Below are 71,922 nucleotides of genomic sequence, written 5' to 3'. Positions count from 1 at the left end.
TTTGGAGGCAAAGCGACCAGACATCCAGTCCCGATCCGGCCGCACCCTACTCCGATCACTGCAAACACGGACAGAAGCTGGCAGAGAGAGTGCCGGCGCAGCGACATCCAGCAGTGCCGCCACCGCGCCATAATCGCTTCATCACCCGATCCGCCGTCGAGGCAGCCAGGCAGGACGTGTGCGATCCGACGGCTGTCGGGGACCCAAGGGGTGGACGGTAAATGAAATACCGTCTACCCCATCCCAGGTGCGCGCTGCCGCTTCTCCTTCACGGCCGGCCGGCCCGCTCGCAGCTCACTCACCCACCTCCTGCCTCCACGCACGATGTGAACTCCCTCCCGCGCGCCTTAGAACAGCAACCATGCTGCTGACGCCTTCGTCACCGATCGCCGGCGAGGCTTCGAGATGAGCATCGCCGACGCCCTCAGCGGACAAGATCGTGCTCGAGGCGCCGGCTCGCGGATGGACGAAGACCAAAAACTCTGAAGGCAGCAACCGAAGACCAGCAGGACAATGGGTGAAGGGTGATTAATTTGATCCAGATCCAGATCGAGATGCAGCCAGGGTTTTTAATTCCGGTAGGGGAAAAAAATCGGAACCCACCGATAAAACCGATATATCGGGAATATCGGGATTTTTTATTTTTATTTTTTATTTTTTTATTTTTTATTTATTTTTTAATTTACTTTTTAGTATAAAAAATATTCATTAAATCAATTTCGGCCGATAAAAAAAATATCGGACCCCACCGATAAACCCGATATATCGGGTATATCGCGAAATTGCGGCCGATATTTCTAACCCTGGATGCAGCTGATGAGGTCATCATTAGTCATTGTTCGTTACATCAGCTCGCTGCGGTAATAAATTATGTATTGCAATTTGCAATCGTATGACCGGACGAAACCCACGCACAGCAGCAGGTTCCTTTGCTGCAAACCATATTGGGTTTTCAGACTTGGGATCATCAACTAGCAGTACATGTACATCCAATCCACCATGTGCACTCTATGGTCACTCCTGCTCCAAGTCAGAGATTCCGCAAAGCTAATTAAGCTAAAATGCAGACCTTACATGTGGTTTGATCCAGATCGTACCAAGAAACGAAGACTTAATAAGATAGGCCAGTCAGTATATACGGAAAGACTTGCCCAAAGTCCGAATATAAGAAATGAGAGTTGGCAACACGACTCAAGTTATCTATCAGTTGAGAAAACTGCTGATGCATGCAGATCCAATATTCCAATGTCACAATAGAAATAAAAAAATAACACGTTTGTGCTCGTTCATCGGATCCCTGCGACGCAGAGGGTGTGGAAACTTCTATTTAAGACGGAGACGATCAGTTGCGAGAAACCCCAACTCAGCTTTTCAGAGCAGCATCCAGCAGCAGCGCTAGCTTTCTCAGGTCAGGTCTGGCTCCTCTAGGTGTACCTTTTTCCTAGTAGTAACTGATCGAAATGGTTTCCATTTGTGAATGTAAGCTAAGCTGGTTACTTGGTATTTGTTAGTGGTTGTGAGTGCAGCAGGGGGGAGGGGCCTGAGCTGGACCATCGTCGTCATCCCTGGAGTTGAAAACTGTTTTCCATGGCCCCACCACAGTATGCTCGAGACTTCAATTACCTTATTAATTAGTATACACTTTTTAGAGTATAAATTCCATTTTGTTATTACCTTATTAATTAGTATACACTTTTAGAGTATAAATTCCATTTTGGACAATCTATTTCTAATTTGTTAGTTTGAACCACATTTTGAACTGAATATTTGACTTTGAACTGTAGCAGCAAATAGTTGGTCAAAAATCAAAATGGAATTTAATCGATATTTTGCGCGTTGCCTATGTTACTCAACATGTATACATGCAGATTACTGCTTGCTAACAAGGTGGCCGTCATCACGGGAGCCGCAAGCACAGTCGGCAAGGCGATTGCCCAAAAATTCTTCAACAACGGCGCCTCGGTCTTCCTCGCAGACAAGGAGCTGGACAAGTGCAGAAGCTTCGCAGAGCAACTGATCATCGAAAAGAACAAGGACCGGCCTAATGATAAAACCACGCAAGTGGCTGAAGCAATGCCCTGCGACACAAGCGATTGGCTGAGAAAACCTCAAGGATAAACACAGGCATCTCGACATCTTCTACAACAACACCGAGTTCAACCACGTGTCTGCTCTGTTGAGCGACAGCAAAGCCTTCGAGAACACCATGGCGGCCAACTTCCAGTCCGTCCTGGACAGCATCAATCTCGCCAGTGCTGTGATGAAGAGCCAGAACCCGAAGGGAGGCTGCATCCTCCTGAGGAGCAGCACCATGGGCTTGCTCGGCGACCTGGTGCCGTCGGCGTACAGCATCTCCCAGGCCGCAGCCATCGGCGTGATCCGGGCCAAGGCGGCGGAGCTGGCGGTGCACGGTGTGCGGGTGAATGCTATCTCGCAGCACGCCAACGTTCACAAGCGCGTGCTCAAGTCAATCTTCCCCCACGCCGAGGATGACCACCTTGAACATATGATCAACAAGTACATTATGACCAAGATGGCGACCGAAGAGGACGCGGCCGACGCGGCGGTGTACCTCGTGTCGGAGTACTGTAAGAGCGTGACAGGGAACAACCTCATCCTGAACGGTGAGTTCACTCTTCCTTAGTGTGGCAGGCCGGGGAAGCTAATTCCTACCACAGCTGCGTGCAACTTTTCAGACCAACTAGTTGGGCAACGTTTATGTAAATACAGAAAAAATAAATCAAAACTTTTTCTTGAAAAAATACCATAAATGGCCATAAATGTATATGCGTAGATATTGAAAAAAGTTAATTCAACTTGTACTAAATTATTCAAAAATCAAAACCCAAGCTATTATTGTACCACTAAATCTATCATGCATGTGTGTAAAGATAGAAAAAAGGAAATCAAATCTTTTTCTCAAAAGAAATAAAGCCCCAAATCAACATAAATATATACTTCTATATATACGTAGATATTGAAAAAGTCAAGTTAACACATACTAAATAAAAAGAATTAAAACTACGTTCCACTAAATGGGGGGGGGGGGGGAGGGATCTATCAGGCATGTGTGTAAAGATAGGAAAAAAACAAATCTTCTCTCACCTCCATAGATCTTGGAAATTATTTACTTAGGGATGAGGCTAAAACTAATGGATTGAGTCCAAATGGTTATATAATCTTGTTCTCCTACTAAAATAGCACAATTTCATCCAAAAATTTGAGGCAAATGGTGCCTCAAATGGCAAATCCATACCATGGAGATCTAGGGTTAGTTAGAGGCAAAGAGAGCTACATTTGATCCATAAAACTAACAAAAGAGCTTAGAAATGACAAGAAATTAGCATCAACTTACCTCCTACACCCCATCTCGAAAGAAATCGAGTTGAAAACCCCCCCTCTTTTTCCTTTTTTCGGATTTTTGGGGAGCGCCTCTCCCCGAGCACAATGTGCTGGCCTAGGGCTTTTAGCGGCCGTTTTTAGGGACGGGTTGGGGGGGGGGACCGCTCATAGAAATGCCACTTGTAGGGGCGGTTCACCCCCTCGGCCACTACTACAAATCGGTGCAATTTTTAGGGGTGGGTTCGGAGGTGAACCTCACCTACAAATTTTATTTTTAGGGGCGGCTCACGCCTCCACCGCCCCAAAAAATGGAGCCTATTCGTAGGGACGGCTGAGGGGGTGACCCGCTCCTAAAAATTGATTTCCATGGGCGGCTCATTTGCTACAGTACTTTTGCTCCCTTTGTAGGAATGCGTAAAATTTTGATCTGCCCCTAAAAAATGGGGTGGTCCTACAAATAATTTTTATAGTAGTTGTCGTTTCGCTCCTTATTCTGTTCTCTCAATAAACAGTGTGGACCTTGTGAAAGGAATCGGGTGCTCGTAAACTAAGAGGGGGAGGGGGTGAATTAGGCAATCTAAAAACTTAATATATGGCTCCAACTAGTCTGCACATAAATTTAAACTAAGACATGGTATTTTGATATGCAACTAAGATTTATCTAGTGTGAAACCCTCATCCCAAAAGATTTTTGCAACCTATAGCCAATTTAGCTTGATCTATACTAAGAAAGCAAAGGCAGACAAGTTGCAAGTATCAAATGCGGAAACGTACAGATTAGGGGATGAGGGGAAGCAAACTCTTGACACGAAGATTCATCCCGTGGTATTGCTTGGCCCAAAAGCGCCCCCCCCAGTTCACGTTGTTAAAACACTCAATCAAGAGTATTGCTTCCCGGCAATCAAGTCTCTTCCGAGAAAAACATGACTTGCCACCAAGGCTTGCGCCAAGTTCCCTGTTGCCTTGACTCCGCTTTTCACTAAGGAGCTTCTCTACGTAGGATGGGGGTCTCCATGTTCCCTGCACAAAGCTCCACACCAAGCCGGAGGGTTGATGACTTGCCGGCGAGCCTCCAAAGCTCCAAGGGGCCAGCGCACCAAGGTACAAGCTTGAGCTTCACTCAAGCACAACACATAAGACTCACCACCTTGCTCTCTTACACTCTCTTAGGAGCTAACTTAGGACCCACACCTACAAGAATGTGCTAAAGACTATGTTCACTAAGAACTTTGCTGGCTTGGAGATGTTCTTCAATGTGTATGAGACTTCTCCCAACTCCAACAAGCCTAAAATGCCCAGGCGGAGGCGTATATATAGCCCTACAACTCAATAGAGTTGTTGATCCAATGGCTACTAAAATCTAGCCTAGTGACGGTTTAACCGGTCACAAGGGTCAGTTCAACCGGTCTGACCAGTCTGGAAACTAGCCATTGCACCTTTCACAATTGCTGCTACGGCCGTTGTCTAACTGACGGATGCACCGATGGTATGGCGGTTTAACCTGTCATTGAAGAACTTCTTCTACAACCAAAACACGCTCTCTGGACAATAGCAACACTTATGTACCGGCTCTCCTCTTTTTGCTACGACGGTTAAACCGGCGGCACATCATTTCATGTGACATCTTAGCATTATAATGGTGAATGCACTTACACTCTGAAAATTAAGCCCATTAGTTTAACTGGTTGACTCCTTCCTTCTGCACCTGAGCATCATCTTCAACAGACTTCATACACCATTTTGTAGTAACGACGAGAGGAATAGACTTAGTTACCCCATATGAAAGACCAAGAATCTGTTAAGCCTGAGTCATAATTAACCGATTATAGGAAAGTGTCACACTCGATTTTAAGGATAAAACCGAATGCATAACCATATGTATGCCAGAATCAAGTTTCATACATATAGTGACATTATAAGTGAATAATCAGTAACAGTATCACGAAAAAAAGAATTGAAACAACTAAAAGACTATCAGAGTTATACAGCTTATCCTAGAAACGAAAGCTTCAAACTTCATAGGCAATCGACTGGGGGCTGCGTACACCTAGAACTCAGCAACATCTTCAACAGACTTCATACACCTTTCCTTCTGAGCACCAGTAAGTAAGGCTGAGTACACTTATGGTTGGTACTCAGCAAGGCCACAAGAAATAACCAGAATATGATTTAAATCCATCTTCAATTAAATTAATCATGTGAGGGTCCAAGCCGCTCTTGACCGTGAGCACGGCTGATATATCAGTTTTACACTCTGCAGAGGTTGTACACTTTCATCACAATTCGTGTTTCCCATGTTGCCAGAGGTAGCTAGCCTCTTAAACACTTCCCTTTGGTGAGTGGCTAGGGATTCACTACGAGGTCTTTACAAATATTCTCTAACATGTGACAACCCGCTAAGGTTTCAAGCCAAAGCGGTCATAACCCTCCATAATGAGGCGGTACCTTAGCCAAGGACCATAAACAAAATCAAAGCCTCAAGAGGACCGAGCTATACCCCATCGATGCATCCCCTCTTGCCCTTTCAGTAAGATTGTCACAAGCTAGAGTTTCTGATTAATTAGCCAAGACCAGAGCCATGTAGTATTGTGGTTGTACTGTTTTCTTAGGTGGTTCTCCATGTTCCAATTAAATCATAGTATTCTCATAAATAAGCATAGATAGAAGTATGGTTAGGGTCACTTGCCTTTCTCCAACGAAAAGCTACTCTTACTGCTCTTCAACTTTTTGCTCACTTGGAAAACTTGATCTTCAAACTTCGAACAGCGATCCTTCTACTCGAAGCAATCAAGGAGCAAACATACAAAGCAAACAACAAGTACAACTAAGAATAATACACCAAAACAAAATAAAGGCTTTAAAAGAACATACTAAAGGATAGGGCTCGCTGCTACAGTCAAGAGAGCGCAAGAAACGCGGAAAACGGAGTTAGGGTTGAAAAGAAATGGCTATCGAAGATTATTATTATTATTATTGAACAAAAGAACTATAAGCTTCATTCATTTTATTTCTATTTAGTAAACAGATGTGAAGGACATTTAAAAGTAATACCCTAAATTATAATTAACTCATATTATATTTTTATTTTGCAAAGGCAAGTTGAACTTAGTCAAATTTTATACATAGTTGCCTATGTAGAAATTGCACTAATTAAACAATTAATTAGAAGGAAACTTGCGAGAGCATCTAAACGCACAACTTTATATGATTATTGTTGAACTAACAAATTAAATTATAAACACATTTGAGTTGACATTAATCAAGTTAACATTACTTATGAAAACCGGAGTAAACATCTAATTAGCTTTTAATTAGAAAGACTAGATGAGAGAACATTAATCAAATTAAATCTATATTTAATTTTAAAACAAGAACTACGGCACAACAACGTGGCTCGACGACAGCTTACGCTGAAAGGAAACTAACGTGACAAGAGCGAACTGAAAACGGATCTAAAACGCGAAAACTATGGATGAAACTAGATCGCAGGGACCTAGTCGCGATTAACCGTAGACGGAGAGGGTTAGCTACTAATTTTCACGAGACACAAGGAACTATGCTCGCGAATTTAGCAAAGGTTAGGGTTAGGACTAGGCTGAAAAGATCTAATCTACTAGGGTGTTTTCTGCAGATTTCCATAGACTCAAACAAATCTACAAAAATTATAGAACTTCATAGGGACCAAACAGCAAAAACTCGGAACAACCCCTATGGACCAACGGGTACTGTAGCACAAATTCCCGCTGTTTTAAGTTGCTAGAGAGTGCGGGAAGATGGGGAATAGAGAGAGGAGGTCGAGGGGAATCCGTTTTACCACTTACCCATGGCGGAGATGCGTCATGGCGGTGGGAATCAAAGCCAGAAGGGGGCGATGGTGGTCTGCTCGTGGAATAGGCGAGCAGGACTGGCGGTGGTGGTGCTGGTTCATTGAAGAGTAGACTTGGGCGGCACTGGGCATTAGCAGACAGGCACAGGGGTAGGAGACGCGGCTGCAGGGGGCGACGACATGCATGACTGGGTGCCTCCACATGCAGCAGCAAGAAGGCAGCGGGGTGCCTTGGCCTCGCGACCTGAAGAACGGCGGCGACGGCGCACAGGGCGCACGGAGGCCTGCGAGGCAGTAGGCGACGCAGGTGGAGGCCTAGGGCCGGCGCTACAAGGGAAGGTCGCAAGGGGATCGACCGCTTGCGTTTTATAGAGCTGGGGCAACTAGTTTGTGTGCTGCGCACGACAGAACCTGGCGTGCAGGGCTGAGACTCATCCTTGAGTCCATGTTGTGCACGAAAGAAAAGAGATGGGGCTGCAAGTTTCCCACGAGTTAGCAAGGAAGAAGAGATTAGGAAGGTCAGCAAAAGGATTAAGCAAATAACTTCGTGTCGGGACTAGAGTAGCCAAGCAAGTTCCGAGAAAGTGAGGTCGAAACGGTTTGTGGTGAGGGCCGAAAAGAGAAACGGGTCGCTCGAGACAGGATCGTTCACAGGGAGAAAGGTTGGAGAACGGATAACTCGATGGGGCAGATATGACAAAGTAAAAAGGGTGGATGGTGATATAACAGATTAGTCTGACTTCGATGAGAAGCTAGGAACAACGAACGAGATTAAGAAAAGGAAACATGCTTCACAGTTTCCACACTTCGCGAGGAAAACTTCTTGGTAACTCCAACTTAGTCGAGGAAAAACGATTGACGGTGATTGTCAGTCAACAAGCTTCGACGAGTTACTAAACTTCGGAAAGGAAAGGCAAAAGGCGACAACAGGGGTATTTGTTTCAGTGTCGACGGAAAAAGCCAAACTCAAGCTTGCGCGCGACACGATACTAGGATTTAGGGCGGACTAGAGCCAAAACAAATTGAATCCAGCCTGAGACGAAAAGAAAAAGAAAGGATTTCATTTATCGAGAATATATTTTCATCCTTAAAATAAATCTAGAAAAGTATAGATAAATATTTAAAACAATGAAAATATATCCTGAGGCTCCAAAAATTCCTAAAAACTTTCTTGAAGAAAGTTCGGGAGTTGAGAGTCCAAATAAAATACTTGGAACTCATGAAAAAGATTTTAGAGCTTTCCGTCAAATGAATTTAGCTCTAGAGAATTTGAGAAAAAAAATTTCCCAAAAATTCTGGTAATTTATCAGAAAACCTTAAAGATGGATAAAGACATTATAAAAGATATTCACATCCTAAAATTAAATATTTTAGGGTGTGACAGAAAGATTGCTACTCAAGAAGTTGAAGAACATAATAAATTATTACACTACATATAAGTTGTGTTGTAGAAGTTTCAATAATTTTTGAACTCATTTACTATTTTTAATAGATTAAATAAATTCTTGCATACTTATTGAAAATAATTACAATTTGAATTACATTTATCTCAAATAATATGTACAAAATTACACAAAAATATAGTTTAAGGACTTATGTCCAATTGTAGCTCATATCACAAAAATAGATGAAAAGTCTGAATGTTTGTTAGGAGTAATTCAAACTTCTATTTACAACCATTAAATAATAATACCTAAACTTCTCCAATAATTCTATAAATTTGAATAGAATAATTTTCTAGATGTATAATTAGAGTACATTGTTCACAAAATGGTTGGATCCCTCATCGTTTCGTACAACTTAAGTCAAACTTTGAAGTTATATACCATAAAGTCTTTTCTTCATCATTTACACTTGAAATTTGGATAAGCCTTAACTTCGCCCTCCTATTAACATGTGTGGATTTACATTACAGCTTGTTGCGTAAAAAAAAGTTGTTTTCTATTTTTTAAATAGCTAAATAAAGCACCATTGTGAAGTAACTTGCAAAATTAATTATCTTATATACCCCGATATATTTTTACACTTAATAGATAGCATCCAAGTTTTCATATAAGAGTTTCAAAAAAAATTTAATAGATTTGTTATTTTCTATCATATAAATGAATTTTTATGTGTTATCAAAATATTCCCAAGTTAAGCTGTGTGTACCTCAAATAAGATTGAAAAAATTGCCCAGAAATTATTATATCCAAGATCATATGTTCCGTTCCAGCCAATGCCTTGGAGATAGATGAAAAATTCAATTATCTCCTAGGGACAAATTCAAACTTCTATCTCCAAATAACCGCATAATCTTTACAATAATATTTAAATTTAGTTAGAAAATTCTACATATTGACGTGACAATATAGTTTTGGTTCATAAGCTTGCCACACTAAATAAAAATTGAATTAAAGTTTAGGAAAAAAGATAGAGTTTATTGTTAATTATCTATCCACATGAAATATATAATTTCCTTGTGAGTTCAAGTTATTTCCCTATGTGTGCCTCCAAAACAGACAAGGAAATATGAATTTTGCTGTGAGTTTGAGTTATTTTCCTGTGCATTCTTTCAAAATTGACAAGGAAAGATGAATGCTCCTGTGGCTTCGGTTATTTCCCTGTGCGTTATTTTAAAGCCGACAAGAAAATATGAATTCCCCTATGTGTAGTCGAAAAAATCCTCAATGAAATTAGACGCACATATGGAAAAGACGGTTTTCCAGTAGTGAGTACATAAACAGTTTAACTAGATTTTCCACCCCCAATCTCTGCTATTTTTAAAGCCATCAATGATTCCTAGATCCGTCACACACCCTGTTCCTCCGATCCGAGGCTCCAAGCAATTTAAACACTTCACCTCAAGTATAGCAAAAATCCCAATAACCCTCTAAACTATTTTTTGTTCAAATTACCCCCTACAACTATACCAATTAGTCCAATTCACCCCTTAACAAGATTTGTCCTTTTTATTATCCTTGTAGAAGTGGAGTCTTATTAAGTTCAAATTTTATAAGCAGATAGTAGACATCATAAGTTATTTTAAAATATATATTGTGAACTTTTTATCATGCAGATAAAAAGCTGAAAGAAACATATTAATTGCACATGATTATATTTTTGGTGAAATGAAATTATGAAAAAAGAAGCACAGATCCTAAAACAGCATAAAATAAACTACCTTCCATTGTCAGAGAAAGTTAATCTCCGTAGTTGCTACATTACCACGAGAACTGAGAGTGTCCCACGCGCATGCCTGTCTAATATTATAAGGCAACATGAAGATGATTTGATCCAGATCCAAATCGAGATGCAGCTGAGGTCATCATTAGTCACTGTTCATTACGTCAGCTGGCAGCGGTAAAATATGAAAGATTAGTTCGGTTGACTTAAACCGTGGCTTGCGAAACTTCAATGTTTATCTGTGTAACTAAACTTTGCAATCGTGTGACCCCGGACGGAACCCACCCGCAGGTTCCTTGCTGCAAATCATATTAGGGTTTCAGACTTGGGATCATCAACGAGCAGTAGCTAGAGCCAATCCACCATGAGCACTATGCATGGTCACTCTCCTGCTCCAAGTCAGAGATTCCGCAAAGCTAATTAAGCTACAATGCAGACCTTACATGTGGTTTGATCAAGATCGTACCAACCAAGAAACGAAGACTTAATAACATAGGCCAGTAAGTATATACGGAAGGACTTGCCCAAAGTCCGATTAAAAGAAATGAGAGTTGGCTCCACGACTTAGTTATCAGTTAAGAACTGCTGACGCAAGCAGATCCGATGTCACAATAGAAAGAAAAAAAAGACACGTGCAGATCCATTTGGGTTGACATTTTGTGCTTGTTCATCGGATCCCTGCGACACAGGGGGTGTGGAAATTCCTATTTAAGACGACGACGATCAGTTGCGAGAAACCCCAACTCAGCTTTCCAGAGAGCAGCAGCCAGCAGGAGCCCTAGCTAGCTTTCGGAGTGTTTGGAGCAGCGGGTGAGTACCTTTTTGTCGTAGTGCTAACTGATCGATCGACCAAAATGTTTTCCGTTGTGTGGTAGTAAGCTAATCTGGTTACTTGGTGTTTGTGACTGCAGCTGGGGGGACGGCCGGAGCTGGACCATCGTCGTCATCTCCGGAGTTGAAAACTGCTTTTCCATGGCCCTACCGCAGTATGCAAAGTTACCTTATTAGCTTCGTGTATCGATTTATTAGAGTAAATTCTTCCATTTTGGACCATCCATTTGTTACGCCGTGACAATTTAATTTGGGCCACCTATAATACTTATAATTTTTCTAGTTTGAACCACATTTTAAACTAAATATTCCACTTCGAAGAACTACAGATGTCAAAATTTAACCAAGGGCCAGCGTTTCAAATTGCCACCATAATATTCCACTTCGAAGAACTACAATTTGGGCCACCTATAATATTTATAATTTTTCTTGTTTGAACCGCATCTCTTTAACTAAACGACATTCCACTTTGAAGAACTACAGATGTCAAAATTTAACCAAGGGGGGTTCAAATTGTCACCATGTAACATGTATACATGCAGGTTGCTGCTTGCTAACAAGGTGGCCGTCATCACGGGAGCCGCGAGCACAGTCGGCAAGGCGATTGCCCGAAAATTCTTCGAGAATGGCGCCTCGGTCTTCCTCGCTGACAAGGAGCTGAACACGTGCAAAAGCTTCGCAGGCGAACTCGAAAACAGCAAGGACCCTAATGATAAAACCACGAAAGTGGCTAAAGCAATGACCTACGACACAAGCGACTGGCTGAAGTTTAGTGATGAGATTGAGAACCTGAAGGATGAACACAAGCATCTTGACATCTTCTACAACAACACTGAGTTCAACCACGTGTCTGCTTTGAGTGACAGCAAAGCCTTCGAGACCGCCATGGCGGCCAACTTCCAGTCCGTCCTGGACAGCATCAATCACACCAGTGCTGTGATGACGAGCCAGAACCCGAAGGGAGGCTGCATCCTCCTGAGGAGCAGCACCATGGGCTTGCTCGGCGACGTGGTGCCGTCGGCGTACAGCATCTCCCAGGCCGCAGCCATCGGCGTGATCCGGGCCAAGGCGGCGGAGCTGGCGGGGCATGGTGTGCGGGTGAATGCTATCTCGCAGCACGCCAACATTCACAAGCGCGTGCTCAAGTCAATCTTCCCCCATGCCGAGAATGACCACCTTGAACATATGATCAACAAGTACATTATGACCAAGATGGCGACCGAAGAGGACGTGGCCAACGCAGCGGTGTACCTCGCGTCGGACTACGGTAAGAGCCTGACAGGGAACAACCTCATCCTGAACGGCGAGTTCACTACTCCTTAGTGTGTAGCCAGAGATGCTTCCCAGCACAGCTGCGTGCAACTTTTCAGACCCCACCAGACACTAGTTGGGCGACGTCGTTTCGCTCCTCTAAATAAACAGTGTGATCAATTTCATCTTTTCATGTTTCAGCAGTTTTTACCAATGGGCTGGTCACCCATTATGTATGCAGCTTAATTTGATGTAATACCGATCCATTTGTTACTCCCTCTTAATTTGATTCTCCTAGTGAAATCGGGATCTTTATATTATTGTTGTCTCTTCCAAATAAATACACCACTCCAACTTGTTTTTGGTTCCAAATTCACCACCATTCAATTATCATGCTTTTGGTTTCAAAGTCGCCAACTGTAAAATTTTGCAGCTAATAGTTTCATTTTGTATTTTGGGGATATAAAGTACTACTAGCTTTTTTGTGTGTTTTCCGATAATATATATTGGTCTGCAAGCAGCAAAAGTAAAGTGCAGTATGAGGGACCGAAGCCGGCGACCAGAGAGGGGGTGAATGGGAGCCGATCAAAATTTCTTCGAAATTCGAATCGTTGGCCTATGTCCCAAAATCACCCAAGCCCTCAAGCGTTCTGACCAAAGTTTGGAGTAGCTATTGAAAAGCTAAACCAACACAAAAGGCCACGAACGTGCGAGCGAAACCACGAAGCAAATCGGAAGCGAATCGAGAGAAACCGCAGAATTGATCTGCCAGGACCGGTCTGACCGGTGCACTTGACCGGTCTGACCGGTCTCGGCTGTTCAAAAACTAGCAGACCGGTCTGACCGGTCTTGCCTACCGGTCTGACCGGTGGCACCCAGAAAACCTCCAAAATCCAACCTTCAAACCGCGAATCTCGAGCAAATCGCGTTCAAATTCAATGAAACTTGGAGGAAAGCTACGTTCCTACCCCAAGAACGTATCCCCAAGAGATCTCACCCTAAAGATATCCATAACACGAGAATTTCGGGATGAGATCAAAAGGGATGGGGTTTTCTCTAGAACTCAAGAAATCGAATTCGAACGAGCTAGTGATTCCAGAGGGTTTAAGACAGGGCTAGAAGCACGGGAATCACAGCAAAGAACTCGTGGAACCATCGCAATCGTGTGCACCAAAAACGAAACCAAAATTCATCACAAACGGGCACAAAAACGATGAGATTGAATCGATTCAAAAGCCCAGAGGGCACGCGGAGGATAGGGCCTCCTTTCCCAATCAAATCCCACACAAGGTCTCAACAATCCATCAACTAAATCTACCCTAAAGGGAAGAACGGGGGGAGAGAGACACAGGGGCGGCGGCCTGGAGGAACAGAGAATTCACGAACAAGTTCTAAAAGCCGCAATTAACCTAACACAAGTGAAGGGGTATTTATACCCGCGGGACCGCTCAGACCGGTACACTAGACCGGTCAGACCGGTTGGTTAGACCGGTCAGACCGGTGCTAGGGACCGGTCAGACCGGTTGGCCTGCAGCACCCCCTGTACACGATCTCATCCGACGGCCGAGGAACTTTCTTCGAAATGAAGTCTTCTCCGCGATGCCGCCGTCTTGATGAAGATCCAGTCCGCGGTTTTGGAGGGTCCGCGAAACCCGGGTAGGTGGCCGGTTTTGAGAAAACCGCCAAAACCTCACACACGGGAAGATTCCTGCCTCCACGCCGTGGCCCTAGACGCCGTTCCCGCCTCGGCCTTCTGACGGCCCTAGACGCTGCCCGATGCCTGTCACCTCCTCGCCCGCAGCGAGGCCATAGACGCCGTCGACGCCCGTCGCCTCCGCCAGTCCCGAGACCGATGCCCGTGCCTCCACGACTTGGCGTCTTCAACCGCCGTCTGCCTCCTTGGTTTTGTGGCGCAAACCAAGAAACCTGCCTTCCATCGCCGCTTGCGCCCTCGATCCAGGAGTGGACGCCACAGCTGCCACCCGGTCCGAGCTCCGGTCTCGGCTGCCCTTCACCGCCGTCCACCGCACGGTCCATCGGCCACAGCACCTCCACGGCAGCTCCCCGTCGACACTTGACGCCCGTGTACCTGCAATCCAAAGACCAAGCGCACGATCACACCGCACGGTTAACAATTCACTCATCACAAGCAGGATAGAGTACTCAACATTCCTCAATCTCCCCCTTGATGAGTGCATTGTCAACACACCACCTGAAACCAGAGAAGTGATAAAATAGAAGCAAAAAGTGAAAAACTCAAGCAAGTGACAAAAAACTCAGAAAGGCAAGACCAGTCACTTACTCAAGCACAGATCGATCCCCTAAGACAAGGGCAACAGCTTGACGCAATCGATCAAAAGCCAAAAACATGACTCCCCAAAGACAGAGGTAACGCTCGACACAGACATGCTGGAAGTGGAAGGAAAGCAAGGAAAACCAGGGGCAAAATACAAAGCAGAAACTCCCCAAGCAAAGCTTTTCCCTCTCACACGTGCAACTCTCCCAAAATGATGCACTCTCAAAGCCCTGTGCACAACAAGTTTTTCAAAAATCAAACAAGTCTCCCCCTTGTTCGATCACTTCTCCCAAAATTCTCCCCCTTGTTGGCACATGCACACATCAAGTCTAGAAAGACCTAAAACTCCCCCTGAAGCTGAAACTCCCCCTGAACAGATGCTATGCAATGAATGCAATGCGAGAGGTGTAAGTGAAAGCATTCAGGGATACAAAGATATGAGCAACATCTAGTCTCAAGCATGTGTGCATCCATAAACAAGATCTGCATCTAGCTCAACAGGGTATATCAAATCAGTCTAGAGCTAGTGAAGTTCAGTTTAGAAGAAGTAAAAGCATCACCCATGATCTAGCACTAACAAGTTGGGAATGGAAAGCAGTGCTACTCAAACTCATCCAGGTGAGCCAAACCAGCCAAAACAAGTTGCCAACATTCATTTTTCAATCAAATTTATAACAATCAATTCTTAATGCCAGGGGTTGAAAGCTTGTCATGCTTTACTTAGCAACGAGGCCAAGCCTATGCCAAAAGACAATCAGAAGCTTAAAGCACTCATTTCAGTCCTGCACAGCCTTGCCCGGGTTCTCACAAGTGCAAAGTGAGCCGTCCCGAAAGCTCGATCAATGCGACAAGCAATCCCACCTAGATCTTTTCAATCCATTTCAAGAGGCGTTCAAGCAATTTTATCATATTTAGATCATTTCAAGTATGAATTGCTGAACAAAAGGCTATACTAGCATGAATAAGATAGCAAAGCATATCAACACACCCTAACATGCTAGTAGCCAAGACAGGGTGATCATGTTTTTCAGATTTTCAAATCAAAATAGCTTAACTCAGATGATGTCATATACACAATGGAGCAAGCTATACATGATCAAATTTATCAACTCACACTAGCAGGTACTAGAAGATCATAGCAATGTATACAAGAATGCTAGTGCAAGTGAGGCAATGCAAAATGCAAACATGTACAATGCATATACACAATGCAACTACCAAACCTAGAAAACCAAGAGAAGCAAAATAAAGACCTAGCGATCAAAAGTCAGCGATCAAAAGGGGTAACAAACCCCAAGCTCCCCTCACAAGTGAGCAAAGGTGTCCTGCCCTAGCGGTTTGGTGAGGATATCTACGGTTTGCCTCTCTGAAGGGACAAGAATCAGGTCTATGTGTCCTCTCTCATGGTTGTCTCGCAGGAAATGGAATCGGATGTCTATGTGTTTGGTTCTGGAGTGTAGGACAGGGTTCTTTGCAATGCTAATGGCTTACATGTTGTCTATGAAAATGGGAACCCTATCATAACTCAGTCCATAATCCTGCAAGGTTTGTCTCATCCATAGGATCTGGGAGCCGCAGCTAGCAGCGGCAACATACTCAGCTTCTGTGGAAGAAAGCGCTACGCTAGCCTGCTTGCGAGAGGACCAAGACACCAAAGATGTACCGAGAAATTGACAAGTGCCGGATGTCGACTTGCGATCCAACCGACACCCACCGAAATCGGCATTAGAAAAGCCCACCAAGACCAGAGAAGAATCCGCAGAATACCAAAGACCAAATTCAGGGGTGAATTTCAGATACCTGAAGATGCATTTCACCACCTGCCTGTGGGAGGTGCGCAGAGAAGCCTGGTAGCGCGCACAAAGGCAGACGCCAAACTGGATGTCCGGTCGCGTCGCCGTCAGGTACAGGAGCGAGCCGATCATGCTCCTGTGCTCCTTCTGGTCCAACGCCTCGCCGTCCAAGTCCTCATCAAGCGCCATAGATGTGTTGATCGAAGTCGGCTGAGGAGACAAGTCACTCATGTCGAACTTCCGCAGCAAGTCTCTAGTGTACTTGGCTTGATAGACAAAAGTGCCCTAAGGAGTTTGCTTGATCTGCAGCCCGAGGAAGAACTGCAACTCACCCATCATGCTCATCTCGAACTCCCTGGACATCTGATCAGAAAACTTGGAGACAAGAGCGTGAGAAGAGCCACCAAAGATAATATCATCCACGTATATCTGAACTAATAGAAAGTCATTACCAGACCGCATGAGGAACAAAGTTTTATCCACACATCCCATCTTAAAGCCCTGAGCCAGCAAAAAGGTTTTCAATCTATCATATCAAGCTCTAGGCGCCTGTTTCAAACCGTAAAGCGCTTTCTGAAGTTTATAAACACGGTTTGGAAACTTGGGATTTTCGAAACCAGGGGGTTGCTTCACATAAACCTCTTCTTCGATAAAACCATTCAAGAAGGCAGATTTCACATCCATTTGGAAAACCTTAAAACCCTTGGAAGCAGCAAATGCAAGAAAGATTCGAATAGCTTCCAAACGAGCAACAGGGGCAAAAGTTTCCTCAAAATCAATACCCTCTTTTTGGAAAAACCCCTGGGCAACAAGACGAGCCTTGTTTCTAACAACCAAACCATCCTCACCCTGCTTGTTTTTGAAGACCCACTTCATTCCGATGGGATTACAAGCAGGTGGAGGCTCGACCAAAACCCAAACTTGGTTTCTTTCAAAATTTTCAAGTTCCTCATGCATGGCATTGACCCAATTAAAATCAGAAAGAGCGTGTCCAATATCTTTGGGCTCAAAAGAGGCAACAAATGCTGAATGAGCAAAACCAGCGATACTTGTTACCTTGGACCTGGTGACTCGCTCGTTGAGATCACCTAGCATCTGTTGAGGAGGATGGCGGCGCTGAATGTGTCGCGGTGCTTCCCGTGTCGAAGTCGCCTCCTCCTCAACCAAAGCTGGTGCCTCCTCAGGTGCAGCTGGTGAAGAGTCACCTCCTCGATCAGCCCCCGGGAAGTAGACGTAGTCGGGTCGGGGCCGTCGTCATCGTCCGAGCTCGTGGCAGAGATAGCTGGGTCCACAGTACGCATGGTAGCCTCAGCGTCGCCCTCTGCAGCTTCTTCCTCCTCATCTTCAAAGATGGAGGTGCCGAGCTCATCATCTCCTGCAACTTCAAAGACAGAAGAATTGCACGGTGCAGTCTCGTCGAAAGTGACCTCACAAGTCTCTCTGACGATGTTAGTATCAACAATCAGCACACGGTATGCTCTAGAGTGAGAAGCATAACCGAGAAAAATGCCGTCAGATGAGCGAGACTCAAACTTATCAAGATTTCCATCTTTCAGCACAAAGCACCGGCAACCGAAAACTCTGAGATGGTCAACATGGGGCTGGCGTCCAAACCGCAACTCATAAGAAGTCCTGTGCATGAAAGCATGCAAGAAAATGCGGTTGGATACGTAACAAGCGGTGTTAACCGCCTCAGCCCAGTATTTGCGAGGAGTCCTATGCTCATCGAGCATTGTCCTCGCCATCTCAACCAGCGTCCGATTCTTCTACTCTACAACTCCATTCTGCTGTGGAGTGTAGGGAGAAGAATACTGGTGTTCAAGCCCTTGATCACTGCAAAAGGCGTCAAAACGAGTGTTTTTGAATTCTGTGCCATTGTCACTGCGAATCGCTCGCATGGCCTGGGGTAGCTCGTTTTTCAACCTCAAGATCAAGTCTCGAACAAACTCAAAAGCCTCATCCTTGGTTCTCATGAAAAAGACCCAAGAATAGCGAGAAAAGTCGTCCACAATCACAAGAACGTACCACTTCCCACTAACAGACATCACCCTAGAAGGACCAACTGTGTCCATGTGTAACAACTCTCTAGGGTGAGCAGTCATCACCTGATTAACAGGTGGATGAGAAGCGGCAATCATCTTCCCGTGGCGACACGGATGGCAAACAAGGTCCTTTTTCAAACTTCAATTTGGGCAATCCTCGGATTAGGCCAAGTGAGCTCAGTCTCGACAACAAATCGAAGCTCAAATGTCTAAGTCTCCTATGCCACTTCCACAAATCAGAAGAAGGACCAGCCAACAAGCAATGAGAAGGGCCAAAAGGAGTTCCAGAGAAGTCAACCAAGAAAACCCGATCGCGAGGTGTAATCCGGCAAACCAAATCTCCTCTGGAATCCAAAACACGCGAACAACCCTCCTTGAAGCGAACCTCAAACCCCTCATCAAGAAGTTGCGAAACAGAAAGCAAATTGAACCCAAGGTTCGAAACCAAAGCAACCTCTCTCAGGGTAAAATGATCAGAAACTTGAACAGCGCCAAGTCCACGTACCTTTCCTCTTCCATTATCCCCGAACACAATGTACTCCTTTGAGCGTATCGGGGTGAGGCTGGAGAACCATTTGTCATTCACGGTCATGTGGCGCGAACAACCAGAGTCCATGATCCACCTGTTCTCCAAGCCTCCGACCTGCACATCAGTAGTGAGACAAAGGGTGAGCAAATGTCTCAACACTGGGGTTAGCAAAGTGAGAAGCAAACCAGTGTCGAGCCATTTGCTCTACAGAAGGGTTAGCAAAACCAGGCAAAGCGTATCCCCCGTCCCGTCTACCGCGTGACTGACGAACATCTCCGCGCACCTCCCACAGGCAGGTGGTGAAACGCATCTTCAGGTATCTGAAATTCACCCCTGAATTTGGTCTTTGGTATTCTGCGGATTCTTCTCTGGTCTTGGTGGGCTTTTCTGATGCCGATTTCGGTGGGTGTCGGTTGGATCGCAAGTTGACATCCGGCACTTGTCAATTTCTCGGTACATCTTTGGTGTCTTGGTCCTCTCGCAAGCAGGCTAGCGTAGCGCTTTCTTCCACAGAAGCTGAGTATGTTGCCGCTGCTAGCTGCTGCTCCCAGATCCTATGGATGAGGCAAACCTTGCAGGATTATGGACTGAGTTATGATAGGGTTCCCATTTTCATAGACAACATGTAAGCCATTAGCATTGCAAAGAACCCTGTCCTACACTCCAGAATCAAACACATAGACATCCGATTTCATTTCCTGCGAGACAACCATGAGAGAGGACACATAGACCTGATTCATGTTCCTTCAGAGAGGCAAACCGCAGATATCCTCACCAAACCACTAGAGCAGGACACCTTTGCTCGCTTGCGAGGGGAGCTTGGGGTTTGTTACCCCTTTTGATCGCTGACTTTTGATCGCTAGGTCTTTATTTTGCTTCTCTTGGTTTTCTAGGTTTGGTAGTTGCATTGTGTATATGCATTGTACATGTTTGTATTTTGCATTGCCTCACTTACACTAGCATTCTTGTATACATTGCTATGATCTTCTAGTACCTGCTAGGGTGAGTTGATAAATTTGATTATGTATAGCTTGCTCCATTGTGTATATGACATCATCTGAGTTAAGCTATTTTGATTTGAAAATCTGAAAAACATGATCACCCTGTCTTGGCAACTAGCATGTTAGGGTGTGTTGATATGCTTTGCTATCTTATTCATGCTAGTATAGCCTTTTGTTCAGCAATTCATACTTGAAATGATCTAAATCTGATAAAATTGCTTGAACTGCTCTTGAAATGGATTGAAAAGATCCAGGTGGGATTGCTTGTCGCACTGATCGAACTTTCGGGACAGCTCACTTTGCACTTGTGAGAACCCGGGCAAGGCTGTGCATGACTAAAATGAGTGCTTTAAGCTTCTGATTGTCTTTTGGCATAGGCTTGGCCTCGTTGCTAAGTAAAGCATGACAAGCTTTCAACCCCTGGCATTAAGAATTGATTGTTATAAATTTGATTGAAAAATGAATGTTGGCAACTTGTTTTGGCTAGTTTGGCTCACCTGTATGAGTTTGAGTAGCACTGCTTTCCATTCCCTACTTGTTAGTGCTAGATCATGGGTGATGCTTTTATTTCTTCTAAACTGAACTTGCCTAGCTCTAGACTGATTTGATATACCCTGTTGAGCTAGATGCAGGTCTTGTTTATGGATGCACACGTGCTTGAGACTAGATGTTGCTCATATCTTTGTATCCCTGAATGCTTTCACTTACACCTCCTGCATTGCATTCATTGCAAAGCATCTGTTCAGGGGGAGTTTCAGCTTCAGGGTGAGTTTTAGGTCTTTCTAGACTTGATGTGTGCATGTGCCAACAAGGGGGAGAATTTTGGGAGAAGTGATCGAACAAGGGGGAGACTTGTTTGATTTTTGAAAAACTTGTTGTGCACAGGGCTTTGAGAGTGCATCATTTTGGGAGAGTTGCACGTGTGAGAGGGAAAAGCTTTGCTTGGGGAGTTTCTGTTTTGTTTTTGGCCCCTAGTTTTCCTTGCTTTCCTTCCACTTCCAGCATGACTGTGTCGAGCGTTACCTCTGTCTTTGGGGAGTCATGTTTTTGGCTTTTGATCGATTGCGTCAAGCCATTGCCCTTGTCTTAGGGGATCGATCTGTGCTTGAGTAAGTGACTGGTCTTGCCTTTCTGAGTTTTTTTGTCACTTGCTTGAGTTTTTCACTTTTTGCTTCTATTTTATCACTTCTCTGGTTTCAGGTGGTGTGTTGACAATGCACTCATCAAGGGGGAGATTGAGGAATGTTGAGTACTCTATCCTGCTTGTGATGAGTGAATTATCAACCGTGCGGTGTGATCGTGCGCTTGGTCTTTGGATTGCAGGTACACGGGCGTCAACTGTCGACGGGGAGCTGCCGTGGAGGTGCTGTGGCCGATGGACCGTGCGGTGGACGGCGGTGAAGGGCAGCCGGGACCGGAGCTCGGACCGGGTGGCACCTGTGGCGTTCACTCCTGGATCGAGGGCGCAAGCGGCGACGGAAGGAGGATTTCTTGGTTTGCGCCACAAAACCAAGGAGGCGGACGGCGGTTGAAGACGCCAAGTCGTGGAGGCACGGGTGTCGGTCTCGGGACTGGCGGAGGCGACGGGCGTCGACGGCGTCTATGGCCTCGCTGCGGGCGAGGAGGTGACGGGCGTCGGGCAGCGTCTAGGGCCGTCAGAAGGCCGAGGCGGGAACGGCGTCTAGGGCCACGGCGTTGAGGCAGGAATCTTCCCGCGCGTGAGGTTTTGACGGTTTTCTCAAAACCGGCCACCTACCCGGGTTTCGCGGACCCTCCAAAACCGCGGACTGGATCTTCATCAAGACGGCGGCATCGCGGAGAAGACTTCGTTTCGAAGAAAGTTCCTCGGCCGTCGGATGAGATCGTGTACAGGGGGTGCTGCAGGCCAACCGGTCTGACCGGTCCCTGGCACCAAAGGTTCTGAAGAAACATGTGAGGAGCATGGGTGTCCGAAAGGAGGACGAGCTACCTCAGCATTATCACACTCCAAAGGTTCTGAAGAAACAGGCGTCAGAGTTTACCATGCCCAAGTACTGTATCAATTGTGCGTGCTCAACGCCCGGCCAGTATCAGTTTTAGCATTGCTTCAGAGGCTCGTTGGTGTGTCTTTAGAAAAGAAACACACGCAAAATAATGGAGTCAAGAAGTATTGAGGGCGAAAAACACATGTAGCTATCACCAAACGCTCCAAAAGTTCTAGGGGAGACAATAGCTTGGTACCATTACTCCTGTCTTCAGAAAACGAAAAACATTAGCACCTATGTGCACAGATGCATCCGTGGTAGGAGTAGAAGATAAGAGAGTTGGCAGGACGAATTTCTCTTTTTGAATGACACCTTGCCAAGTCTTCCCGTAGCATGAGATCAGCTTCTTCTTGTCTTCAGCTTCTATTTCCTTGAGCTTGATCTCCAAAGCTTGGCGCTGGTCCTCTGGAATCTCATCATATTCAGGATTATCAATGTTCCTGGGGCCGATCTGGGAGTTATCCTCGGCCATATTTGCCGATGATGACTTCTTCTTCGTCCCCCGACAGGACAGGCGCACGTAGGATTGTTCTAGGATCGGCAGGCCACCTAGAACGCTTTCAGACATCGCGGAGACGAAGGGAGAACAGCAGATAGGAGGTTGGAAGAACTATGGTTTGGAGATAAATGTAAAGACAATAAAAAGATAGAAAAGTAATGTATTGTTGTGTTTTGATCGATTGGATACCCTCAATCGGCCGTGGCCCTTTATATTTATAGGGTGGGGTGGACTTATCCCGCAAGAAATCCTATTTACAGATCTAAATCTATAAAAATTCTTAATTGTACTCGGACTCCTTTTGGACCAGTTAGACCGGTCAGACCCACCGGTCAGACCGGTTGGTCGTGCCAGATCGGCTAGAACATCACATACCAGTCAGACCGCTTGAGATGACCGGTCAGACCGGTTGGTCTGGTCTGATGCCAATTTTGATCGTCACACTACTACAAAAACATTGATTTGTCCCGGTTGGGAAACCCCTGTTGTCCCGGTTTCCCAACTGCGAACGCCAGTCCGGGACAAAAGGGCACCCCCTTTTGTCCCGGGTCTGTCAACCGGGACAAAAGGTGCTACCAGCGCCCACGTGGCTGGCGCACCCTTTTGTCCCGGTTGGTGTTACCAACCGGGACAAAAGGTCCCTTTTTTTCCTGTTTTCCTTTTCTCAATTCTTTTTCTATTTCAATTATACTTTTGCATTTCAATTAAACTTATGTATTGGAATTCAGTGTGTATGATCTCCACTAATATATATATATAGTAGCTCTATTGAATAAACTGGGTATGGAATAAGCTATTCCATACCCGACCTAACTCGAGCCCGAGCCGACCCCGCGCCGAGCTCCCCCCACCCGTCCGGTTTTTCTCCTCGCCGGTTCCCGGATGGTCACCCCCAGCTCGTAACAGATCGTGGCCACGATCTCGTCTTCCTGCGCCGCCTGCTCTCCCGTCTTGCCCAGCGTCGCCTGCTCTCCCGTCCTGCCCTACGCCGCCGGCGACCGTGCCGCCCCGGCGAGCTGCACCCCTCACCGACCGACACGCACCCCGCCCCATCCCACGCCGCCAGCTCGTTTCCGATTTTGCATACCCTGATTTTTCTCACAGTTGTCGGTTTCCAATTAGATCGATCATTCCGCTCCGCTCCTCCCGTCGCCATCGACGGTTCCGTGCTCTGCGAGTTCGATCTGTTTTTTCCAGCCGCCGTCGACCCCTAGGAGAGCTCCTTCCGATGGCGCCGGAGTCCTGCCACCTGATCCGCTCGGCCTGCCTTCCACTCCGCATGAGCTGCCTCAGCACACGCAGGAGCTTCCATCTCCGTGCCCTTGCGCTGGACCCGTGTGGTAGCAAGGTGTCGATTGCGAGTTTCCTCACGCCCGGTGCCGGCGGCTTCCCCCTCACCTCGAGCAGTGGAACGCTTTGGAGATCCACCGGCCCAGGTACACAAGGTGCGCCTCCACCCCTGTCGTATTTGATTCCCCAAATTTTTTTCTCGATTTCTTGTATAGGTATGTACCAGGATGAGCTCGTTTTAGGTGGCCGAATGTTCAGTTCCATCATCACCTCACCATCTTATAGCAGCTCAGATATGTCCTTCGTTTTGCCAGATCAGACCGACGTGGAGCAGCTCAGAAGTGTTTCAGATTTTTCGGATGACTCGCTGCTGATTCCCCCCACATGGTGCAAGGTGCCATCTACCCTCACCCTTATTGGACAATTTCTATCATAGGTGCCGATGCTTTGTCCAGGTTGTAGTTCAATTTAGGTTGTTGTAAACGGTATCTTTGTGATTCTTATCCAACTTTCCCTTCCCTGTTCTTGTCAGTGTATCCTAACAAAATGTCGATCCGCAGGGTTGGTTCTCAACCGAGCAGTGGGGGGTGACGCCGCACCCGCACGCTTCCATGATTTTCAGTCCGATCACTCCCGGGTACCAATGCAGGGGCACCCTCCCTTGAGCTGCGCAATGCATGGATGAGGTTCGGTATTGGGGGCTTTACATGCTTCGAGACGTAGACAAGGATGCTGAATGCACGCCTGCAGCCAGTAGACAAGGATGCGGTCACAAGTACCCATTTATTTCAGTGTTGCTGCTCCTGCTTTAGCTGGAGACGATGGCCACGAGCTCAACTAGTTAATGGGAGGACATCATGCGCCTGTCTCTTCTCTAATCGTCCCTAAACACCTAATGGTGATGATGGGTACTGCTGAAAGATGGCACTGTCAATAGAGATCGTGGTGTCCACCACATCTGCAAAAAAAACATTTTAATATACTGGCCTCATTGCCATTTTAATATACTTGGCACCTAAAAAGTGCTGCAGTTCAGATTGTGCTGCTGGATCTTAGTCTGGTGTGCTTCCAGCCATTTCTAAGTTCAACCTGCTTTTCCATGATTGTCCAACCATATCCTTCATCCGAATCGCAGCAGCAATGCACCTGTGTATTTTTAAGAAATTTTTTTCTCCAATCCAGTCTAATGGTTTAAATTTTCCAGATCTTTTGTTTACTTTATTCTTAGATTTGGTGAGCCATTTCAGTTTAGCCATGATTATTCCATTTATGCAATCATGCTGACACTGTATAGAGGGGCTCAATATTAACAGTAGTGCCATCAAAACAAAAATAAAGCAACAGAGATTACTAGATGCCATCTAACCTACAAGGTGTCATAAGCAAAGTAACAGTGAGCAACCTTAAAACTTTAACATCATCCCATAAATAGTATCCATGAACAATCGAGTATTAATCAGCTGCAATGAACATGTAAATATTTAGGTCAAACAAGGTCCAAAGGTATACATGCACCAGAGATTTCATAATTTAATGGCAAAGAAAAGGACTGAATATACTAAGTAAAAAGCTATGATCAGCACAAAGGAAGAGCTTCATTTCTGCATATTCTTTCTCCATATAAGACATACAAAGCATGAATTAGGGCACCTCCAGTGTGCATGGAAATCGAACCGTGACAGGACAGAGCAGAACTTTGATTCGATTTAGACACTGCAGTGGTCAAATGGAATCAAAAGATTACTTGCATCAAATGCTAAAGGCAAGTCGAACCGAGGTAGTTAAATAATGGGCAAAAAGTAGTGCGCTAGTACAATGTGCTCATCAAGACTACAGCTTGAGGATGGTGAGATACAAATGGTGTATTTTATTATATGATGGATCCCTAACGCGTTGCTGTGATTATGTTTGATTCAGTAGAAATCGAACAAATCCTCCGTGGTACTACCTTTTCAGTTGAGTTTGATTTGAACACTGGAGATACCCCTATGAAGTAGATTTAGAATACAGTGACAGACCTAAGCTAAAAAAACTCCTTCACTAGCCACACAAAAGAACAAAAAATCCAGTTATTATTCAATTTTTAAACAAGGAAAAGAATTACTTAATATAAAACTACTACCAAAAGTGTAAATCAGTTAAACAGGTTAAGCATGCCTCTGTCTAAGGAAACACAAGAACTCATAAAGTGATCAAGCAGCAATAGGTAATAGCTCACCTCTCATGCCTTAAGCCGAGCTTTTCAAGGAGCACCAGGAGCATCTGAAGTCTTGGAGAGGAGACCCAACGGAATATGCTCCTTGTGTCCTCAGACTATCCACAAGCGACGGATATAAACTGAGAACAGGGAAATCATTTATGGTATTTTGAAAAACTAATACAATGAACAACTAGTAATAAATAAAAAATATTAATCCCAAGAAACAATTAATTCACAAGTCATTGCCAAGCTCACTACAGAGCAGGGTAATTGTTTAACTGAACTAGAACAGACATGGCAAGGTAATTGTTACGGACATGGCAAGTTAATTGTTATAATTCCCACAACAGAGCAGGGTTCAAAGGATTGTGCTGGCACTCAGCTTCTCAACAGAGGTTGTTCTATAGGCTGTATTCAGATCGAAGCTGGTTGAGGCTGGGGGTGCTCATTGCCCGTAACTCGCCAGTCAGGGACATTTGTAGGCAGCAAGATATCTCATGAAGAAACTCAAGTGATGAACAGTTCAAACATCAACATTTAACAACAAAATTATACGAGGCACCCAAAGTTCACTATGTGGAGAAGAAGCTACGGAGCCTTGACTGAATGAGCATTTAAAGGAGATTTGGTCAGATCGAAAACAACAACTCATCACCACAACCTACGATGATGTATGTGACCAGGACAGGAGGCGACGAGGCACAACAGAATATGCCAGAAATATTTCAAACCGCTCAAGTCACGAAAATAGAAAAAGCTGAACTGGTTGCTCCTGCACCAGCTATCACTAAAAAATTGGGATTGCTAATACATACGCTTACTACTCTAAACAACACCAGGGATCCAATCACAACTCATCACCAGCAATACAAACAATCAATCACCAATAGGGAGGATTGAACGTTAATTGACTGAAAATAGCAGCGGGTACTCAATTTAATTCTTCAACCTAATCATCATTATCACAAATAATTGTCGCCACCAATAGGGGTAATCAGGCAACAGCAGGAGAATCGAATTAATGTGAGAAAAGAGGGGGCATCAAACTCAACGTAGGTATTAATGAATACTCATCCAAACAAACCTGCCGCTCCAGGGAAGGAACCCCAAGCTATAGCGGAGGAGATTGGATCCCTGGTGACCGTCGTCGCCAATCCGATTGACAACCAAATCGGAAGCTGCTCGAACACCACCCTACTCGGGTTGATATGCATCTGTGGACCAATCTGTGCTGAGAATCCATTCAGCAAATCGACAGTGTCAGGTGCAATACCCACTGAAATGAATACGGCAGGGAAAACTAAAGAATAATGAAACAAGGAAAATGATGATGCAGCTACCGATTGCAACAAATTATAACCTAATTCGAACTAAATCTGGATGAATCATCAGTACGAAAAGCAAAAATGTGACCAAAATTAAGGGGAATCGAATGGAGTGAGGATAGAGGAGCACCTTGCACTGGCGGGGGAACCACCAGCGACGATTCATCAAAGAATGAGCACCGGCAGACAAATCTAGAGCTTGCACGGAATTAACCGTAGGAACAACAAAAGATGAGGGGGAATCACCTAATCAGAGAGCAGGCTGGAGGAGGATCGACAGCGATGGGAGGAGTGAGCGGCATCGGGAACGGGAGGGCGTCACCTTGAATGCGGGGATACGCAGGCGATTCATCCATGCCATGCCATCAATTCCTCCATGACCTGAAGGTAGGCCAGGGGAGGATCTCGTCGGTGGGATATAGTAGGATCTCCCGGGGGTGACGACGACGGGAGGACGGTCTTGTGGAATGGCATTGGGAGGAGGGATCACCATCGGAGGAGGGGAGCGGCGACGGGAGGAGGTGCTGCGTCGGGATGAGATGCGGCGTCGGAATGGATCAGCAGTGACGGTAGGCGCCAGACTCTAGATCGGCGACGGGAGGAGCATCAGCTGGGGTTGGGCGGCGCCAGTCCCCGACGAGGAGAGGAGCGGCGTCGGAAAACGTATCTGGGCCGGGGCTGGCTGGGGGAAGGGATCGCGAGCTGGGAGGAGAAGAAACGCTTCGGGGCAGTGGGGGTACGCGGAAAAGGAACCGGTGCGGCGGGGAACTGAAGCCGGGCGTCTGCGCGGCCCTGGGGGCGGTGGCTAGCTCGGGTATGGAATAGCTTTATTCCATACCCAGGGTACCCAATAGACCTAATATATATATATAGTTACTTATATAATATTTGTCCTAGATAGTTTTCATATATAAATTAATTCACTTATATATATATGTATACACATATCTATACATGTAAATTCCTTTACATATGAAAATGTCTAGGACCAATATTATATAAATATATATATATATAAATACACATATATATTATTGGAGTGCTTATATATATAATACATACATACTCATAAATAGAAATTTAATACATACACACACATATATATTTACATAGGTATATTTGTTCTTAATTACATATATACGCGTATATTATCATATTTGCTGCGATTGTCAATATTAGATAGTCCGTTATAGTAGAATTCGCCTTTTGGATCGAGGACTTGCTGAACAATAAATCCGGACCCATAGATGCAGTCACCAGTCAATGGGTCCAAGCTTCCCCCGTGACCATAAAACCAGGTCCTTGACCTTTTAGGCCAGTTCATGGTCGCAGGTTGGATGCCTCTGTCAAGCAGATCCTGCTCCATTTTCTCCCATTTGGGTATTGTAAGCTTGTAGCCTCCTTGGCCTAGAGTGTGATGGTACACTTTCTTCGAGGCATTGTCTTTGGCCTTCTGCACCTTCTGAAGCCCAAGCTCTGAAGACTTGTATTCCACAAATGCATCCCAGTGACCCCTGAGCTTTTCGAGCTCGCCGGTAAATACGGGTGTGGTCCCGGTCTTGATATATTTCTTCGTCAAAAGTTTCTTGAATGATTGCAGATGTTCGGCCATCTTACTCAGGGTCCAGCGCTTGCATATCTCTTCGGATTCAGTTGGAACCGTGAAGTTTTTCTTAAGCTCCCGCCAGCACCATTCTTTTTCTCTTTCGGGTACCGCATCCCGTTCCTCGCTTGCATTGGAAGCTTTCCAGAGCCTGAAGCTGATCGGGATGTGGTCCCTGACAATACATCCGGATTGTCTTATGAATTTTTTGGCGGCAGCTTCTGGAGCGATCGGTTCGCCATCTAGACCAACTTCCGTTATAATGAACCACCCTTCAGTTTTTTTGTCGGGCCATGCTTCGTCTTTTTCTGCTGCGACGATGATCCAGACGGCTATAAAAAAACATTCATAGTATTCATATAGATTCAGATGAAAATATGATTTTCACTACAAATAAGTATAGTTGTGATATGTACATTAGCAATTTGTTCACCAGCAGCATCATCCTGAATAGATGGTGGCTCAATTCCATCACCGGACATATTCAAATATATGTCGGTATTGCTGCCATCATCAGCTTGTTCAGGGACATCTCCTTGACCCTCGCCAATCATATTCAACAGGAACTGTTCATCTTCCGCGTCTGTGTGTCGCGGGCCCATCGTAACTAAAATATGAATACAAATAAAACCCTTAAAAAATTCTCTAAAAAATGTACATATTTGCGAGGATTGGATCAAAATTCGTTTACATGGACGAGGTCGAGAAGGGGACTACATTTGGATCGGACTACGTTTACATGGATATTTAGATGGCAAATACTCTAACCATTTCCAAGCGGTAACGAGAAGGGGACTACATTCGGTAACGGTTTGAGTATTGAACGAGTGAGCGACCGAGTGAGTGAGTGTGTGTGTGTATGTGAGTGAGTGAGTGAGCGAGCGTCGGTGAGAAGGAGAGAGCGTCGGTGAATATAAAGAAATAATATAAACGACACCTGTCAATTAAAAATAAAGAATACATGTAATTAAAGTCTTTGAATGACATAATTAAATAATAAATACATGATAAATTAAAGTCTATGAATGACATATGTAAATAATGAATACAAAATAATTAAAGTCTTTGAATGACATAATTAAATAATAAATACATTATACACTCTCTAATTCTCTAATACATTATACACTCTCTATTTAAATAATTAAAAGCATTTCCTTCTCTATTTCTCTCTAAATTCTCCATAATTCTCACTATATCTAATAACTAAATTCTAGATAATATCAAATAATGGAAACCTAATACCTTAATTAAATTCAACAAAAATATCTCTATAATTAAATTGTAGTTAATATTTACTAATAGAAACAAATAATATATATATAATTCTATAGTAAAAGAAAAAAAAGAAATGGCCGGCGGCCGGCCCATACCACGTCGGGGACAAGGACGACGGCGCGGCGTCGGCGTCGAGGCGTGCCGGTGGGTGGAGTAGCGGCGAGGTGGCGGCGCGGCGACGTCGAGGCGTAGCCGGCGGCGCGCAGGGGCGGGGGCGGCAGCGTCGAGGCACACGACGGCCGGTGCGACGGAGGCAGGGCCGGAGCGGGCTAGGGGAGGCACGCACAGGGTGGAGGACACGGCGGCGAACCTCACCGGCGACTCCAAAGGGGCGGCACGGCGGCGTGGAGGCGGCCCGACGGCACTCGGGCGGCGGATCGAGCTCGGGCGCGCGGTGCTCGTGGGGGACGTCGACGGCGCTCGGGGACGGCGGAGATGGCACCGACGGCGCGATGGGGCGGCGGAGCTCGGGCGGCGGAGGTCGGCGGCGCTCGGGGACGGCGGCGGCGGCGAGCAGGAGGCGCGGTGGGAGCAGGGGACGACGGCGGCGCGACGCAGATCAAGAAAACCACCAAGTGTTGGGAAAAGGGGAGGAAGAAGGGAGCTATAGGGGTGGGGGCCTTTTGTCCCGGGTGGAGCCACGACCCGGGACAAAAGGCCCTTTTCTCCCGGGTCGTGGCTCCACCCGGGACAAAAGGTATTTTTGGGCGGGACCGTAAAATTTCCAGCCCGCGGCCCACCTTTAGTCCCGGGTGGATCTACCACCCAGGACAAAAGGGGCACGTTTTCCCTCATTTCCGCCAAATCTTATGTTTGTTTTTATTTCTTTTTACTTCTCTTTTAAAATAGGCTTTCATTTGTTAATTCAGTTAATAAATTTTGATTCCAAAAATTATGGAACAAAATTTCTTATCTCTATATAAACTTGATACACGCAATAAAAATAATTAATTTTCATTCAAGTGATTGGGTGAACAAAATATCTAATTTTTTTGAAATCATATTTGTTATTTTGACCATGCAAAAATATATTAGGTTTTCAAACTGTTGCTTTTCGACAGAAAGTGGATTCTATCACGATATTAACGTTTAAAAAGTGAATTTTACATAAAATTAAGTAATTTCATAATATTAATGAGTTGTGTGTGAGTTTGAGAGATAGTGTGTGTTAGTGAGAGAGTATAGTGTGTTACTGTGAATGCAATTTCATGAAATAAATAAAATTAGTTCAGTAATCCATTATTGAATGAAAATTATAATTGAGTCTGGTAATTAAGTGAAAAATATAAAAAATGATTTATATAACACATAAAGTATAATTGTACAGTACATATATAATAAAAGTATTCGAATTGCGATTACGTTTTTATACAATAATATAAAATGATTCAAGTAGATGAAGGATTAGCGGTAACAGACTTTCTCTTCACAAATGTCCCTTGATTATGATCACGGCGCAAGTATGGAGCATTATCATTGGCTAGCAGGATGCATGGATCTGCATTTACTTCGAAAGGTGGAATGGCAACAAAATTATTATATTCTTCTGACAAGTCTGTCTTGTCCTCCACTCCAACGATGTTTCTCTTTCCTGATAGAACTATATGTCGCTTAGTCTCATCCTTTTGCTTGTTTATCCCCTTCTTTGGCTTGCTGGACTCAAACCGAACCTTATGTTTCTCGCATCCAAATCAAATTCAGGGTACGTTCTATCTATTTTTCTCCACTGCGACCCATCAGCGGGGTGTCTCAACATCGAGTCTTTCTTGCGTTCCTCTTTGTGCCATCGCATCAACTTAGCATTATCTTTATTTCTAAACAGACGCTTCAAACGTGGTATTATAGGCGAATACCACATGACCTTCGCAGGAACTCTCTTCCGGGGAGGCTCCCCCTCGACATCTCCAGGATCATCTTTTCTAATCTTGTAATGCAATGCACTGCATATGAGACATGCATCCAAATTCTCGTACTCGCCTCGGTAGAGGATGCAGTCGTTGGGGCATGCATGTATCTTTTGCACTTCCAATCCTAAAGGGCAAACAAGTTGTTTGGCTTCATACGTTGTGGCAGGCAATTCGTTATCCTTAGGAAGTATTTTTTTAACAAGTTTGAGTAATTCACCAAATCCCTTGTCGGATACACCATTTGTCGCCTTCCATTGCAGCAACTCCAAGGTGGTGCCAAGTTTCTTCAATCCATTTTGACAATCTGGGTACAACAACTTACGGTGGTCCTCTAACAACTTCTGAAACTTCAACCTCTCCGTTTCACTCTCACAGTCTGCCTGTACATTGTGCAATGCCTGCCCCAGATCGTCGCTGGGATCATTTTCTGCTACATCTACTTCGGGCTCTTCCATGGGAATATCGTCATCGAATGCACCGATTCCAGCATTCCCGGGAAAGTGGTCGTCAAAATCTTCTTCTTCATTGTCTTCCATGGTAACCCCCTGTTCTCCATGCTTTGTCCAACAAACATACTTCTCCATGAAACCATTTGCAAAATGTGGCTGTGTAGGATTCTTGAAGATGAGTAATCCTTGTTATTGTTGCAATGAACACACGGGCAGCACACAAAACCATTCTGCTTGTTTGCCTCAGCCACAGACAAAAAATAATGCAGGCCATCAATAAATTCTTTCGAACGTCGGTCAGCATTGTACATCCATTGCCGGTCCATCTGCATTTTAAATAAATCGATTTGAATTCTTTACACATATCGAATAAATAAAATATATCAAACCTAAATTAAACTAAATGTAACATAACATGAATAATTAAAAGATATGCAATATCCATCATACATCTTGATTAATTAAAAGAAGTACTTAATCCATTACAAAACTTAACAAAGGAGTACTATACATAAAACTTAAAAATTCGGACAACAAAACATAGGTTTTCAACCATCCTTGCGTTGGAACGCAGAATGCTCTAACGGATTTCTTGCTGGCGCAGAAGAAGATGGCGGAGCTGAAACCTCCGAGTTTGGTGGTGACAAACCGTAACGCTGCAATAAATCCTCAAGATCAAATGGAGGTTCCTCGCCCCTTGCCATGCATTCTCTATATTCTTTTTCCAAATAACGGAGCACTGCCCTACGAAAAGCACTAGGTTTTTTGGACCGACGACCTACTCGAGTTGTGCCCTTCTCTCCAGAAGGACAACGATGACCCCCACCGGTGCCACTCCCTCCAGCTGCTGAAGCCATATTTTACTGAAAAATACCTTTATTTTCCACAAAATTATAAATTCTTACCATTACAATGCAAAAATTATTTACTATTACAATTACAATGATAAGATTAATAACTCTTGCAAATAACAATAAAATCATATAAAAAAGACAAAATGTATCATTAATCCTCAAGAAATCTCTATAACTTCTAATTACTTTGACACCCTTCAGTTCCAGGAGTACACTCTTTTCAATATCCAGAAACCCTCTAGAAGAAAAATAAACTTTTATTTCTGAAAATGTATATGTCAGTAACCTCAACCCTGCGGTGATGACACTGCCTTTCGGGGGGACACGGTGCGGTACAAGGATATCACCAATCGGCCAGTCGTAGCACCAACATTTACGATTAATAGGCACAGCACTTGGCACAGGTAGCGTGCTCGTTGATATGCTCTCAGTACAACAATGGCCATGCTGATTGCGTCAAATGCTATCTTCATATTAATCGGAAGTGCAGGTGATGCGACCAACCGATTCGCGATGTCCTTATAGCGCATCGTGTATCCCCGAAAGGTAGTGCCATCACCGTTGGATGGAGATTAACGACGTATACTTGTTTTGAAATAAAGATTTTTTTAGCTTCTAGATGGTTTCAATGTGAGCCTAAATAAATACATCACTAGAGTGTCAAAATAATCCATTCATAATACAAAAAATTCTAGTATACTCATTTCATTAATTTATTCATGAATACAAAAATCAACTATCCACAATATGGTCATATATACAAGTACATCACAAGAAGTGTCTACACTCATTCTAAAAATTTCTACTATCCACATACTCATCTAAATCTAAAAGAAAATCACACCTACATATGCAATCTAGCTAAATATCCAAGAAATGAGCTAGCTACACATTTTCTCTATTTCTAAAGTATGAAATGAGCTATACAAGCCAAGGAAGAAGAGAAAAATAAGCCCCAAAACCTTTAGCGCCGATGGATGGACGGGGAATCAAAGATCTTCACAAATGTGGTGAAGAAATGAGCAAGAACTCCTCTCTCCCGAGCCAAGAACAGCAAGAAACAAATGAGCTGAATGACTCGGGCGGGGGGAGAGGGAAGGGGATAAGAGGGCCAAGGCCTTTTGTCCCGGTTGGAAACACCAACCAGGACAAAAGGGGGGGCCTTTTGTCCCGGTTGGTGGCTCCAATCGGGACAAAAGGCTGCGCGGGCCTTTGATCCCGGTTGGAGCCACCCACCGGGATAAAAGACCACCTTTTTGTCCCGGTTGGTGCCTCCAACCGGGACAAAAGGCCCCTGTCCTCCCTCCCCCCGCTGGTCCGGCTAGCCGTTGAACCCGGGACAAAAGCCACCTATTGTCTCGGGCCCAAAGACTGCCGGGACAAATGGCCTGAAACAAAGATTTATTCTGTAGTAGTGTTAAGACACGGAGACAGAGCAAGGCGCAGAAAAGAAAATGATGGAACATTAGCACATGAAGACATACCGGAAATTTGTGCGTAGCTGCACATGCATATGGCCTCTCACATGGTGGGTCAGCTCCAGCCTGACCGCAGCACATCGAGTAGCAGCAGACTTACAGACTACTAGCAGAGTGCGTGAGAAGTAATAGGAAAAAAATAGTTGAATAATTCCTCAAGTTGTTGGGATCTAATTGTAGGATATAAGATGAGTGATACAAATTATGGAAGAAATAGAAACCAGTTAAAAAAGAATAAAAATAAAAGGAAAAACTATAAAAGGAGATAGAAATAATAAAATATCATGTAAATAGTATTAGGAGAAAAGGAGAAAAATGAAATAGGTAAAGGAATAAAGAAAATATGAAGGGAAATGAATAAAAACTAAAAAATAAGAAAAGAAAAAAATTAACAACGACTAGACATGTGTTGCATGCTGCATGTACACATGCACACGCAATGCACATGCAAGCATGCATAAGCAAAGTGAGGAGCGTAGGAAACAATATGCTAGGAAACAATATGCGCGTGGAAACGAGAGATTTTTGGCCGAAATCAATTGCTTTATCAATACAAGATCTTCAAGAATGATTTAAATTTGGCAATATTTGCACAATTTTTTTTGAATAAAACGAGTGGTCAAACTTAGAGTCAAAAAAATTAAACGAACTACAATTTGAAACGGAGGTAGTAGATATTTTTAGCTATCTATTTGACTCTCAATTGTACTCTCTAGAAAAATTTCTCTCCATAATAAATTGGTTACTCCAACAAACTCTCTATTTCTCACTCTCCAAATCACAATATCTCCTTCCCCACACACTATTTCTCACTCTCCAAATCACAATATCTCCTTCCCCACACACTGACGTGTGGATCCCACACGTCATCCCCTTCCTTTCCCCTTTATCTTTCCCAGCCTCCACTCCTCTCCGCCTCGGCCCCTCCGCCCAGACTCCTGCGAGCAGAAGCGGCGGGGGGAGCAACAGCTCCCTCTTCCTCCTCTACCTCCCAGCGCCTCCTTCCCCTTCCTCCATATCTCCCCATCGAGCTCGGACAGGCCGGAGATGGGGTCTCGCTACGAGGTGGAGGTGACCATGGGCTCGGCCCGGGATCTCAAGAACGTCAACTGGCGCCACGACTCCGGCGTCCGCTGCTCCACCCGCATCGACCTCGACGGCGGTGAGAACTCCACCCGGGATGAGAAGATCCTCATCCTGCTCCCGCCCGCCTCCCGCCTCGAGGACGCCGTCTACGCCTCCCACACCGCTCCGCAACGTCCTCGACGAGTCCGGCCTCAGCGGGAAGGCCGCGCGAAACCTCGACGGATGCCTCAACATCCACGTCACCGTCAAGGAGCTGGCCAGGTACTACGACCCCTACGGCCCGGCGTCGGCAGGTATTACGGTGGCTCCTGCAGCGACGGCAGTTTGAACCTCAAATGAAGAATTTCACAAAAACAAAAAAGAAAGTTATAAAACAAAAAAAAGCTAGAAGACTAAGCTTCAATCTTCTTCTTCATTTTCTCTTCAACCTTGTAAAGGTTTAAAAACTCGATTTTTCTAGATCGTTGTTGATTTCCAGATCTTTTCACGTAAACCTCCACCTAGTGCATGGGTGTCAGGAAATATCGACATTGCTTCCAGGAAGTGAGTGGTACCACTAGGTGTCACCAATGTCAACCCATCGTAATGCCAAATAAATTTTCTAAAACGGTTTCCCGTATCGCCCGATGACAAAATGAACCTGCAAATAGCGCAACACCAAAGTCTCCAGAAAGAAAAATGACACAAGAAGCGTCACCATTGCCGACCAATCTGAGACCAGACTGGGATTTCTCCCTACGCCCCTCAAGTCACCTCCGCACGCCTATGCTAACCGGCCAAAAACAGCAGCCAGCGGTCCACCATGGACGGCTGAGCCTCCACCAGCGAGCCATCCAGCAGAGGCCGAACACCCCCCGCCCGCCCCTTCCCCAGGCAGGGGCCTGTAGGCACGCTGCCAGCGCGTAGTTGTCGCACGGGCGCCCACGGTGAGGGAAGCGGAGGCACGGAAGAGTTAGACGCAGGGGCGTCCCGACTAAATCGGAGGCCCAGTGCGAAATGCTAAGATGAGGCTCTAATGGTTTAGTAAAATCAAAGTATCAAACAATAGTAATAAGTTACATATAAATGAGATATTTCAAGAATTATTGTATCTATTTTTCACTTGAAGAACTTTATTCTTTGGGTATTTTTTGAAATAAATTCTTTAATGATGCGCTCATAATTAATCTTCTCTAGCTGTCACTCTCAAGTGCTATCATAGCCAAATCGTTGAGCCTTCCTTGTGTCATTGTAGAACACAAGTAGGACTTTAATAGCTATCATATTTTTCTATATGTTGTTTTGCTCACGACATGACTTGCATTTGCAGTGGAAAAAATAAAATTAATAGACGTATTATTATCGTCAAGACATCAACATAATCAAACGAGGAAAGAAGAAAATAACACGGAATTAAATCTTACTCTTGGCCTGGCCTTCCGCCTTAGCGAGTGCCTCTGCAGCCAATTGCAAATGCAAGTGACGATCACGATGGAACAGACCTGCGATGGAATTGGATGCATAATTGCAGATGGGCGGTCTGGGCTCTGGCACGAGTCCTACTCGCCAACGCCGCCGGCCGCGATGCTCATGCTACTTGGAGCTTTGGACGAGTCCGCCGTCCGCGAGGCTTGAGGCCGAACACGTTCATCCGCCGGCCGCGATGCTCATGCAGAACAGCTAGCTTTCTCCTTCTCTGCCGGCCGGCCCGCTCGCTCACCCGCCTCCCGCGCGCCGCCGTAGAACACCGAACACGCTAGCTGACGCCATCGTCACCGATCGCCGGCTTGAGGCCGCCGGTGAGGCTTCGACGAGCATCGCCGACGCCCTCGGCGGACAAGGCCGTGCTCGAGGCGCCGGCTCGCGGATGCCATTCCGCGCGCTGCGGAGCCCCTGCTAGAATGCCCTGGGTAGCCGCTGGCTGCTACCTGCAAGAGAAAGCTAGCTGATTTTGGATGACGCAGCGGAGAGATTGCCTCTATTTCTCGCGACCAGTGCCGCCGCCGCCGGCGTCGAGGCATGCCGCATGCGGCCACGCGCCGGGCTCCGAGCACCCGGCTCTGTTCGACTTCCTCGGCGACATCAACAGGACGAGAATGATACGGCGGACGCCGGAGCCTTTGACAGCTTTGTTCTCCTAATCTGCTGGAACCTATGGAAGCATAGGAATGATGTGATCTTCAGGAGCCTTCCCCCCTCCCACAACAGACTCTGGGATGCCTGCCGGAATGAGGCCCGTGAGTGGAGCTGGAGATGGAGAAGAGAAGATTATACTGTGTGTGATGCCTGGTGCGCTGTGTTTTCCAATATGTAAACACCGAACTACAAACATACTCCCCTAGTTTTTTTCCCTAATATTGCTGTAACCAATCTGTAATAGTTGTTTGGCTTGCCAAAAGGCCATTAATGAAAATTCACGTGGGGGATGCTCAACCCCGCCCCCCCCCCCCCCCCCCCGGTGACCCTCAAAAAAAAATCCTCTGAAGAAGGCAGCAACTGAAGACCAGGAGAACGCAGTGCAGAGTACGTGCTTGCTTCTCCAGAGTGGCACTCGCGAATGCTCGTCAGTAGGAATTGACAGAGATGAGCCACCTCGGCGAATCAATGGCGACCAGACATCCGGTTCATCAATCTCGCCGCACCCTGCTCCGATCACTGTAAGCACTTCACCAGGCCGCGAGCCTCGGCTCGCCTCGGACGCTGCTGCAGCCTTGTTGCCGGAAGTCGATCGACGAGCAGACCAACAAGCTGCTCGACTTCCTCGTGGCGGAGAATGATACGGTCGCCGCCGGATCCCAGAATCCGGCAGAGAGACCGCCGGCACGGCGACATCCAGCAGCGCCGTCGCCGCCGCCGCGCCATGCTCGCTCCATAGACGCGATCCATGCCGTCCAGGCGGCCAGGCAGGAAAACGACAAGTCAAAGCGAAATCATTTAAAATCTGAACCATACGTGCGCGATCTGACGGCCATCAAGGACCCAAGGGGTGGACGGTAAATGAAATACCGTCCACCCCCGTCCCAGGTTCGCTGCCGCTTCTCCTTCCCTGCCAGCCGGCCCGCTCGCTCACCCGTGCCTCTTGCCTCCACGCACGACATGGACTCCTGCGCGCCGTAGAACAACGACCACGCTGGCTGTCGCCTTCGTCACCGATCGCCGGTGAGGCTTCGACGAGCATCGCCGACGCTCGAGGCGCCGGCTCGCGGATGCCATTCCAGAGCCCCTGCTAGAATGCGCTTGGGTAGCCGCTGGCTGCAACCTGCAACAGAAAGCTAGCTCATCTTGGATGATGCAGCGGCGATATTGCCTCTAGTCCTAGACCAGTGCCGCCACCGCCGCCTCCGGCGTCGAGGTCACGGGGATCTACGGCGCTGCCGAGCTCCAGCCAATGGGCACGGTTGCGACAGGTGGAAGACGAACGTCTGTACATTTCTACTGCCCCTGTGCTCGAGGCAGAGGTTAGACGAATCAATACGACATCAGTGATAAAATCCTCTGAAGAAGGAGAAGGCAGCGCAGCAGAGTACGTGCTTGCTTCTCCAGTGCGGCACTCGCGAATGCTCGTCAGGGGGAATTGACAGAGATGAGCCACCTCGGCGAATCAATGGCGACCAGACATCCGGTTCATCAATCTCGCCGCACCCTGCTCCGATCACTGTAAGCACTTCACCAGGCCGCGAGCCTCGGCTCGCCTCGGACGCTGCTGCAGCCTTGTTGCCGGAAGTCAATCGACGAGCAGGCCAACATGCTGTTCGACTTCCTCGCGGCGGAGAATGGTACGGTCGCTGCCGGATCCCAGAAGCCGGCAGAGAGACCACCGGTGCGGCGACATCCAGCAGCGCCGTCGCCGCGCCATGCTCGCTCCATGGACGCGATCCATGCCGTCCAGGCAGCCAGGCAGGAAAACGACCAAGTCAAAGCGAAATCCTTTAAAATCTGGACCATACGTGCGCGATCTGACGGCCGTCAAGGCCCCAAGGGGTGGACGGTAAATGAAATACCGTCCACCCCCGTCCCAGGTCCAGTCCAGGTGCGCCGCCACTACGCCTTCCCTGCCGGCAAGCCAGCTGGCCCGCTCGCTCACGCGCGCCTCCTGCAACGCACGATGTGGACTCCCTCGCGCTGACGGCCTGATGCCTTCGTCGTCGATCGCCGACGAGCTAGCATCGCCGACGCCCTCTCGGCGGACGAGGCCGTGCTCGAGGCGCCGGCTCGCAGATGCCATTCCGCGCGCTTCGGAGCCCCTGTTATATAGAATGCGCTGGGTAGCCTCTGGCTGCAATCTGCAAGAGAAAGCTATCTGATCTTTGATGATGACGCAGCGGCGAGATTGCCGCTAGTCCTCGCGACCAGCGCCGGCGTTGAGGTCCGCGATCCTCCCGCTACACCGTGCACGGGCGGTTCACTCGATACGTCCGCCGCCGGAGCCCAGAATCCGGAAGAGAGAGTGCCGGCGCGGCGACATCCATCCAGCAGCGCCGTCTCCGCCGCTTGCTCCGTCGCCGCGCCATGCTCGCTCCATGATTCACGCGGTGCATGCCGTCCAGGGAGCCAGGCAGGAGAACGACCAAGTCAAAGTGCATTCCTTTAAATCTGGGCCGCAGGCGCCCGATCCGACGGCTGAAAGGACCAAGGGGTGGACGGTAAATGAAATACCGTCCACCCCTAGTACTTGTGCGTCCTCTCCTCCCGTCCTCCGTGCGTCGTTTAGTCGGAGCGCCGCCATGTCCCCGCTCACCGCCGCCGTCCATCGATCCCTATTACACCGGCAGCATGAGGCAAACGCGGAACCCAGGGCAACGACGCGGCGTGCCTGCTGACGAGGCAGGCTCCGACGGCCCGGCGTCGCTGCTGCGCGCCGGCGTCGGCGGTGGGCAAGGAACTGCTTGCTCTTGGCGCCGCGCGTCGACGTCAGCGGCAGTGGAGCCGGTCCCGTGGGCGCTCGTTCGCGGTGGCGGACACTGCTCGGCTCGAGGTACTCCAGCGTACGTGCCGGCGAGACTGGAAACAGCGGCCACGGCAGCGATCCACGGCGCTGTCCCGCTCCAGCCAGCCAATGGGCACGGTTGCGATAGGTGGAAGACGAACGTCTGTACATTTCTGCTGCCCCTGTGCTCGAGGCAGAGGAGAAACGCCAATGTTCCTGAAAGCGATCCATGATGTCTGACGACCTGAATCTGCTAGGATCCCTGAAAGCGCCAATGTTCCTTGAACTTGATACTTATGCAGAGGATGCGTTGCGGGAACTGAACAATACTTTGGCACAGTGCCTGCATCTAAAGAGCCACGAACAAATGAGAAATCGACCGCTTGGTTCGCCTCGAGAATGGTTAGAACGCCTTTGTTTTAAGCATAGTTTGATCAGCCGATGTTTATAACAATGTAAAAGAGAATAACAAAAATACAAGGCTACAGAACTTACATCTTGCAGCCAAATATGGCGTCTAGTTTTTTTTTAAAAAAAGAAACTAGACACCAAATTTGTAGAAAAAATAAATTAGTAGCACCAGACTAGCTTCATTGTTAAATCCATCATGAAATATGTTTTGACATTGCATGTTCTTTTTTGTGTTTGCAGATGTTAATGAATTTTTCTCTAAATTCAGGAAAAAAAATCTTATGTTTTAATCACGACATTGTTGATTCTAAACCACATTAGTTGCCTCATTAAATGTTAATGGTCTATTTCACCCTTTATTCTTTCATTAAATGCAAGGTTTTAAATAACCAGCTAAGGTGTTTAGCGGTAGGGCTACCGTTACGGCATTTAGCGAGCTGTAGCTGGCAGTTAGCAGGCTATATCCAGTTTTAACGGGCTAAATACCATAGCGACTGCCTTCCTAGCAGCTACAACCGTATATAGCGCATCTATAGACAGCTATATAAACCCGGGCAAATATCACATGCATGTATAATCAAACGCAAGCATAAGCTTTTGTTACAATAATTAAGGTCTCTACATATAGGCATGCCCTCTTAAGGGTCTAAGTGCTCTTGCTTATCGCCTTGTCCTCTTGACTCGCACCAAAGAATTGTTTTTTCACGAAAACGGCAATGCCGATGAAGACAATACCACACACTAACACTTTTCTACGCCTGCAAACAAATCAAACATGCGTAATCAGTATGATGCACTAAAAAGGGAATTATTAGGATGTGTGTGTTGATAAGTTACCTGTCACGCTTGATATTCTCTCGCATCACATCTTCGAGTCGCTTTAAACTAATAAGCTGTTTATCATAGATTTGGTCTAATTTGTCGAAGTTCTTGGAGATCCGTTCTAGTACGGTTGCTGCCGGCCGTATGATCTGCAACACATGTGGAGTTTGGTTTTATTAGAATTCTGATGTACAACCGTTAGTGCAGATTGTTGTGCATGTATGTAGGTACATATTAAGGCTTACCCAAACGCATGTGTTTATGTCTTTTCAAATTTAGTAGCGCTGCTACTCTTTATTCCAAAATACAGGTCATTTTAGTTCTATTTGAGCCAAACTTCTTTAATTTTTACCAAATATATTAACATTTGTAATACCAACTAAACCCACTAATAATACACATTCAGTAGTGGATTTAATTAACAAAAATGATTTAATTCGTGTAGGTGTTGCACAATTTTCTATAAAATCGGTCACAGACAGATAAGTTTGACTTAACAAACAACTAAAACAATCTCCATTAATTGAGATGGGTATGCATACAACTGTCAGGGGAGAAACACTAAGTTTGCAATCTAGCTATTAATTAAGGGTCTACTAATCATCATATACGTAGTTTCATAAAATGAGGAAAACACCATGTAAATGGGTGCTCCCTCCATTCCGGATTATCGATCTCTTCGTTCTAAATTATAGGTTATTTTGATTTTTTTCATATATATAATTTTAATTATGTATCCAGACGTAGTATTATTTATCTAGTATATGTATTGTAAAAACTATTAATCTAGAAAAATCGGAACAACTTATAATTCGAAACGTGGGGAGTAGTATATATGTTTCAAGTACATCGTTTATTTTTTGTGGTAGATGGCTAAACGGTTCTCTGTTGGGAAATTCAAGCAAGCATTCTAAGATCAAGCATCAGTAGAAGAGGCCGGGCGCATGAACGAGCGCGACACAACAAAGCATCGAAGAGGAAGCAATCCATCGGCTACGTATGTACCTTGTTCAGCTCGGCCTTGATGAGTGATGACGACGCCGTCGGAGCTGTAGAGCCGGCGCGGGGTAATGTTCTCCACCGGCGGCGACCGGCGCATCAACTGGGGCTGCTGCTTCCCGAGGAGCTCGTCGTTCCACTGCTGCTTCCCGAGGAGCTCGTGCGGGAACGACGAGGAAGGTCGCCGGAGCACGCTGCCGGCCAACCGGCGGAGCACCGCCGCTGCCACCATGCTTACTGCTGCCCTGCCAGATAATGTAGCTAGGGGGCCAGCCATCTCGTGCATAAATAGGAGCACGACCGATCAAACTTGATTGGAGTCGGGACGGGGTTGGGGTCGGGGTCGGGGTCGGATAACGTCGTCTTTAGGTATCCGATCGGATCGAGTCGTCAGCGCGTCCTGGCCGCCGGTTGGAGAACTACGTATATCATCTCGACGCACAGCCAGAAAAAGAAAGGCGCCAAAGGAATGATGGAGCAACAAATGATCTAGCTGAGCTGCTATATGAAACTCAGATACTTTAAGCTCTACCTCCAGCACATGCCATACGAGGGTACCACATCTGCTTAAGAGACCTCAAAAATGGCAAATCATCTCCAAAATATAACCACAGCAATGCCAAATTCCATGGGGGTTTGTTTGTCTACAAGTGTTAAGGACATTTAGTGATCGAGGCTCAACTGCATGCTGCTGGCTTCGCCAGCTCCTGAACACAGATCAGTGGCTGTCACTCTGATCTTCCGCTTCATCGATGAGTTGCCTGCAGCACTTGGACAAGAAGCAAGAGATCAACAGATTGTCTCGAGAAATAAACCAGAGACCATAGCCAGAATATGTATATATGGCATCAACGTATCTCCTAAACATTTTAATTCGCTGCAAACCTGCAACAGTTCAAATACACACTGAATAAATTTAAAAAATGCAACCACGGCGCTTGTTCATCCAAACAAAACATGGGCAGAACCAATAAATCAATATTCCAAGATGCAAAACCAGTCAGCACATTTTCTCTGAAATTGCTGAAGATCTCGTTACGTGGGTTGGAGCAGGGCTGGATATCGAGCCAGTTGGCTCGGCTCGGCCCAGCTCGAGCTGGCTCGGCTCAACTCGTAGAGGACAGGAGGCAGGCCACAGCCAGCGATAAGGCGGACGAGCCCGTCCAAATGTTAATGAATGGTAAGATTTTCTAACGATCCCAGCTGAGTCAATAATGAGTCGTGCCGTGCCGGGCAAGCTAGCGTGCCACGAGTTTCTTTATCCAGTTCTAATTGGAGCCATGCAGCAACTCTAGTCTGAACCATTTACGTACTCAGGCTCCAGATCTAACTTAAAGTTTGCAATCAAAGCATCAAAAGTTCAAAAGACAAATTCAGAAGAAATATTAAAAAACACAGACCTCTTTGATTTGCAGGTCCATCGCCTCTTTGAAAAGCCCAACTTTCTTGTACAGAACCTTCAGTATGTATCTCCACTGATCATACTGAAAGTTTTGATATTCGAGGTAATTTCCAATGTGAGCAGCGCTCTGAAAGAAAAAAAATACAGCATATGGAAATTGGAACTAAGCATACATGTTTGAGAAATTGAGCATAAAACCATAAGCAAACTAATTAACTTCATTAGAGCTAACAAGGAGAGCAAATGTTTTCGCATTGTTAGTTCCATACTCACACGTTGATGACGAACATTAAGCAACATAATTGGACTTCATGAAAGGCCTGTTTCAGCCTCCACTCGTCCACTGGTTAATTCCACTTCATTCAGCAGCTTAAGAAGATCACTGATATCCTGCAAAGACACAAAGTTATTTAGGCAGTGAGAAGATCTTTTAACATGCTAAATGTGATGCTCAAGGTAGCTCATTGAGACATTAACTCATGTATGCTACATCTGCTAATACACATGGTAAGATAACTAGCAAGCTATAATGAAGAGGGCAATTTGTAGCTAGATGTACATGACCCTTGTTGCCGGATCTACTGAAGTTTGCAGCCATGGCCTCTTTGTACACAAATTGTTGATGATTGTTTCTTCGTTTTTCATTCAATTTTGGTCTTTTGACCGTATTGTACTCTGTTTTCTATCTATAATGCAAAGGCAGAGTACCTACCATTCATCATGAAAAAAGAGTTAACCAGCAGCCCAAACTGATCCCGTTCAGCTCACTTTTCTCAACAACAGGAAGAGACATGTAATAAAAATATAACCAGATAAAATATTGATTGAACATCTTACAGGTTTCAGTTGTGTCATTCTAGCAAATCGTTGACCCTGATCTAGATTTCAGTCACTAATGGGGAAAGACATGCAACCAGAAGTTAAACATGTGATTGGGTCATCCCTTACCTTAGCTGGTGGGGGTGGGTGTTGCCTCCTGGGGGCTTAACATTCATGGATCAGTAGAGGAGGCAGACAAGCAGCTGCGTTCAGAAGGCATCCAGCCACAGCCCCTCGAGTGCATCTGATCATTCTAAGAGTACAGATTCTTGCAAACACATAATATTACGTGTTTATTTGTCCACTGAAAAGAAGTCTCCCAAATGCAAGTCAACAAGGAGTGTAAATAAAAAACAATAATATATGGACATCACCGTAAACCCAGCAAAAATTCTGGGTGGAAGATGGTATCACTATTTATTAACACCTTACTAACAAAATGCATTGGCGTTAATGTGTACAGCTCACATAAATCCACACAAAGCCCTCCCTTCAACCTGATCTTACATTCAGTTCAGTGCAGAACAATAAGCAACCAAAGGAACAGCCAAAAAGCATTGATCACAAATCACTTTATTAAATTAAACCTTTCAATACCATAGAACATCTAAGGCACTACATCACTCCACTTCCAAAAGAAACTGAGAGTTCACACAAGTTAAATTGCACCTCCCAATTTTCCTGCTCTCGAATCAGTCAGCTCTGTACATAATTATAAAGGGCAACCAGAAGGAACGAGACAGGTATAGACACAACCCATGGTGTAAGGTCTATCGCTCCGCGACGCCTGGAGGTTAAAGAAAGAAATTTAGTTAGGGCAACCAGAGGTAAACAGTTTGAATATATATATATATATATATATATATATATATATATATATATACTGACCAAATAAGTGCTTCCTTACTTATTATTTTCTTCCATCTGAACCTCGATTTGTTTAAGCAAACGAGATTGTTCGTCCAAGCCAGCTGAAATTTTATCGAACTTTGTTGATATTCGTTGGTAAATGTCTTCTGTCTTCTTGTTGGTGAGACTTTTCTGTTCGATGGTGCTCCTTGAACGCTGCACAAGTATGAAGAATATATTTGTGTCAAAATTGCAGAAGTATGAAAAAATAGAGCCGCGTCAAAATTTCAGAGTATAACGATGCCCACATTTTGATGTGCATACTGAGTCCCCCAGTTTCAAATGCTCAGATTATTCAGGCAACTCCAGGCACACCTTTTCCTTTTACACCCATCTAGCACTTGCACTTGTAATCATTTTTATCATCAACAATCAACAACTTATAATCAATTTTTCACCTAAGTCATTGCATACACGTATGTTTAAACAAGACAAGAGTTTTACAACGTCTGTCTCTAGTTTACAATCAATCACAGGCGAAGTCAGGATATACTCTGTAAAATAAAAGGCGCAGCAGCCACCTCTGGCCACCCCTTCCGACCCCGTGCAAACCTAATCCTAACCCAAACCTAACACCATGTGCCCTAGCTGCAGAAGAGCAAGACAACAAGGAGCCGCGGACCTGAACATTGACAATTTCAGTGGAATCGAAGTCCAGTAAAGCCCAAAGGCTAATAACATTAATAAACTTTCTGAAGATAAGGCTGCAGGTAACGTGGATCAACAGGTCGCACGAGTAGACCTACTATTCCTGGCCCGAATCGAGGAACCCATGGGTCACAGCTCGCCAGTTCGCCCACCTTGACATGCATGCCCTAACCAGTGGAGACCCCAGAGGGAACACCAGGAGGGGGGACTGAATACCTCGGTGGGCACGGAGCTGCTGAGCAGGCGCGTGCTGGGGCTCAGGTCCCCAACGATGGCGCGCCGTCCCAGCAGGCACCCCGACTGCTCCAGGGGCTGCAGGAGGCGCAGCGAGCGGGCGGCGGAGCGGAGAATCGCCGCCGACGCCATGGGAGAGAAGTGGAGTGGAGACGAATCGATGGAGGGGAGAAGGCGAAGATGACATCAGCCAGCCCAGCGGGCCTCGGCCTTGTGGGCTTGCAGAGGCCCAAGTATCTTGGGCCGTTCCTTCGGCTACATATTTGGATTGTGTGCTGTTTAAATATTTTGATTGTTCCTCTCAAAATAAAATATTTTGATTGTATGCAACATGAACTTTTGAATTGCATACATTTAAAATATTGGAGGCATTGCCTTTGGGAATCCTTTCTTGCATTCTAGTTGTTGGTATGGTAGTGTAGGGTACTTAAGATTAAGTTGGGCGTTGTAATTGTTGTGGCATGCATATATATTTTGTCATGTCGTTTTTCTATTTTCTTAAAGTTTATAGGTTGTGTGCAGCCTAGCTATGCAAAAAACTGGGATGGATCTTAGTATGACTGTGTCACCTTTATAATTGTCTAAGGTCAGGATGCAGGTTTCTTTGGATTGACCCAATGACCCATTACCCAAAATTTAAAGATCGGTGTAAATACCCATTGGGCCGGTCCAAATAAATTTAGTGTCTAGTGGTGCCAAATTCATTGGGTCTATTGGGTAATCCACGATGAGATTGAAACCTCATGCACCTGGATGCGCGGCGGCGGCGGCGGCGGCGGCGTGCAGATTGGCTCAGAGCGCGGCGGCCTGGGACGCCAGGTCCGACCCCTCCTCGCCGTTCCAGAGCACGACGGCCGCGCCTGTGAGCTCACTGGCGGTGGCCGTGAGCAAGTCAGCCAGGGGCGCAGCGGCCGCATATAGGTCGGCCATGAGCGCGGCGGCCGGGGATGCCAAGTCCGGCCCCTCCTCCCCGTCCCAGACCACGATGGCTGCACCCACGCCCACAGCCGTGGTGGAGGATGGCGGCAGCCACCTCAGTGCCGGCTTGCCGATGCAAGCGTCCGCTCTTCTCCCAGCCCAAGAACATCCTTCCTCGATCCAGGCTGCTGTGAGGTCCCTAGTCGTCGTCCGCGGATGATTCTAGATCCCTTCTAACTTTCTCTCAGATCTGTCCATGTTGCCAGCTTGTCCGCAGGTATATTTTTGATTGAGGCATCAAAGTCGTTGCCAGCTTGTTGTGTGACTGAAGCTAAAAGTCATTGACAACAAGAAAATAAATTTATTAATATAATTTCTGGGTAACCCAATGGGTTTTGGGTAACCCAGTGTTTATTTTTTTGGGTCAACCCAATAAGCTAATAATTTCCATCGGTTTGAGTGGGTTGGGCACTGGTTGACCCAAAACTAACACACTTGCATCCTGAGTCTAAAGTGTTAGAGCCTCCCTTATTGGAAAGAAAATAGCCCAAATTACTCCCCTCATGCCTCAAGTATAGAAAAAGTCTGAATACTCCCTAAACTATTTTTTGGTTCAAATTACCCCACAACTATGCCAATTAGTTCAATTCACCCCCTTCGATGTTGATCCGGCGGCCCAGATTGAAGCTTGTGCTGTTTGCATGAAGAGATTGATTTGCTCCTGATATGTTCCCTATAGATTTTCAAATGGGCCAAGCACGATGGGCGGCCCGAGGCCCGGCCCTAAAAAGCACGGCACTAATCCGGCCCAGGCACGATCGATCGGGACGCGGGCTGGCTCGGCACGATGGGTGTTAGTGCCTAGGCCGCCACCTCGGCCCATACTGCCAGCCCGAAGCATGGCACGATAATGGGTTGCCAGCCCGAAGCATGGCACGATAATGGGTCGGCCTGATAGCGGCCCGTGGCATTCAATGGCCCAGTAGTCCACCTCCCCTTCCCTCTTCCCCTTTCACATATAAAATAATCAAGCCCTAATTCCTACCCTCTCTTCTTTCTCCCCACCCCAGCCGCCCCTCCCTCTCCTCCAATCCTCCACATGCATGACGCCAGCCTCTGGCTAGCGTGCGCCCTGGTCCAGCGCTCACGCCGGCCATCGCCTCTCCCGGGCAGCACACGAGACGGCCGTTGCCCACCCCAGCCACACCGCCTCCTGCTTCTGGGCGCCCCCCCTCGGCCGCCACCGCCTCCGGCCCCCACGCGGCGTGCACCCTGACTGGCGCCTGCCCCGGCCGCCGCCCGCCCCGGTAGCCGCCGCCTTCGGCCCACCCTCGCCCCGGCGTGGCGCCTGCCCTGGCCATCGCTTGAGGCCTGGGATGGGCCGCTAGAGCCCGATGGGCAAGTCGGGCTGCCGTGCCGGCCCGGCTGTATAAAAAGGCCTTAGTGTCGGGCCTGGGCTGCCAGTTCGGCCCGATGGCCCGATGAGCTCGGCACTATCAGGTCCGCTGGTCTGATAGTGCCGAGCCAGTTCGGGTCGGGCCACACCGGGCTAGGGCCGGGCGGCCCATTTGGAAATCTATAATGTTCCCTAACAAGATTTGTCCTTTTTATTTATCCATGTACAAGTGGAGTGTTAAGTTCAAACTTTGTAGGGAGATAGTGGACATCATAAATTATTTTTAAAAATATATTATAAATATATCATGCAGATTTTTAGATTGAGGAGAAACCGGCCTCGATCTCTCACAGTTGAGAGTCTGTAGCCAAAAGGACAGTAATGTAGTACGCAGACTGCTTTAAACTCACGCTACACCTTCAGTCTAAGATTAAACCTTAGACGAAAACTGAAACAAACATATTGTATGCACAGGATGACATCTTTGGTGAAATGAAAACATGAAAAAAGAAGCACATCAGATCCTAAAACAGCATAAAAGATTGTCAGAGAAAGTTAATCTCCGTAGTTGCTACATTACCACGAGAACTGAGAGTCCCGCGTGCCGTCGTCTGATATTATAAGGCAACATCAACATGAATATATATAGGGTGATTAATTTGATCCAGATCCAGATCGAGATGCAGCTGATGAGGTCATCATTAGTCATTGTTCGTTACATCAGCTGGCAGCGGTACTACATGAAGGCTTAGTTCGGTTGACTTGAATCGTGGCTTGCTAATAAACTTCCATGTTTATGTATTGCAAATCGTATGACTGTCATGACTGGACAGTCAAGCCAACGGTGAAGACGTCAAGTAGAGAATACGTGTACGGGTGATTAGACTGACCATTGGGTCCCGCTTGCAGTGTAATGCTTGAGGCATATTTGTGAGGTGCGGTGAACACCTGAAACATTATTGTAATTCTGAAAATAGAAATAGAGCTCTGCTCCTCGATGGCCAGGGTCCTCGCCCGGCCTCGAACCCTACCAAATCTGTGAATTGCTTGTTGATTCTCACGTTACTGGATCTCCAGTAGCCACGGGTGCTACAAGTGGTATCAGATTCAGCGATTCTCGGTGCGCCGCCACCCGCTTCGTCGCCACAATCCCGCTGTTGGCCGGATTCACATCCACGGCGAGCCGACCTGCTCCGCCGGATTCCGACCGGAATTCCGGCGTCCACGCCCCGCCTGCGACCTCCAGTCGTTGGCGTCCACCGCCACTCGCCGGTTAGCCGTTCCGGCACCGTCACCCACAAATTTTTTCGCCGCGCCGCTTAGGTTAGTTGAGGGATCGGATTCCTCGATCTTGGGATCCCGGCGACGGTTGGGTACTACAGGATCTGCGTCACAAGCATAGTGTCGAACAACTCGACACGAGTTCATCGGCTCCGGTGTCAGACTACGGCATTCTGTCGGTTTAGCGATGCTTCTCGGGCCTCTTGAGGTAACATCAAATCGAGTCGCCGTTGCTTTACTTCCGGTGTAGTCAACACGGCGCCGCCTAAGCCCTCCGCGTAGACCCAGATTCTCCTCACCCAAATGGAGGAGCGCTCACGAGTAGAAGATGAGAATTGGAAAGTGTTATGGAAAGTCTAGATCTGTTGTTTGCCAAGGTTGGTGCTGTTGAAAATCATCAGGAGAAGATAGAGGCCAAGTTTGATGTGTCAACAAAATTGCTAGAACAGATGCTGCTCGATCAACAAACTTTGGCCAAGCAAATGGAAGCCACTGGCAATGCGGTTGCCCAGCTAACCCTCAATCAGATGAGAAATCGTCAGGAACGACCACCAAGCCCACAATCCAGTGACAGTAATGAAGACATTGGATTCCAACAACGCCGTCAGTATACTGCCGCAGGTGGAGGCTCAGGACGTGCAGGAATGCCACCACACCGAGTTCCCCACAGAGACAGAGGAGGTCACATGGAGCAAGGGCGCTCTAAAACTTTTGTGCCGAAGATGCAGTTTCCTACATTTGTTGGTGACAATCCATACATTTGGAAGGATAAGTGTGAGGACTACTTCAAAATCTTTAACTTACTAGAGACTATGTGGCCTACAATTGCATCTATGCATATGGATGACAAGGCAGCTAAGTGGTTGAAGGTGTATGTAGCGAAAATGGCCTCTCATGCCATATTTCAATATAATGTTTTGGCGATTGATGACACACACAACACTTGGACTAATGTGATTGTTAAGATGACTATTCTCAGGCTTTTAGGTCACAAGGATTGAGGCATTTTGCTATCATCGGTTAAACCGACGTAGGGCAAAATGAACTCACCGGTGCAATCACAGAGAAGGTCTGCGGGCTAGGGTTTTACACCGGATGAACCGACATTACGGAAGTTATATACGTCGGTGCATTGGCAGATGAAGACCGAGGAAAATACCTACACCGGTTGAACCGACGATGCATCGGTCAATTGCATCGGTTCAGTTGTCCAGAGAGGTGGTTTTTGGAGGAACGTGAAGAAGTTACACTAACCGGTTAAACCGATGCTAATATTACATACACCGGTTGATTACATCGGTTAAACCGGCGATACACCGGTTGATTGATAACGGCTAGTTTTTCAAATAGCAGTTTACATACACCGATTGAACCGATGATGGCTTTTGGGGTACGTCGGATTAACCGGCGTTACGCATTTTTCTGGCAGCTTTTTTCCAACGGCTATATTTGCTTATGCTGCCTATATATACCCCCAAGGCCGTGTCATTTGATAGTGCTGGAGTTCAAGGAAGTATACAAGAGCCAAAGATCATCTCCAACCACCATAAAGCTTCATTGTACATCATATAGGCTTAAGCACACTTGTTAGAGTGCTTAGTGCTTGATTAGGGATTAGTTCTTGTGAGAGCTCCCTTGAGAGAAGTCTTGCTGCGGCAAGCAAACACTTGTACTCGTCGTGTGACCCTCCTACTTGGTGTGGAGAGGCAACGACACTTTGTGCGGGGAAGGAGACCCCTCTTGGTGAGAAGCTCCGATAGTGAAGACGGTGCCGTGGTGACGCTTCGAGATAGACGGTGGTGGTGACCTCGTCTTGGTGACTTGGTGGCACTTAGCCTTTGCTTGCCGGGTGCCTTGGTGGCCAACGCAAGACGGTGATCAAGCGAAGAGACTCGGCATCACACTTGTTCGTGTTGGACAAGTGGCCGTGGACGTAGGGAGGGACTTTGGTGTCCTAACCGAACCACGTTAAATCGTGTGTCTTGGTGTCTTCACGGGAGTTTGCATATCCTCTCCCTTACCGCTTTACTTACCGCATTACGTTTCCGCATTTACTCTTTCTTGCTTACCTTTACTTTCCTAGTTAGTTTGATTAGGATTGGCTATAGGTTGCAAGGCTTTTGGGGTAAGTAGAGGGTAGCATAGATAAACCTTAGTCATAACTAGCATGTGTAGGACGTGTTAGGTTTATCTTATGCAATTAGATTGAGCCCTAGGTTAAAAAGCGATTAGCGACCCTATTCACCCCCTCCCCCTCTAGGGTCGGACACCCCGGTGATCCTTACAGTGTATAAGCTGAAGCATGGTTTAGAGGATTGGGCAACTTTCATTGCTGCAGTGGAACAGAAATTTGGCACTAATGATTATAGGGAATCAATAACCCAACTTTTGGAGCTCCAACAACTGTCCACACTGGATCAGTATATTTCCACCTTTGAAGACCTCCAGTATCAACTGACTATGCACAACAGTGAGTTGGGAGAGTTGTTCTTTGTCACACAATTTTTAAGGGGTTTGAAGCCAGAGATAGGGAATGTGGTGCAATCTCAAATACCTGATACATTGGAAAGAGCTATGCTGTTAGCTAGAATCCAACAGCAGGTGATAGAGAAAGGAAAAACCAAATGGACCAAACCTAGTACCTGCTATAAAGCAACTGCTCCTGCTCTCAAGAATGATTCCAAAGGCAATGGGCAACTCAGTCCTTTGTGGAAAGAAAGACAAACCTGGGACTACTTAAAAGCCAATGGGCTCTGCTTCTACTGTAGAGAGCCATTTGATGCTAACCATCTGAAAACCTGCACAAAAAGGCCACAACAACAGTTGAATGCATTGGCACTAAATGGGTTGGATGCAGTGTTGACAGATGAGGTGCTTCAACAATTAGATATAGAGGACAACCTATCTTCTGACTTCTGCCAACTATCTCTCAATGCTCTAGCTGGAACAACACAAGGAGAGGCATTAGTAGTGAGAGCACTTCTGCAAAACAAAGTCATGTTGATCTTAGTAGATAGTGGTAGCTCTCACAGCTTCATCAGCAAGTCATTAGTGCAAAATCTACAAATACCAACAATACTTACACTACAAGAAATATGGTGATCTATGACGAAAGTTTTATGACGTTTTAATGGAGCGTCACAATTGCACACAATCTATGACGAATTTGAAGGTATGGATCCTAGGCCCAGAACTTTATGACGTTTTATTGAATTCGTCATAATTGAGCCCACAAAATATGACATTTTATTGAATTCGTCATAACTGAGCCCACAAAACATGACGTTTTAACATTAATGTCATAAAAAGGTTTTGAGTATTATTATCATTATTTTATATATACAATAATATTTTTTGAGCACATATTCTTTTATAATGTGATCAAATATTCTATTGATGTTAGTTTATCGATTTCTACCAGATCTTGATAAAAAATAACATGTAAGTAAAATTCATATAAACTATATAGCCTATATAGATGACACCTACTAAAGTCATTAACTCTATTTCTCTTAACATGCAAGTTACCCGCATCATATAGGAACCTATTATATCAAATGCCACATCAATGTCCACTAGGACCATCGATTTATATTTTCCATCATTTTTTGTGAATTTTGCCATGCAATCATCTTAATTTTTATACTTTCAAATATCACGTTAAAATTTAAGAATTCCCGCAGCAACGCGCGGGGTATCACCTAGTTTTTTTAGTTAGTGTGGCTTAAAAAGTCTTATTCATGGGATGCTAGGCATTATTTTTTTAGTTAATATGGCTTAAAAAGTTTTTAGTTAGTGTGGCTTAAAAAGTCTCATTCATGGGATGCTAGGCATTATTTTTTTTAGTTAATATGGCTTAAAAAAATGGGGGGGGGGGGGGGGGGGGGAAGTAGCGCAGGGTGGAGGGATACGAACACTGGTCATCAGCATAAGAGGCACCCACCATTCCATTACACTACAACAATGTTTGCATCTATATGTCAGGTATTAAGTATTTTATACACATGTATCCCATGTTTTAATTCGAACAAAAAGGAGGCTCAATTGAAGATTCGAACCGGGGTCACCAAGACAAGAGCCAACCGCCTTACCAGTGCGCCAAACCTTGGTTTGTAAAGGCCATGGGCAATAAATATTTTTATATATTGTTGTTCCTGACCTAGGTGTTTGCTCATATTTTGGATCACAATTAGATATTATGGTGAATATATTATATGGTACTTTGGAAAAACAATTTTGAATTGTCCCTAGAAGGTAATGAAAATTTTTTGGGCCCACTCCAACATTTTTTGGGACGAGCCCACTTTCTCCCACAACCTATAATCAACCAAAAAGCTAGAGAAAAAAAGAACACAGGTAAGCCGGATGCAGGAATCGAACCTGGAACTTTCCTCTTCAAATGAAGGCAATTACCACTGCACCAGCGTTCCTTTTGTGACAGGCATCCGTTTCTAGTCTAATTGTTTTATATCGAGTGAGATGAAGAACACATATAGAGTTCATTTTCTCTTTTTGATCCTGAATTAAAATTTGTAACTAGTATTTCTTCCTCGTATGAACTCCAAATTTGATTTTTCTTTTTTCTAAATTTTTCTAGAGTCACAATTTTTCATTTAATAGTGTTTGTTTGCATGTTAATTGCTATTTTCGGAACTTTTTCATATGGCTTGCTTTCTTCCACCTAAATGGAGAATTGAAAAAACATGTTTTTACATAATAATTGCTAATGTAGCTTAATATTTTCTTATATTATAGCCAATGTAAGGTTGTATCCAAAGTTGAGGTGCATACGTGTTCGAAAATGTTAAGATGTATTCAATTTTCAAAGTTTGACTTGAGTTTTATGAAACAATGTGAGAGATCTATCCATTTTGTGAACAATGTATACTCCAATTATCATAAATCTTATGAAACTTTTTTGTCAAGCTTATACATCCATAAAATGATTCTATGCCAATTTCAAGAAATTTTAGAGAAATTTTATGTATTATCAATATTATTTTATAATACGATTGTAAATAGAAGTTTGAATTGTCCATCACAAACGTTTGAAATTTATACCTACTTTTCGGATATGATATATAGTATAACATATATAACTAAAAAATATTTTTGCGAAATTTTTGAAGCATTTTTTGAGATCCATGTAGTTCAACTATAATTAATTCAAGTAAACTCGTAGAAATTCATTTAAACTCTTAAAAATAGTAACTGAGTTATGAAATTCTTGAAATTCCTAGAATACAATTTAGATGTTGTCTATTAAATATAAAAAAAATATTAAAGTATATAGGATAATATTTTTATAAATTATTTAACAAATATATCTTAATTATTTATTTGAAAAATAAGTTAGGAAGGAAAGAAGGCCCATCTCGGCTAAAATGGCCCAACAAATCCAGTCCGTCTATACTCTAATCGCGCTCCATTGATATAAAAACACGAAACCCTAGCTCCTCCATTCCCTGGGACCCGCCTGGCCGCCTCCTTTCTCCTGTGCGGCCGCACTCCACACCCTTCTCTCTCTCTCGTCCCTCCCCACCCCCTCAGATCCACCTCCACCACTGGAGCCGCGCGTGAGCCGGCGTCCTCCTCCACCGCCGGCTCTCTCTCTCTCCCCACCCCCTCAGATCCCCCAATGTCCCCCGCGCAGCAGGCGCCGCCGCTTGTCGCCGGCTTCCTCACGCCGGCACCGGTGCCAGCGCTCGTTCGTGAGCTGGCGTCGACGCCGCCGCCCGTGCCTGACGACGGCCTGTGGTGGCAGCTGTGCGTGGAGGACGGATCCGGCGACGGCCTCCTCACCCTCAAGGACTCGCTCATCGATGGATCTGCGTCAATCTACATCTCCTACCTCGGGTTCTGCATCCGACATCTCCGGCGGCTCCCCGCTTCTCTGTACAAGATCCATGCCCTGCATCCTCGTCCCCCTCTTCCCACCGTCATCTCCACTCTTCGCAATCCTCTCCTCTGTCTGCTTCTCGTCGATTTCGTGCAGACCCTAATCCCCTTCCTCTTTCTTGTTTTTTGATTTGTTCTTAGGGTTAGGGTACTGAACCATGCTCGCGTGCGCAGCTGCAGGATCTCGATGAGATGAAGCGCTACCTCAAGGAGATGGAGGAGCCCGCCACGCTCCGCGAGATGCAGGCCATGGTCGCCTAGGAGATGCAAGGTTCGGAATCCCTTCCCTCCCGTGCTTATTTTTGTTGATGTGGGGACATGGTGCCGTGTGATTGGGAAATCAACTTGCATATGCTTATGGGTAGATAGGCTTTCGCTGATTGAGTTAGAAACTAATAGGAGTTGGTTCGGATTCTTTAATTAAATTGCATCCGCTTGTGAGTAGTTCAGGATTGACTGATGGCTTGCATTCGCTGATTGACTGATTGTAGATCCTACTGTCAAGATATAGTGTTTGTTGTCAGAAACTGGGTATAAAGAAATGAATTGGCGAAGCACGGGCCTGGGGGCGCTGGGACACTGGGTTGACTACAGATTATCATGAATTCCATTAGCTTGTTTGCTAAACTGATCTACTAAATGCCTGACTGACTTCTGTGGTTAATCTGAAAACCAATCTGTTAGTCAGGTGAACTGCGGACGCTTACATACTGCTTGCTTGTTTTTAGCTGCAAAATGCTACTGGTTGTGGTTAATCTGAATACCAATGTGTTAGTCCGGCTACTGCATAAGCTTGCATGCTTTCTTGCTTGTCATTAGCACTTGGGTTAGCTACTTCTGTTCAACTTGCAGTGGCTGCTGGTGAGGGGTTTCTGCTACCTGTAGAGCCGAAAGTATTAGCGAGTTACAGGAGTCGGTGCTGATTACACTGCTGAGGTAAGTAGCCTTTTTGGTGCTCTTATCCTTGTACAGTTTTTTAAAGTAGTAACATTGTATCTTGAGATATTAGTTCTTTTCATTTTCATTAGCACTGGTTGTACTGCAGCTTTGTTATGGAGTAGAACATTCTAAATTTACCTTTGTACTGCAGCTATTTGGTAACAAGCTTTCCAATACATTGTATATGCATTTGCATTGTCAAATATTGAGTCCATTTTACTGCAACCTTGCTATATGTAAACTGCACTCTAATTTTCAGAAAGATTAAGTTCTTTGCATGCTTGCAATTTTCAGGGAGAGAAGTACAAAGATCAAGAACAAGTGCATCGAATTTGTTTGAGTGCCTCTACAGGAAAAAGAGAAATGATGCACGCTATGTACATATTGCCATTGCATATTAGCTTTCAAATATAGCTTATAGCAATTCTGGATGAATTTTTTTATGTGATTTAATGTTGTATGTGATTAAATGCTCGATCAAAATTTATTTATGTGATGAGATGTTAATTTCTTGTTGATATATCTTGGGTTGGGCTGAAATGATCATGCAGTTTATATGGGCTGTGTAAATGAGGCTCAAATGGGCTGTGTAAATGAGGCCCAAATTGGCTCACGTGCCTGCTGCCACATCACTGTCTATGTCAGCATCCATGTGGTGCCATGTCATCACTACTTTCCACATCACTGCTACGTCATTGATCATGTTAAATTACACGTCATCATTGCTATCCACGTCATCGCCATGTCAGCAGCCACGTCATCGCCCATGTCATTATTGTGTGACATGGCAATTGAATCTGTGACGAAAATTATACTGTTCGTGACGTTAATTTTCGTCATAGAAAACGGGCTTGGGTTGGGCTTCGGGGGCCTGGGGACATTCCATGACGGTTTTAAAACGTCATGGATCAAGCAATCTATGACGAAAATTTAAGAAACGTCACGAGGTGTGATCTGTGACGCTCAATACATGACGTTATTTGAGATCGTCATAGATACTGTTTTATGACGGTTTTTCAGTGATCTGTGACGAAATCCAAACGTCATGGATCAACAGATTTTTTGTAGTGTTATGTCCCCACAGCAAGTTAGATTGGCAAATGGTAACATCTTGGTGACAAATCAGTGGGTCTCTCAGTTACCAAGGTGGTGTGAGGGTTATACTGTGTGCACTGACATGAAAGTGCTTGATATGCCAGCATATGATGCCATCCTTGGATATGACTGGTTGAAAGCTAACAGTCCTATGCAATGTAACTGGGCTGACAAGACTCTAGAGTTTCATCACAAAGGCCAACAGGTGATCTTGCAAGGAATACAACCCAATATCTCCACCATACCAGAGGTGTCTGTCACTCAAGTGAACAAGTGGGTTCAGGGCAATGATATTTGGGCCATAGCAGTGGTGGAGAGTGTGCCTCAAGAAGAACCTGCAAACCATACTGTAGAAATACAACAATTGCTCCGCAAATATCAGGATGTGTTCACAGAACCACAACATCTGCCTCCCCATAGATTCTATGACCATCAAATTCCCCTCATTCTTGGGTCAGTTCCTGTAAATTCCAGGCCATACAAATACTCTCCACACCATAAGGATGAAATTGAGAAGCAGGTCAAACAGTTGTTGACTGCAGGGTTAATAACTCCTAGTTGTAGTCCCTTTGCTAGCCCTGTACTACTAGTTCTCAAGAAAGATGGCTCTTGGAGATTTTGTGTAGATTACAGGAAGCTGAATGACATCACAGTCAAGAATAGATTCCCTATGCCTTTGATTGATGAGATCTTGGATGAGTTAGCTGGCACCAAATTTTTCACTAAACTAGACATGAGGTCAGGCTACCATCAAGTGAGGATGAAACCAGAAGACGAATTTAAAACAGCATTCAAAACACATCAAGGGCACTATCAATTCAGAGTCATGCCTTTCGGATTAGCAAATGCACCAGCCACTTTCCAATGCATTATGAATGAAGTTTTGGCTCCCTTCTTGAGAAAATTTGTCATGGTATTTTTGGATGACATTTTGATCTACAATCCTGACCTGCAAACACATCTTCATCATCTTGCCTTGGTATTGGACAAGCTCAGAGAACATCACTTGTACATGATGCCTAGTAAGTGTTCCTTTGCTCAGAATACACTAGAATACTTGGGCCACATTATATCGGATTAGGGGGTAGCCACTGACCCCACTAAGATAGAAGCAATGCTCAAATGGCCAACTCCTACTACAGTCACAGCCTTAAGAGGATTTCTATGTTTGACTGGGTATTACAGGAAATTTGTCCCCCACTATGGATTATTAGCTCAACCACTTACTCAGCTATTGAGAAAGAAACAGTTTATCTGGTCTGAGACAGCACAACAAGCTTTTGACCAGCTCAAACATGCCATGGCCCATACTCCTGTGCTGACCTTGCCTGACTTCAAGGAGCAATTTGTAGTAGAAACATATGCTTCAGACATTGGTATTGGAGCGGTACTCATGCAAAAGGGTCAACCTATAGCTTATCTGAGCAAGGCATTGGCTCAACATCACAAGCATCTTTCCATCTATGAGAAAGAATTTTTGGCTCTAATCATGGCAGTGGACAAATGGAGACAATACTTACAACATCAGTAGTTTGTGATCAGGACAGACCACAAAAGTCTGACTTATCTCACAGAGCAAAATCTACACTCTAACATGCAAAGAAGGGCAATGCATAGACTAATGGGACTCCAATTTCAGGTAGTCTACAGACAAGGCAAGGAAAATGTGGCAGCTGATGCTTTGTCAAGGGTAGGTCATTTGTTGGCAATCCAAGCAGTGTCTTCTGTTCAACCAATGTGGATCCAAGAGTTAATCAATTCCTACACCACTGATCCCTTAGCACAGCAGTTGTTGGCCCAGCTAGCTCTTCACAGTCCTGATGAACATGGCTACAGTCTCGACAAGGGCCTGATTAAATTCAAGAACAAGATTTGGGTAGCCCAAAATTCTGCACTACAGACCAAACTCATCACTGCTTTACATTCCAGTGCCATAGGAGGTCATTCCGGGGTTCAGGCCACATATCAAAGAATACACAGACTATTTCATTGGAAAGGTCTCAAATCAGCAGTGGAAGACTTTGTGAAGCAGTGCCAAATCTGCCAATAGGCTAAACACATGAACACCCATCCTGCAGGCCTCTTGCAACCACTACCAATTCCAGATGGAGCTTGGCAGGATTTAGCCATGGACTTCATAGAAGGATTGCCAAAATCTGAAGGGTATGATGTCATAATGGTTATAGTAGATCGATTTACCAAGTATGCTCACTTTATTCCTATTAAGCACCCTTTCACAGCACCTACTATAGCTAGAACAGTGTTTGACAATGTGGTTAAATTGCATGGATTACCAAAAACCATAGTTTTTGATAGAGATAAGATTTTCACAAGTGCATTTTGGAAAGAACTGTTTGCTCTATTGGGGACATGTCTCATTTTCAGTTCTGCCTAGCACCCACAAATAGATGGACAGACTGAGAGGGTTAATCAGTGCCTTGAAATGTACTTAAGATGTGTGGTATATGACACTCCCAAGAAATGGAAGTCCCTGTTGGCACAAGCTGAGTTCTGGTACAATTCTTCCTTCCACTCATCCTTAGGGTGTTCCCCATTCCATGCATTTTATGGCTATGATCAAAACTTTGGTGCTACACCAGCAGTAGCCACAACAACATCCAGTACAGTGGCACAAACAGTTCAAGAACTGAAGAACCAGAACATGTGGCTGAAAGAACATCTGTCCAAAGCACAAAACAAAATGAAACTAGCTGCTGACAAGCAAAGGATGGACAGAGAATTTCATGAAGGAGATCAAGTTCTGTTGAAGCTACAACCCTATGCTCAGTCCTCCTTGGTCAACAGACCATACCCAAAGTTAGCCTTTAAGTACTTTGGACCATTCATAGTGCTAGAACGCATTGGGCGTGTGGCTTACCACCTAGATCTACCAGACCACAGTCAGATACATCCGGTGTTTCATGTTTCTCAACTGAAACCTTTTTTGCCTAACTATACTCCTGTGTTTTCTGAATTACCTAAAGTTGCAGACCTGGATGCCCAAAATCTTCGTCCAGAGGCGGTGTTGGATCGCAGGCTGGTCAAGAAGGGAGGCAAGGCTGTCCCTCAAGCGCTGATCAAGTGGAGCACACTACCTGCAACTATGGCTACCTGGGAAGACTGGTATGTACTACAGAGTCGATTTCCTGGAGCTCTTGCTGGAGGACCAGCAAGTTCTTGAGGAGGGGGAGATGTCATGACTGGACAGTCAAGCCAACGGTGAAGATGTCAAGTAGAGAATACGTGTACGGGTGATTAGACTGACCAGTGGGTCCCGCTTTCAGTGTAATGCTTGAGGCATATTTGTGAGGTGCGGTGAACACCTGAAACATTATTGTAATTCTGAAAACAGAAATAGAGCTCTGCTCCTCGATGGCCATGGTCCTCGCCCGGCCTCGAACCCTACCAAATCTGTGAATTGCTTGTTGATTCTCACATTACTGGATCTCCAGTAGCCACGGGTGCTACAATGACCGGACGGAACCCACGCACAGGTTCCTTGCTGCAAACGATATATATTGGGTTTTCAGACATGGGATCATCAACTAGCATTGTAGATCCAATCCACCATGAGCACTATATATACTCCTGCTCCAAGTCAGAGATTCCGCAAAGCTAATTATGCTAAAATGCAGACCTTACATGTGGTTTGATCCAGATCGTACGAACGAAGACTTAACAAGATAGGCCAGTAAGTATATACGGAAAGACTTTCCCAAAGTCCGAATATAAGAAATGGAGTTGGCTCCACGACTCAAGTTATCAGTTGAGAACTACTCATGCATGCAGATCTAATAATGTCAGAATAGAAAGAAAAAAATGACATGTTTTTGCTCGTTCATTGGATTCCTTTCCTGCGATGCAGAGGGTGTGGAAACTTCTATTTAAGATCACGACGATCAGTTGCGAGAAACACCAACTCAGCTTTTCAGAGCAGCATCCAGCAGCAGCGCTAGCTAGCTTCCTCAGGTCAGGTCTGGCTCTACTAGGAGTACCTTTCTCCTAGTAGTAATTGATCGAAATGGTTTCCATTTGTGAATGTAAGCTAAGCTGGTTACTTGGTATTTGTTGTCAGTGCAGCAGGGGGAGGGGCCTGAGCTGGACCATCGTCATCATCTCTGGAGTTGAAAACTGTTTTCCATGGCCCCACCACAGTATGCTTGAGACTTCAATTACCTTATTAATTAGTATACACTTTTTAGAGTATAAATTCCATTTTGGACAATCTATTTCTAATTTGTTAGTTTGAACCACATTTTGAACTGAATATTTGACTTTGAACCGTAACAGAAAATAGTTGGTCAAAATCAAGGTTTTAAATCTCTCGCTGTGACACCCTAGGTGTCTGTGCAGTAGAATTGCATTTATTTTATGCATCATGTGTTTATTTTACTTGATCAAGGACCTTATTGCAAAATTATAAGGTCAAATGTGTAATTATGATTTAATGTAAGGTCTTTTATATAGATTAATTTGAATAGGGAGAGCAAATATTGCTTTTGTGGAGGGTTTATTTGAAAAATTCAGTGTAATCATTACATGGCAGAAAATTTTACTCTTAAGTCTGAATTTGAGGTGAATTTGCAATGGAAAAGACAAAAGTCCATTAAATTCAAAATCCTTCCTTTGTTTTCAAAATAACTCTTTAACCTTTAGTCAAATCAATTTTTGCACAACATCAAAGTTGTAGATCTTGAAAAGTTGAACAACTTTCATGTTGGGTACTTGTTCATTTGAGCCCTAGTTTAGAAGTTATTTTTGGTTTATAGTGGGACCTCTGAAATTTTTGGATTTTGCAAAGAGGTCCAAACTCTTTCTTCCACCTCTCTCCCTCTCTGCTTCAGCGCCGCCGGCGCTGAGCGCCGCCGTCCGCCGCCTCACGTGGCACCTCCGTAGCCTCTGGACCCACTTCCCCTTGCGCTGTACCCCTCCTCCCCTCGCCACGTCGCCCCAGCGAGCTCTGCGGCTGCCACCTCGCCGCCGCCGTGGCCAGCGCAGCGCAGAACCCCAGCACCCCAACTCGCGTGCGCCCCAGCACCTGGAGGAGCCCCGCATCCTTTTCTGAAAATTATTGAGCTAGTGTCAAAATTATTACTTCAGTTTTATGCCTAGATAAATTCTGAAAAATTTATGAGGTGTTCATAATCATGTGAAGCTTATTTTGAAAAATTTTGAGCTTCATAAGTTCTGTAGTTTGTTCTGTAGAATTTTATCTTGCTCTAGGTGTAGTCTGAATAACTATTTTATTCTGATTAATTGGTGGCATGAAATGGAATGAATTTTACAGGGTAGATTGCTCTCTATATTTACTATTTGAAGTAATTTTACTGAAGTTAGATACTATTTGTATACTGAGTTACTCAATTCTTTGCAAACCATGATTTATATGCTATATAAACTAACTAACACTTACATTGTAAGTTTAATCAAATTGTCTTGTGAGGTTAATCATATTGTTTTGTGTAGTAGCCAATGTTAAATAACTACTCTATAAATGATTGCCCATATACTTAGTTATGTTTGTTATCTTTTAAATTGCAACTTTATTGTGAAGCGTGTGTTTATAATACCGTTTCTTGCATCACAGATAGATACGACTGTTTTATCGAACGGGACGTACGAGCTGATCCCAGAGTCTGAATAAGGTGATCAAGAGGCCCAGCTGAATGCCACTGTACTAACTGAAGACCCGGACCAAAGTTCGGAAGAGCCCAATGCTGTTTTAGCTAGCGACTACCGAGGAGGCAAGCCCCGGACATAACCCAGTATTTCAAATTATTACAATTTATCGTTATTACTTACTTGTGCATTTACAGTTCTTAGGATTTGAATTGAAACCCTAGATGCATGATCCTAGGAACCTATGTACTGAACACTAGACCTGAGTTCGAATAATTGCTAAGCTTATAGGACCGGTAAAAGTCGAGTGATTGCCTGTCACTTGCGAGCTCTATAGGAATTGCTTGTTTACTTTCTGCTATCAATATAAGGACGACAGACGGGGTCGTGTTCGATATCATGACCTTGGGTGAGACCCCGTCTGTGTTGATGAATTCTGCTAAGGTCGCGGTGTGTGGTAGCGATGGTCAAGTTTTTGAACGTACTAGCCACATGCCGTAAATGTGGTACGCGGTAAGCCTAGTAGCCGATTGGACAGGGGAGTGGATATACCTTTCACTCTCTCTTAGAGATAGGTTTTATTTATGTTTATGTTGCGCAACACCACGAGTGCAGGGACGAGGTTGGTGCCCTGTAGTCGGGGAGAGTGACCCTATCCACAAGCCGGAAAGATAGGTAAACTGTTGTTTGGGAACGAACCGACGGTGTTCCAAACGTGTGTGTTAGGTCTGCCGGGCCAGGTTAACAAAATTCGATTCGAATCGTCTGCTTCTCACGGTTTGGGACTGCTTGATCCCTTTGCCACACAGAGTAATAAGAGCAACATTATTATGATCAATCTTGATGTTTGACTAAAGTTCTACCATGGTTGGATAGGATTAGTTGCTTACATAGAATGGTTAATCAACTAGAATATGGAAAGCTAAAATGTGAAGTAAGGACCTACTCTTTATTGCTTTTCAGCAAAAAGGAAACCAGAACCCTACAAAACCCTGCATAGTCTAGCTAGGTGGGCTAAGTATACCCGTTGACGGTTAAGTCTTGCTGAGTATTAGAATACTCAGCCTTGCTGTTGAAACCTTTTTCAGGTATGAGTTTTGAGGACCAGATCGCTAGTCTGTCTTGGCCCTGCTCTTTGCCTCCTGGCAGGTCCGTAGAATGGGATCCGTCTTGGACCGGCAATGACCCTGATGAGTGATACCTTGCTTGGGCTAGCTTGGTATACTTTTGCGATGTGTTGTAGCCGTCGTGTTTTCTTTCCGCTGCTTTCCAACTCTGAACTTAAACTTATGGCTTGTTTAAGGTTTTACTAAGTTTGGATCTGTAATAAGTACTTTGAAACTTGTTGTAATAAATACTATGCCTGTGTTGTAAAATATGTATGGTTGTAATATCTCTGGACTCGCCTTCATGCGTGGTATGCTTGTTCGATCCGAGAACCGGTGGTTGTATCGGGATGTTACCCGACAGACCAAGAATTGTTCCGTTTGAAGTGCGTTTGTGTCGGTGTTGCCTTTATGGTGATGGCCAGCGCACTTGAGCCGGGATAATTCAGGTGGTTCTGCCACAGCTGGTATCAGAGCTACAAGTGTACACCAGAGGTGTTGGAACCTTAAAAATCAATTTCTGTATTAAATTTGACCAACAATGTATTTCTAAAAACTACGTTGATTTCGTTAAGGGTTATGCATAGAATGTAAAGTCCTAGGAAATTTACGGGAGTTACTAGGTGGCTTTCTATTTATGGTTTATGTATATCTGACTTCCAGCACTTTACATTTTTGTCAAACCATACTCACAAGCAACCCTTAATTTCTGTAACGACGCATCTATGTTAAGGTAAGAAGGTAAGGATCCTCAGTCAGCTGAGGGAGTCTGACCTTCCCGTCGGTGATGCGAGCCGAACGCTGCCCTCAAGCAGTGGCCTACTTGAGGTGCTACCAATATATCAACTATTAGTTGACTATATTGGGAGTAAAGTGTACTCAGTCAGCTGAGGGAGTCTGACCTTCCCGTCGGCGATGCGAACCGAACGCTGCGCTCAAGCAGTGGCCTACTTGAGCTACTGCCAATATACCGACCATCGGTCGATTATATTGGGAGTAAAGGAACTTGTGAATACGCTATCTCAGTGGCGTATGTTAACGTTGGCCATACGGCGGAAATTGTATGGCTGTCGCTTCTATAGTGAGCGGTAATGTATGTGAACGCTTTCATGAGTGCTGGCATGAAAGGTTCAATGTATATATGTATTCTGTCAATTTTCTGCAGGTACACTAACCACGATTCGATAAGTTAAGAACGGTTAGAATTTATTGACTAGATATAATAGGGAGAGACGTATTTATGTTATGCCACCGTACTAACCGCGTAAGCCCAATAATAGTTGGCAATTGTTTATCTTGTGAGGGCGAATTGGTCATGCATGCATAGTGTGAATATGTTTGATTTGATTCCTAGAATTTGAAATTGTGACATGAGTCTTTTTAAGGAATTTCTAGTATGGATCTTCATGGATATGTATTAGTATGCTTAAAATCATAAGTTGAGTTTAAACTTGATATTAGGAGCATGTTTGTAGAAACATTTAGATTTCCTTGGATAAAAAGATGGATTTAAGTCATGCCTTTATCCTTAGCCCCATCTTGATGTTCTAATGATCTTTTCGTTCCAAAGAATCTCAAATGATGAACCAGTACCAATTGTGGTTGTTTACCTCCTGAGTTTGTGAAATCGTATAATCTTTTGAATCAGAATCACATTTTTCTGCAGTCTTCTTAAAAGCTTTATTTGAGAAGTCTTGAGATAATTATATAACTCACATTTGAATCTTTTTGATTCAGATGGTGGACTGTCACAATGTCTTTTGGGATGAGGATGGATGTTCTCATACTGATTGCCTGTACTGGGAGGGCTTTCCAAGGATTTTGTGGGATACGCTCCGTATTTTCCACTACCCAGACCCACCCCGGTACAAGGGACGACAGTTTTCTAAGGATGGAGCTCAGAAGAGCAGAGTCACCATGACCATTCCTCAGCACCCCACCTTGGCTTGGCCGCCTATTGAGATTGAGGTGGTTGGATATCGTCTTGTGGATGCTTTTGAGACAGCAGCTCTCAAAGCTATCACTACCTTCTGTGAGCATCATCCCGATGAAGTAGCCGCTTATCCTATTGGCTTGTTTCCGACAGTCAGTGCTGGCAACGTAGAGTGGCTCTTCAGGATCACCCACTTTGGACACTTAGTTGGAGACGTAGCTGAGGAGACTGTCTAGGCGGTGATCAGGTATATGAATGCCTTGTCCCACTATCAGATCCTTCAGCAGAGGCACATGGATCAGGTGATGGACTTGGCCCAGACTTTTCAGCGAGGTCTTAGTTTGAGAGACACTCAGATTCAGGGGCTTAATGAGGCTGTTGCTGGGAGAGATCACGCCATTGCACAGTTTGAGCTTCAGGTTCTGGAGCATGGTGCTGAGATAGTGCAGCGCAACACGGTGATTGCTTTTCTTTAGGAGCAGGTTCATGAGCTCCAAGTGGATCTGGATGATGCTATGGCCCATATTGGTATGCTCCATGAGCAGCCAATACCCCCTGTTGTTCCAGCCGAGCCTGCAGCAGCAGAAGAAGACCCAGAGGAGATTGAGGGAGTTTCTGAGATAGATTCCGAGCACGCACTTGCCGAGCCTAACCCTCAGCCGGACGACTCTTCCTCCAGCAGTGCTTCCTCTGTGGGCAACCTCGACGACTTCTAGGCATCTTAGGATAGTCCTAGATAGCATGTGATCTTCCTTGTTGTAGTATATGTAAATAAGTATGGAGATGTTGTAAAATAGCCCTAGGAAGGAGTACCACTTGTTGTAGCATATGTGGCAAGAAAGTGTGATGCTAGGTTTGTACTATAAAGACTACCTTGGATGTAATATAAATAATGACTACCAGTTTGGAAATCAAGACTTTTCTGCTTACCGAAGTGAGAGAGTACGAAGTTATCTAACAGCTGACCAAATTTTGAGCTATGTTGGTTGAGCAAATATGTGTTATGCATATTGTGTTACACCGCATCTTGTTAAACTCTGCTGATTTTGTTTTGATATCCAACGTATGATCATTGCACATACCATTGATTTTGGGAGCAAGAAAAATGTATCTAATGGATGTCTTCCATAATTACAGATGGTTGGTCATACCCGTGGATCGCCTGAAGGTTTCGGCCGTGAAACTGGCAGTGGATCTCAGCAGCCACCGCCACCACCACCGAATCTGGCCGAGCTAATGGCCATACAAACCAAATTACTTCGTCAGCTGGTGCAAGGGCAGCAGAATCTGCCACGCCAGCAACATGGAGAATGTGATGCACAACCAGCGGGTTACCAGGAATTCTTTGGTACCCAACCTCCGCTGTTCAGCCGAACTGATGAACCTTTGGACGCTTATGCTTGGCTTTGTACTATTGAGTCCAAGTTTTCCTTGCTAGCAGTACCTTGTGCTGATGCGAACAAGGCACAGTTTGCCACCCAACAGCTTCGTGGCACCGCTCGTATTTGGTGGGATCACTATTGTGCTATGCAGCCTGTTGGACATGTTATCTCTTGGGAGGAATTCCGGAATGCTTTTCGGACACATCATATTCCTAAGGGATTGATTGAGAGAAAGTTGAATGAATTCTTAGCTTTGAATCAAGGAACCTGCACTGTTCTTCAGTATGCACTGGCCTTCAATCATTTGTGCCAGTATGCAGGCCATCATGCGGATACTGACGCCAAGAAGCGTGACCGTTTTCGTCTTGGCCTCAACACCAAGCTCAAGCTAAGGAACGCCTGAACCTTGTTCAGCCAAATACTTATAATGAGCTGGTCAATATGGCCATTACTCAAGAAGATTGCATCGCAGCACACCGCGCCAAGAAGAAGCGAAAGGCACCAACAGGACCCTCGAGTGCTCAGCCACCGAGGTATCGTCTGGTGCAGAATACTCCACCAAGACCTCCACAGAGAAATGCCCCAACGGGCAGATTTGTTGTTAGGCCGCCTCAGCAACAGGGAGGATTCAGACCTCCAGTATTTCAGCAGCCGCAGCAGTTTGGCCCAAGGCCAAATACCCCACAATTTAATCGTGGGAATGGCAACAATCGATGCTTTAATTGCGGTAGTACTGACCATTTTGCCAAGAATTGCCCGCAACCCAAGAAGTCTTATCCAGGGCAGAACTCCAATCAGAACAACAAGGGCAAGGGCAAGAAGCAAATGGTGCAAGTCCGACAGGGGCGAGTTAATTTCACTACTCTTGCAGAGCTTCCCGAAGGAGCACCAGTCATGTCGGGTACTTTCTCTATTCACAATAAACCCGCAGTCATGTTATTTGATTCTCGTGCAACTCATAGTTTTATAAGTGCCAAATTTGGAGCAAGAATAGGATTGGATTTTTGTCATACTATGGGATCTTTCATGATAGCAGCCCCTGGTGGGAAGATAGCTTCCAATCAAATTATTAGACATGTGCCAATTAAGTTGGGTAGCAAATTGATAAAGACAGATTTGATCTTACTGAACTTAGAAGGCATGGATGTTATTCTGGGCATGGATTGGATGACTAGACATAAAGTACTATTAGATATCTCTTCCCGAGCTATCGAGATAGATTCACCATATCAAGGAGCCACCATACTCTATCTACCACAACGAGAGTGCTTCAACTCTTGTGCCTATGCCATAAAAGAAGTTAAGATTGAAGATATTCCTGTTGTGTGTGAGTATGCGGATATATTTCCAGATAATTTACCTGGAATGCCCCCTGATAGAGATATCGAGTTCGTTATCAAGCTTCAACCCGGTACCGCCCCTATTTCTAAGAGGTCGTACCGAATGCCTCTAAATGAGTTGGCAAAATTGAAAATCTTGACAAGGGTTTTATTCATCCAAGTGCTTCACCATGGGGATGTCCAGCCCTGTTTGTGAAGAAGAAGGACAACAGTTTGAGGCTATGTGTTGATTATCAACCACTCAATGCGGTTACTATTAAAAACAAGTATCCTCTTCCCCGCATTGATATCCTGTTTGATCAGTTAGCTGGAGCCAAGGTTTTCTCTAAGATCGATCTTCGTTCTGGCTACCATCAAATAAAGATCAAGCCTTGTGACATTCCAAAAACAGCTTTCTCGACCAGATATGGACTCTATGAGTATCTGGTTATGTCTTTTGGTCTTACCAATGCCCCGGCATATTGTATGTACCTGATGAATTCAGTCTTCATACCGGAGCTTGATAAATTTGTTGTGGTGTTCATCGATGATATTTTGATCTACTCCAAGAATGAAGAAGATCATGCTCAGCATTTACGCATCGTTCTTCAGCGATTACGAGATCATCACCTTTATGCCAAATTCTCCAAGTGTGAATTTTGGCTAGATAGTGTGAAATTTTTAGGTCATACTATCTCCAGTGAAGGTATATCGGTTGATCCAACTAAAGTGCAAGAAGTGATGGATTGGAAACCTCCTACTTCAGTCCATCAGATTCGCAGTTTTCTCGGTTTAGCTGGATACTATCGTCGATTCATTCCTGATTTCTCCAGAATAGCCAAACCTATGACGGAGTTATTAAAGAAAAGAGTGAAATTTGTTTGGGATGATAAATGTGAAGAAACCTTTCAAACTCTCAAAGCACGATTGACTACTGCTCCAGTGCTGGCTACACCGGACAGTACCAAACCTTTTGATGTCTATTGTGATGCTTCTGGTACGGGACTTGGTCGTGTACTTATGCAAGACAACCGGGTGATCGCGTATGCATCAAGAGCTCTCCGGAATCATGAGAAGAACTATCCAACACATTATCTGGAGTTAGCTGCTGTCATTCATGCTCTTAAGCTCTGGAGACATCATCTTATGGAAACTCATTGTAACATTTACACTGACCATAAGAGTCTCAAGTATATCTTCACCCAAGCCGATCTCAACATGAGACAGAGATGCTGGCTAGAATTGAAAAAGGACTATGATCTAGAAGTGCACTATCATCCAGAAAAGGCAAATGTGGTTGCGGATGCACTTAGCCGCAAGTCACAATGCCATTGTCTATTGGTAGAGCCATTCAACGCAACTCTATGCCAGGAAATGATGAGACTAAATCTAGAAATGGTACCTCAAGGAAGTCTCAACCATATAGCTGTCGAGCCTATCATGGACGAATAATTTACTAAGCTCCACAAATAAGATTTAAATTTCATGACAACGCTCGTGAACAATTGCTTTTAAAGAAAATAAAGTAAAGCTGAATGCATAAATAAAATTGCACGATCCAACAAAAACAAAGACTCTTTTTATTTTGTTTTCATGACTCAACACTAATTTAAGACTCACTCTCACACATGCGAAAAATAAAGCCCACAACGCTAAACTATGACTCTCACACATGCGGAATTAAAGCACACACACACGACGAAATTTCGAGTAAACAAAGACCAAAATTCAATCTCCGAGTCGTCACACCTTCCCCCCATGCTTAGATTATGCGGCGTCCTCGTCGCAATGATATAAAAGACGGGTGTGACGCTCGT

The 71,922-nt window shown here is 45.2% G+C and overlaps 3 protein-coding genes and 2 long non-coding RNA genes across 8 annotated transcripts in view; 3 read left to right on the top strand and 2 right to left on the bottom strand.

Annotated features, from left to right (window-relative positions):
* The window catches only part of LOC120645977 (short-chain dehydrogenase reductase ATA1-like), a 5,656-nt gene extending 3,012 nt beyond the window's left edge, over positions 1-2,644 (top strand). Inside the window, exons 2-3 of the mRNA XM_039922677.1 lie at positions 1,869-2,057; positions 2,125-2,644. Of these exons, the coding sequence (XP_039778611.1) occupies positions 1,869-2,057; positions 2,125-2,644 (709 nt within the window). The remainder of the gene's footprint in view (positions 1-1,868; positions 2,058-2,124) is intronic.
* A 9,048-nt stretch (positions 2,645-11,692) lies between these two features.
* On the top strand, positions 11,693-12,487 carry LOC120645976 (short-chain dehydrogenase reductase 2a-like). Its single transcript, XM_039922676.1, has one exon. The coding sequence runs from the start codon at positions 11,693-11,695 to the stop codon at positions 12,485-12,487; it is 795 nt and encodes a 264-aa protein (XP_039778610.1).
* Positions 12,488-24,775: 12,288 nt separating this feature from the next.
* LOC120645248 lies at positions 24,776-27,662 on the bottom strand. Its single transcript, XR_005664193.1, has 4 exons — positions 27,545-27,662; positions 27,174-27,320; positions 26,108-26,202; positions 24,776-24,847 (listed from the first exon to the last, which is right to left on the bottom strand). It is a non-coding gene; the product is annotated as an uncharacterized LOC120645248 (long non-coding RNA).
* A 14,283-nt stretch (positions 27,663-41,945) lies between these two features.
* Positions 41,946-47,445, bottom strand: LOC120645247. 3 transcript variants are annotated; one of them, XR_005664192.1, is made up of 7 exons: positions 46,586-47,398; positions 46,336-46,493; positions 45,558-46,215; positions 44,883-44,999; positions 44,608-44,736; positions 42,224-42,357; positions 41,946-42,144 (listed from the first exon to the last, which is right to left on the bottom strand). XR_005664192.1 is itself a non-coding variant. In XM_039922056.1 (3 exons), the coding sequence occupies exons 1-3, from the start codon at positions 47,349-47,351 to the stop codon at positions 46,125-46,127; spliced, it is 399 nt and encodes a 132-aa protein (XP_039777990.1). In that variant the 5' UTR covers positions 47,352-47,445; the 3' UTR covers positions 45,820-46,124. The 3 variants fall into 3 exon arrangements, 2 of the variants coding, with proteins under 2 accessions (XP_039777990.1, XP_039777991.1); XM_039922056.1 differs by lacking the exons at positions 41,946-42,144; positions 42,224-42,357; positions 44,608-44,736; positions 44,883-44,999 and having other exon boundaries at positions 45,820-46,215; positions 47,202-47,445; XM_039922057.1 differs by lacking the exons at positions 41,946-42,144; positions 42,224-42,357; positions 44,608-44,736; positions 44,883-44,999 and having other exon boundaries at positions 45,820-46,215; positions 46,359-46,493; positions 47,202-47,423.
* Positions 47,446-56,291: 8,846 nt separating this feature from the next.
* LOC120645246 lies at positions 56,292-58,171 on the top strand. 2 transcript variants are annotated; one of them, XR_005664190.1, is made up of 3 exons: positions 56,292-56,983; positions 57,565-57,648; positions 57,946-58,171. It is a non-coding gene; the product is annotated as an uncharacterized LOC120645246 (long non-coding RNA). The 2 variants fall into 2 exon arrangements; XR_005664191.1 differs by having other exon boundaries at positions 57,565-57,809.
* The last annotated feature ends 13,751 nt before the right edge of the window (positions 58,172-71,922 follow it).

The sequence above is a fragment of the Panicum virgatum genome, chromosome 8K (assembly GCF_016808335.1).
Source record: "Panicum virgatum strain AP13 chromosome 8K, P.virgatum_v5, whole genome shotgun sequence".
NCBI lineage: Eukaryota > Viridiplantae > Streptophyta > Magnoliopsida > Poales > Poaceae > Panicum > Panicum virgatum.
The sequence above is the reverse complement of the archived record's forward strand: the minus strand, read 5'-3'. Positions and strand labels throughout refer to the sequence as shown.

Excerpts from the sequence above, each read along its gene's own strand:
- LOC120645976 (XM_039922676.1), top strand. The coding sequence starts at position 11,693 with ATGTATACATGCAGGTTGCTGCTTGCTAACAAGGTGGCCGTCATCACG.
- LOC120645247 (XM_039922056.1), bottom strand. The coding sequence starts at position 47,351 with ATGGCGTCGGCGGCGATTCTCCGCTCCGCCGCCCGCTCGCTGCGCCTC. Across the intron at positions 46,494-47,201 it reads GCAGCTCCGTGCCCACCGAG|CGTTCAAGGAGCACCATCGA; the intron begins GTATTCAGTCCC and ends ATACTTGTGCAG. Across the intron at positions 46,216-46,335 it reads CAGATGGAAGAAAATAATAA|GCGTCGCGGAGCGATAGACC; the intron begins GTAAGGAAGCAC and ends TTTAACCTCCAG.